A 61,306-nucleotide genomic window follows, 5' to 3' on the forward strand; every position below is an offset into this window, starting at 1 on the left:
CCAGAAAAAAAACGTCCCCACGTGGAAAATAGGATTGGGACATCTCCCAGTTCATAAGTGCCTGATTGAAAGCCCAGAGTTCAGTGACCCTAGGAATCCATGACTCTTTAGTGATGGATCTGATATGTCAAACATCTTCTAGGATCTCAGGAGCTCAAAACTGCATCTTATGAAGACTGTTGTGATCATAAGAAATATACAGAAGCCACAGAGAGTTCAAGAATTTTCTGGGGTGCCTGGGTGGCTCAGTCTGTTAAGGGTCCAACTCTTGGTTTCGCCTCAGGTCATGATCTCGTGGCTTGTGGGTTCAAGCCCCACACTGGGCTCTGTGCTAAGAGCGTGGGGCCTGCTTGGAACTCTCTCTTTGCTCCTCCCTACTCACTCTCTCTATCTCTTTCTCAAAATAAATAAATAAGCTTAAAATTATTAAAAAAAGAATATTTTCAATTTATACATACATTTAAAAAAACTTTTTTTAATGTTTTATTTATTTCTGAGAGAGAGACAGAGACAGAGAGAGAGAGACAGAGAGAGAGAGCGTTAGCAGGGGAGGGTCAGAGAGAGAGGGATACACAGAATCTGAAACAGGCTGCAAGCTCTGAGCTGTCCCCACAGAGCCCAATGTGGGGCTTGAACCCACGAACCATGAGATCATGACCTGAGCTGAAGTCGGATGCTCAATTGACTGAGCCACCCAGGTGCCTCCCCCATACATACATTTTCAACACTTAATATTTTTTATCTATAATTGGTATTTTTTTAGTACCAACTAAATGGTGTTGCAAAACAAGAAGTAGAAAAATCCAAATGTTTCTCAAACTTGGTTTTCTCTTTGTGTCTCTCAAAGCTCTCTTTCAACTTTCCAGCATTAATGATTCCTATTTTATGAACAGCCACATTTCATTATAAGGATTGGTGGTTTCACTGGACTTTAACATTTCCAAGTAAGAGATTTCTCAAGACAGGAGCTGCCCTTACACTGGCAACACCACTTCACACTGGGTCAACAATCAAATAAAAGATACGTCAAATATTTTTAAAAAACACTCAAAGGTAGGCCAGGACAAAGTTACTACTAATTCTTCTACCACCTAAGCTTGGACGTGTGTGCCCTCGCCGTAGGTCATGTTCCCCCTTGGTGTAAGTGCGTCTTCTCTTGAGGGCCCTGGGAGTTGTGTAATCTGTGCAGGGTTTGATAACAAGCTGCTTGTCCATCTAGACCATGTCCCTGGGTGTCCTCTGGCCCCAGGCCACGCCTGGTCAGCACTTAGAGAAGAGCAGATACATATACTACTAGAAAAGGCAGAATAGTAAACTGTATCTCTGGGTCTTTATGGGTTTAGCACACGCAGACCTGCTTTTTCTTTCTCTCCCCTTCCCTCCAGCCCCCCAGTGTCACTCAGCTGGGTTGTGACAAAAGTAAGGCTTTAATAAGGAAATTGTCTCTGTCTCAATGTTTGTTGTTTTCCTTGTCATTCAAGTTCATTTTGGATATCTTCCCCTGAGCATGTTAATCAGTGCTTTTGAACCGACTGGGCATAAACAAGGGAGAGGAAAGTGCTGATTCACTAGTCCTAGTATAGCACTGTTTCTCTAGGACTTTTAACCCTTAAAATACCTAACTCTTGTCCTTGAGAAGATTTTCTTTCATTTTGAAAGCTTTGTTGTTCAAGGAAGCATAGGTATTAAAATAGCCAGTATTTAGTGAGAGCATGCTGTGCTCCGGGCATTGATCCCGGCCCTCTCAACATAGGAGCTCTGCATCCTCACGGTGCTATGTGGTAACACCGTTGCATCCATTTTGTAGATGAAACTGAGGGTCAGAGAGGTCAAGTCACTTACCATAGTTTGCACAGGTTCCAGATGGGGAACCTACAGCCTAGCTCCCGAGCCTCTGCTCTTAACTATGATGGAATGGTCCAGAAGTGCCCTTATTTGGTCTCAAAGGATTGGGAAACATTTAATGTCATTGAGTCAACTAGCTTAAAAGTTGGTTGAGTTCAGGATTTGATGATTTCTTGTTTACTTCTTTACACAGTTTTCTGCACCACAGTTCCAGCTATATATTCATATTCATCTCTCATAGCACATACTGCATTTTCAGTTTAGTGTCCTTCATTTGCATCTGAGAAATGTACACAGAAGTTAACATATAACAGGAGCTTGCTTCATGTTAGGGGACTGGAGCAGAAATAATTTTTGGAGAATTTAAGTTTTACAAAGTACATGGACCTTGCTCCACTTGCTACTAATTACAGATCTTTAACAGCCTCCATGTCTCTGGAACTTGTAAAACTTTGGGTTTTACTCAATTTTTCTTCAAAAGCATGTTAATTAAATTCTACACACATTCTACGTACCGTATTATATGCACATACCTTCCTTTTCATAATGTAGCTTCGGCATTTTGTTTTACTAAATTCAGGCATGAGAACAGAATAAATCAAGGGATTTGCTCATGTCAGTGGTTCATGGCTTCAGCAATGGGGTACACTATTAAGACCTTAGGAAAATGGAAAATGAGAACACTCGTATTTAGGCTAGAGTAAGATTCCCTTGGTGAAGGTGGTTTTTCATCTCAGATCATAAAACAAGACACTTGAAATGTACAACTGAACTCCAATCAAGTTGATCAGCTTGGAGACTTGTCTGCTTGTACTGTGGCTGGTCAGCAGACAGATGAGGGATATACAAGGAGAGGATCATCCTGGACCATGAAAAAGAAAAATCCTCCAAACTAGTTGGCAGGATCTCTCTTGCATTGTCCAGGATAGAAAAAACTTCTGGCCAGTAGACTTGATCTGACTTGCCATCTGCTTGGCAAGATGATTTCCATAAAGGAGAAAAGTGCCTCCAACTCTTCTTTGAGAGACATTGTGAGGATCACCTAATCACTGGAAAACCTTCTCCATCTGACACTATTGTGACGATACTTACTTTGTCCATCATTAAAACCCCCAGCTTCTTTCCTAGCCAAATACTTGTATCTCATTTAAAATAGTATGCTGGGGCACAGCTATGTCCTGTCCAGAAAGAAAATTAGTTTCCCTACATTCTCTCCATATCCCATGTGATGGAAGATAACAGATGTTGATTCTTTTTTTTTTTTTATATTTTTATTTATTTCTAGGAGAGAGAGAGAGAGACAGCGTGAGCAGGGGAGGGTCAGAGAGAGGGAGACACAGACTCTGAAATAGGCTCCAGGCTCTGAGCTGGCAGTCAGCACAGAGGATGATGTGGGGCTCGAACCCACGAACCGTGAGATCATGACCTAAGCGAAAGTCGGACACTTAACCGACTAAGCCACCCAGGCACCCCAACAGATGTTGATTCTATGTAACTAGTACCGTGGGCACTGCCAGTTAGGTTGCAATAGTATTTCAGCTCTTAATAACAAGGCTGCTTCAGTTAGCTCAGTACTAACCAGGCAACTGGAACTTGAAACCTCGTGGATTTTCCCTTGCTTTTTCTTAGGGTACCAACACCCACTCTGGATTTGGGTTGGTGGAGTGGAGGCTCTCTTTCCCTTGCTAAGACTTGCCCCCCTGAGGCACACCCATAATGCTGTGCGTATCAGCGGGGCCCATGTAACTTGTGTAAAGGTTGTTTTTATTATTTGCTTACCCTTTTGGTTTTATTATGGAAATTTAAACACAGGTAAAAGAAGAGTGGATAGTAAGCTGAAACTTCCCCTCGCCCATTGTTCAGCTTTACCTATGATGGATTTATGGCCAATCTTGTTCCTCAGCACCCAGCTCCCATCCCAGATCAGTTTGAAGCAAGTGCCAGAAAATGAGATATACTTTTATCTGTAAGCAAATCTTTTGGAATATATATATTAGAAAATAGCTGTTAGACCAGAACAACAGAATTCGTTTCAGATTCCACAATTATCAGTCACATTTCACAAATTGTTGTGGCAGAGGAGTCATATTATAGAAGTCTAGCTCGAATACTATAATTTGGATCCTACTTATTTGTTTATTTGTTTAATTTTTAGAAAGAGCAGGAGAAAGAGAGCATGAGTGGGGAGGGAGGGAAAAAGAGAATCTCAAGCAGGCTACACGCTCAGCGTGGAGCCCAAAGCAGGGCTAGATGTCCTGATCCTGGAATCGTGACCTGAGGGGAAATCAAGAGTCAGATGCTCAACCCACTGAGCCAATCAAGCGTCCCAATTTGGATCCTATTTAAATTCTATCACTATTTTTTGACCTGTTTACTTGTGACACAAGTATTATTGCCCAACAATAACACGCTTGCCTCCAGCCGCTTCTGTTCCTTAGAGGTTTTATGTTGGCTGAGACATACCTCCGTGACAGTCTTTGTAACACCAACCGGCTGCGAGTGAAGTGAACCTGACACTATTCCTTCCCTCTGACATTAACGAGGGGCACGTTTCACCTTATTGCTTATGAAAAGCTAAGGGTTCATCTTTTGGAAAAACACGAACCAGCTGTCAAAAGGTCCTTCTTCTACAATAGTTCAGATCACAGCCCACTGGGCAACCGCTGTGCGGGATCACCTCCCTTCCCTTTCTGAGATGCTGGTATTGCGTCAGTACAGCCCAGGACTGCCCCGGCAACTTCGTTCTCTGGACATGGCAATGGGCTCTGAGCAGATATGTTTTGGCTGTCAGATAGTGACTGTCGTGCTATTCCCCTTTCTAGCAGTTGTGCCGCTGCTGATCATATATAGCGTCAGTTCCAAAGGGAATGGTTACTTTATTTTATTTTTTAAAAATCACATTTGGGTCTGCTTCATATTGGCAGGGGCTGAAAGAAGGCTTTCTTTCCAGAGTGAGTAGGCAGTGTGCCAAGAGACGGCAGAGCACAGGGAAGAGCATGGAGTTGCTGGAGTCAGTCTGGGTTTTAATCTGGCCTCCACCATTTATTTCAGATGCTGGTGATTAAAACAGTAAACGAATTAGAGATCTTGTTCGTGGAGATTATATTCTAGAAGGGAAGACATATTAAGCAGATAAATACATACTATCAGGAAGACAAATGTTAGGAAGGAAAATGAATCAGAGTAACGGTATGGAGATTAAAGGAGGTAATACAGGAAAAGCTCTCAGCAAACACTAGGTGTTATAGTGCTTCCTTTAATCTAAGTTCAAAGGAGTGGCCATAACCATGGCCTAGCCAAGGAGGAACCAGCCTTGAAGACTCTACATGTATGATTGTATGCCTCAGAGGAAGAGAATAATCATTCATGATATACTGTGACTACGTACTTGGCCTTGTGTTCAGCACTTTCAACTCCTTCAAACAGCTCTGTAAGTTGGGTATTGTAAAGCCAGGTTTTACGAAGATAAAACCGAAAAAGATAATGCCTACTTCATGCATGTTCAGAGCTATTGTAGTTTCTTCTAAACGGTATTTATCAAAGATGTTCATTTTCATACAGTGGTTCAAAGAGAGCAGAGACAGAAACTATGTGTGGACCTGCCATTCGACCTGCCATTTACACCGTCCCCTGCCTGTGATAATCAATTACAGGCAGTTCTTTACGTCCAGGCCTCCATGTTCAGAGTCCCATAGTTCGGTTGCCCTTATCTCAACTGATAAGCCCAAAACAGCTGCAGAGAGACTGATTTGTGGCCTATATTATGAGAATAGCAGAGGTGAAATACATTAAATTGTGGAAAGTGATATAATCAGATATTTTTTAATGGTGGTTTGTAACAACAGGAGAGACAGCTAGAACTTTAATAACAGCTACAGAAGCAGGCGGGGGTGGGGGGCAATGAGGTTACAGAGTAGATGTGCCATAATGACCTGGTGGACTGCCAGTCTGCCACGGTGTCCTGTTTGGCTGGACAAGGCCAGTTATTGTACTGCTAAGAGGGTTTCTGGGTCTCATTTCCCTCTGATGCTTTAAAATAATTCCCTTTTTGGGGCGCCTGGGTGGCTCAGTCAGTTAAGCATCCGACTTCGGCTCAGGTCATGATCTCACGGTTCGTGAATTCGAGCCCATGTTGGGCTCTGTGCTGACAGCTCAGAGCCTGGAGCCTGGAGCCTGCTTCAGATTCTGTGTCTCCCTCTCTCTCTGCCCCTCCCCTGCTTGTGCTCTGTCTCTGTCTCTCAAAAATAAATAAACATTTAAGAATTGTTAAAAAAAAAGATAACTCCCTCTTAACTGAAGTTAAAGAGCTAAATGTAGCCAGATGATGCTCGCCTACACACAGCTATGAATATTTACTCTATACAGCTATGACCGGTAGGGAGGACAAAGTACTGAGCCGAGAACACGTCATTCTTTCCATCACCTTTGTTGTTCTAGATCAGGACAAACTCTGGAGAATCTGGTTCATTGAGGAATATCCTAAGGAAGCTGAAGCAAATCTTGAATGCCAAGACTTGATAGATTTTGCCACCCCGACAAAGACCTAGGTTCAGAGCTTGATTCACAGCCCTTGAAAGCCACTTGAACCTCTTTAAAGGCAAAGCTTGGCACCAGGCAAGGACTGCTTTTACATGTGGGACAGTGGTCAGCTCAGACCTCTTGGCACTGGCGTCTCCTGGCTACATAGGCCCCTTTCATCCAAAATGACCAGCAGGGAGGGGAATAGGTCAGAGCAATATTGCTTATTTTAGGTTTGAAGGGCGACAAAGGCTGGCTTGGGAAATGCAGGAAAAAAGTTGCAAGAATTGATTCATTTACTTGATATGTGTTCCAATTAGGCCCTGTTGAGAGAATGGCCTAACTCATCACGTACAGTTGGGGAGAGCAGGCACCCACCCTCTCAGGGCCTGGCTTCCTCAAGCAGTGTGTAGAGGCTCAAGTTTGGGCAAAGCTAGTCCCTAAAGTCACAGCTCTAATAATCTGTGAGCCGAAGGTGGGAAACCCACCAACTTGGTATCTGGGAGTACTTTATTCTATGGCACTTTAGTCAGCCTGACGATCGTCACAGTGGATTCCTGGAGATGGAGCGGATGATATGAAAATGAAACAAACAAAATTGTGTAATAAAATGGGGTCATTTTAACTGGAGCATTGTTCAGCCTCAAGACAAGAGGAAGGTGACTCTTGTTTTGTGTCATAGTGAGAGAAACAGATCATCGTGGGTGAGAAAGTCTCCTATAGTTATTCTGATACAATGCACTTTTCCTTTTCAGCAAGCACCTTCCTGTCCTTCCAAGCTCCTTTCTCCTGGCAGATTTCTCTTTCTCTTGTTCCCATTACCCTTTGTCCATTACTGGCCTTATTAGATTGTGTTCAATTAGTCTAAAAGTCTCCCTCCTCCTTTAGACTTTGACCTCCTCAAGGGCAAGGACTGGACCTTATTTATTTTTGCATCCATTATACTGCACTTGGAACCTTGAAGCTCTCTAACTGTTTGTGGAATGATGAATGATATTTTACTTAAATGTTTATGCTCAGGTTGACACTGAGAGACAGACTATAGGAGCAGAAAATCAGAATATAGTCAATTCCCTGGGTTTAATGAAGTCGGAATAGAATCTTTGCCAGTTGCATTTGGGGAACAAAACTAAAAGGCAAAAGTCAAGAAGATTGAGGCCTGATAACCTCACAGCATATTGGAAAAGGACAAAATCCTATTTGCTTCTGTTGATGACTTATCCGTGGTAAGTTTGACAAATGCCTACTGGTGAAGAGCCAGTCTTAGCACAAACCGAGCTTCTGCAACAAAGACTGATGTCAGCCCCTAATTCTGGGGGTGGGGGGGAGTTTAGAGGTCACCATCAACACCAAGATCTTAGGGGGCATATAGATGGCTTAGTCCACAGCAAAGAGGTGCTTCAATGCCAATATCTGAATTTTATTTTCCTAACAACTTACCAATAGCAACAAACTGATCTATCGAGTTGTTTTATTCATAACTGATTCAGCAAATATTTATATCGAATGCTTATTATTTTCTAGGTATCATTCTGAGTAAGTTGCCTTGGATAAAAGAGTAAACAAAATAGATGGAAAAATCCCTATCCTCATGAGGCTTACATCCTAATGTGGAAAATAGATGATAAACAAATGAGTACAATATGGGGAGATAGGAGAAATGCAAAGGGAGAAGAAAAGGGGGTGTGAGTTGGGGGAGGTCCTTGGCGACTTTTGATAGGCTGACCAATAAGGGCCTTACTGAGAAGATGACTCTTGGGTGAGGAACGGAGTGAGGAGGGAGGGAAGAAGGGGCTCCGGGGTCAGAGTGGACCTTGGGAGTTCAAGGGATCAGTAAGGAGGCTCATGTGGCTGGAGTCGAGTGAACTCGGGGGAAGCAGTTGGAGAGGAGAGGTTAGAAAAAGGGGGAAGGATCCCATCACGTTGGGCCTGGTAGGGCAGCGTAAGGACTTTGCCTTTACTTTGAATGGGACGGGAGGCCATTGGCGTGTTTTGGAAGATTCAACTTGACGTATTTTAACAGGATTAGCTTGGCTGCTGTGGTGAGAATATCCTGCAAGAACTATTGCAGGGAGGTCAGTTAGGAGGCAAGTTGCAATAATTAAGGTGACAGGTGATGGCAGCTTATAAAGGGGCAGTGGGCGGGGTCCAAAAGTGATATATGTCAAAAGCAAACCCAACAGGGAGACTGAGAATGAGCAGGTAGAAAAGAGAGGAATGCCAGGCACAGGTGGCGTGTTTCAGGGACGAGTGATCCCCTGGGGCAGATGTCCCTGCCGGGTGAAGTGATCAGAGTGTTTAGCAGTGTGGAGGCCGCCAGTGACACTGACAAGAGCAGTTTCAGAGGCATGGTGGGATGTCTGTAATGGAAGGAGAGAAGAGAGTTTGGGCCAGTACACACAATGCTTTCAAGGACTTTTGCCAAAAAGGAATGGAGGAAAATGAGGATTAGCTGAGTGGTCAAGAGGTGTTTAAAATGTTATATTAAGTTGGGCAAGTTAGCAATATCTTTGTATGCTGATGGGAATAATTCAGTAGAGAGAGAAAAGCAGGTGACACAGAAGACAGACAGGAAAAGGGTGATGCAGTGCACCGAGGTAGGTGAGAGAGGATGGCCTTAGCTAAGAGCACGGCTTATCCACCCACAGAAATGGGAGAGAAGGCAGAAGGCAGGGCAATCGGGAGAGTGCATGTTCTCTTCCACTGGCGTCAGCTGTCGAGGCAAAGCGGGAAGCCAGCTTGTCCGCTGGGTGAGGATGAGAGAAGTGTTGGGAATGTCAGGGGACGACATGGAAGAGCCTTTCCTGGTGACCGGGGGAACTCTTTACATGTTAGGAAGTTTATCCAACCGAACAAGTTGTCAATGGAGAAATTTAAGCATAGATAGGAGGACATTCTCCAGTGATGGCTTGGAGGGAATTCAAGTATCAGACGAGTTCTTTTTGAGCTTTAATATGGATTCTCTCAGTAACCTATGTCCTTAAGGATTTTTTTTTGTATTATATATAAAAAATCACTGATTTAGTATAGATATATAAGTATTTATGCATATATAAATGCATGTAAAGTATTTATATATACATTCTAATTTACATAAGACTTTCAGAATTTCATCTCATTGAAATGCCAGTAAAATGCCTCACAAAACCATAAAGATGAAAAAAATACCCCTGAATTTATTAAAATCTGAAAAATTGAAGTTAAGAATTCTTATCTAATAGCCTGAAGGGAATACATGCTATTTTATAAGCACTGGAAGTCCTCAATAATCTTGTAATAATAATGGTCATACACTCTCAGCAACTCAAAGCACTGCTGGGAAATTGCCTCATTAACCTTTATAATACCCTTGTGGGGTCAGCAGGAATTTGATGAGATTTCCATTCTCTGGAGTGGGCAAATGGAGACAGGGAGATTTGAAGAAAATTGTAGACATAGCTCAAATATAAATAAATCTTGTGTTGAGTCCTGTGAGAGTCATCAGTTTAGGGGCATAAGAATGAATTAAGGTCTATTAATCACTCTAAGAGGAGCCAGTCATTTTTAACTTGTGCTGTAGATTTCAAGAATAGAAAGTCATGTTAGAAGACATGGCAAGAGTGAAGGTAGAAGAAAGAGAATTTTATCGAGCACTTTCTATTTGGATCTTTTAGACTGTCTCCAGCCATAGGTGTTAGAGAAGCAAGTGCTTGTTAGATAGGGCAAGAAGTATGAGAATAAAATAAAGACTGAACAAAACCAGGAATTCCAAGGTTGCTAAAATGAGAAAAAAATGTGAATGAAGTGAAATAGAAGAATCTTATGTGAAGTGTATAAGGGAAGGAAAAGGAAAAGGCTTCGAAATTTTGAGGTCTGGGAAAGCTGAGCTGACTANTTGATGATCTCCTAAAGTAACAATCCTAATTTGACCCTCCAGTGGCCTTCTGTTAATACTAAGCAGCAGCTAATATTTATTAAGAACTTACCATTTTCCAGGTATTCTTCTCAGCACTTTACCTGTATTAATTTAATCCTTCCCTCAAGTCTGTGAGGTAAGTACTGCAATTATACCTGCCCAAAGTCAGCCACCAGATGGAGCAGCCTGTTAATCCTGTTCAGGGATTTATTATGTACCTTATGTATGATGAGTAACTACATATTAGGTCCTTAATAAATACCTGTTGAATAAATGAATGAATGAATGAAAGAACCACTGAATAAATGACCTGCAGGATTGAATGCCAGGGTAATACCCAGTTAATGCTCAAAATACCCAAGGTCCCAGTTGGGATCTGCCCTCTCTTTGATCACCTTTTCTTCCTTTGGGATTCTCCTCAACCCAACTCCATTGCTTTCATCCTAACCCCCGCTCTTTAGGTGTTTCCCTCCCCCACTGAAACCATCTTTTTCTCAAAGTTTAAGTTCAATGACCCACCAACACCCTCAACCCTCTTTATATTCTCTCCTTGGCTAAAAATCAGTACTCTTAATAATTTAATCCTTAACACCTGCAGGCAAAATTTGCCCACCAGAAACGATTCTCACTTGGTATGGAGGAGGCAAAAGTGGAGTCCCTAGAAATAGGTCTTCAGCTAGGTTTTTCCTGGGGATTCTCCTTTGATGGTGTTTAAGCCATTAGGGCGTCACACACTTCCTGAGTGAGGAATTTTTTTAAATTTTTTAATGTTTTATTTATTTCTAGGAGAGAGAGAGAGAGAGAGACAGCGTGAGCAGGGGAGGGTCAGAGAGAGAGGGAGTCACAGACTGAAACAGGCTCCAGGCTCTGAGCTGGCAGTCAGCACAGAGCCCGACGTGGGGCTTGAACCCACAAACCGTGAGATCATGACCTAAGCGAAAGTCGGACGCTTAACCGACTAAGCCACCCAGGCGCCCCTGAGGAAAGTTGTTTTTTTTTTTTAATATAACTTATTGTCAAATTGGCTTACATACAACACCCAATACTCATCCCAACAAGTGCCCTCCTCCATGCCCATCACCCACGATCCCCTCTCCCTCACCCCCCACCCACCCTCAATTTGTTCTCAGTATTTAAGAGCCTCTTATGGTTGCCTTTCTCCCTCTCTGTAATGTTTTTTTCCCCTTCTTTTCCCCAATGGTCCTCTGTTAAGTTTCTCGAGATCCACATATGAGTGAAAACATATGGTATCTGTCTTTCTCTGCCTGACTTATTTCACTTAACGTAATACCCTACAGTTCCATCCATGTTGCTGCAAATGGCCAGATTTCATTCTTCCTTATTGCCAAGTAGTATTCCATTGTATAGATGAACCACACCTTCTTGATCTATTCGTCAGTTGATAGACATTTAGTTTCCTTCCATGATTTGGCTATTGTTGAAAGTGCTGCTGTGAGCATTGGGGTACGTGTGCCCTTATGTATCAGCACTCCTGTGTCCCTTGGGTAATGAATGAGAAAAGCTTTAAAAAATATTTCTTATATAAAAAGCCTGGAAGCTTCTGAGCTTCCATAGGTAGGGAACTCATCAAGATAAAAGCCATAAAAACTGATATCCACAAAGACCTAGGTCTTTTCTTTTTTTTAAATTTTTTTTTAATGTTTTATTTATTTCTAGGAGAGAGAGAGAGAAAGAGAGAGAGAGAGTGTGGGCAGGGGAGGGTCAGAGAGAGAGGGAGTCACAGACTGAAACAGGCTCCAGGCTCTGAGCTGGCAGTCAGCACAGAGCCCGACGCGGGGCTCGAACCCACGAACCGCGAGATCATGACCTAAGCGAAAGTCAGACGCTTAACTAACTAAGCCACCCAGGCGCCCCGACCTAGGTCTTTTCTATTCTTTTTGCACATCTATAAAAATAATAACAGCAGTTGCCCAGTAATTCTGCTAATCACTTCCTCTGTATCTGTGATTCCTTTACTGATCACAAATACGGTTACATAAAATGTTCATGATGACCCTGAGGGACAAGACAAGAAGCTTGTAGTGACCTTGACTAACACAATGAATAAGTGGGATAGCCAGAATTCCAGCTCAGTATCCCTATCCTCCAAAATGGATGCTTCTTGGTCCTTGGGCCTGTGACACATTTACTTTCTACTGGTGGTCAGATATAGACACGCACCGCCCCACCCGGGCCGTCCACCGGCTCCCTGAGGAGACCTTAGCAGCAAATGCTCTTTGGAAAGCAACGAAAGCTTCACTCATCTGGTGCGGTAATTGCAACATTTATTTTCTCAGAACTCTCCTAAGTCAAATCCCATAGGCTCCAGGGAGAAACACATTCCTATTCTGGATGTCAGACAAGCGTATTAGCCCCAGCCACATTGTTACTTCTTGTCACTGAAGTCACCCCCAGGAAACCACTGGAATGCTGCTTTACCACCACTTACCACCCTGGGTGCTGGTGACCGTGCATTCGCAAAAATTCCAGCATCTTCCTAAACTTTGAACTTCAATCCTTTTTAGAGTTATTCTTTCTGTTTATTCTCTCCTCTTTCTCATCGACCGGACCATTGTTGTGTGTCTGTGTTGGTCTCAGATGCTCTTGAGTTGTTATTTCATGAATGAGCTTTAAATTTCCCTTAGGGTAAGGCCCATGAGAAAGAGGATCTTGTCTTTCTTGGTCATGCTGTGTATGCTAGCACAGGACTACTGGTATGCAGTAGAAACTCAATAAATGTTTGCTGAATGAATGAGGAAGTCAAACTCCATTAAACTGAAGAAAAATACCAAACTACCTTAACACCGTGACCCTAGGGTATTTAGGAATTTTACAGACATTTCCAGACCTTGCAAGAGATCTGCAGAAATAGAATCTCCATGGTAGGAACTTGGGGAATTTGTATTTTTAATAAAAACACCAGACGCTTCTTAGTATTAGGCAAAATTTTGAAACATGGCCCTGGGGTTTCGAATAAATATGCTTCACCTGGTCAGTATCTCCAAGAGTACTTTCGTCACTGTCATTTGACACTCATTTATTGAGCAACTACTATAGAATTTCTGAGTCTGTGCCAAGCATTTGTCTCTTTCCTGTTCTGTAACATTGTTTACATCGATTTGTAGGCTGTCTTTAGGTTAATGAATCCTTTCACTCACTCATTCATTCATTCAACAAACACATGTTGCAAGTTCATCATAGGCCAGTTGTGACCAAGTATGTTTGGTTGAAAGAAGAAACGTTCACTAAAGTTATATCTCTGGGTCCATGTTTGGCTGTTTTCACTGGGTTTGACAGACAATTTATGATGAGGCGGAGGACTGCGGAGAGGGAAGGAGCCAGAAGAGATGTGGCTTGGCCCTTTGTCAGTGTTACAATATAGTCCTGCCCTTGGCAGTGAACAGACTCCAAGGGACTGTCCGGATTCCTTCATTGGCCACAAATGTGGTTTGATAAAAAATTACGTGCCACTGGGGCTTGGTATGATTGCTTTTTCAATACAGAGATTTGGGAGGCAGTGGTATGTACGTAACGTGGAGTGGTTTTCTTACACTTGTGCAGGAGGGGTCATTCAATCTCCAAGTCTATTTTGTTCTTGCACTTTGCCTATGACTTTTGGTTTAAATATGGAATCCTTCTTGCTGGATAGTGCTATTTATTAAGCAGAGCTCAAACTGTAGGCTTGACCCTCTGCAATTTTACGTGTGTTAATGGCTCTTTTTACTCGCGGGTATTAAAGTCAAGTTAAACAGAGAAGGTGTGTGGACTAGAAAGCACCTCTGTGCTCAGGCCCAGAGCACGGTTTCTGCTGCTGCTACGTGGGCCACTTTGGTGGTTGCGCAGGAGAATATATCTACCCCACCTTCTTCCCATGCTGGCTTTCTCCTTCTCTGCCGCTATACCCCCAACCTTCAGGGTTTTTCATTTTAGTTCTTTGAAATCAAAAAGGAAGAAAGCTGATAAGCCCACAGATATGTGATGTGTATCCTTTAATATTTTTAACTATTTTTATCATCTCAGTGAAATACTGAAATACACAGTAATCATCTCGATTAATACTCAGTTACTCAATGAATAATTATTTCTCAATTATTATCACTCAATTATTACTCTAGTGCCAAGTTCATCCTTCCTTTCTCCCTCTCTGCCTCTGGTAATTTATTCTTGAGCCACTATTATATTGGGAGCCCCAGTAGTGAGGCCCATGTTAGAGGAAACAGTATAACTGGGAAACTCTTTGTCAAAAGCTGTGAACCATGTGCATCAGACTGAGCTGGCGTGCTTTTGAGGAAAGACTTGAACCAGTCCAAACCTACTGAGTTTAATACTTGCTGGATACGGCCAGGAATGTGTTGTTAGCAAGCATCTCTGGTGACTTGGATGCCACTAAAGACAGAACGACTGGTGCTATCATGGAAGAAACAAATTCTGTGACCTATGAGTCCCTCCTTAGAGGGATTACTTCACCTCCTGAGCTTTAGCTCCCTCAGCTAGAGAAACTCCAGGGACACTGTGACGAGTGGACATAATAAATGTAAAGTGCAGTTTCTTGCACACAGCAAGGGTTTCATATATAGTCGTTTCTTTTTTTTTTTTAATTTTTTAATGTTTATTTATTTTTGAGACAGAGAGAGACAGAGCACGAGCTGGGGAGGGGCAGAGAGAGAGGGAGACACAGAGTCTGAAACAGGCTCCAGGCTTTGAGCTGGCAGCACAGAGCCCGATGCAGGGCTCAAACCCGCGGACCGTGAGATCATGACCTGAGCTGAAGTCAGATGCTTAACTGACTGAGCAACCCAGGCCCCCCAGTCGTTTCTTAACACTAGATGGCCTGGAGGATAAAACCTTTCGTCAGCATAACTCTCATCACCTTTACCTTTTTCTAAAACCAATGTTTCTCCTCACATCAATGGTCCTCAGCTGTGGCTGCTCATTAGAATCACGTGAGAGGCTGGGCAATTTTTAAAATCCATTTGCCAGGGCCCCACACCGATTCTATCAGAGTCCCTGGGGGTGGGACCGTGGCATCTTGATTTTAAAAATTGCCCAGTTTGGGGCGCCTGGGTGGCTCAGTTGGTTAAATGTCCGACTTCGGCTCAGGTCATGATCTCACGCTTAATGAGTTTGAGCCCCACATCAGGCTCTTTGCTGACAGCTCAGAGCCTGGAGCCTGTTTTGGATTCTGTGTTTCCATCTCTCTCTGCCCCTCCCCCACTAACGCTCTGTCTCTGTTTCTCTCCAAAATGAATAAACATTAAAAACTTTGCCCAGGTGACTCCCGAGTGCATCTGGTCTACAGTTCCTTCATTCTGTCCAATTCCCTTCATGCATGCCTCATCACACACTCAGGCCCTCAAGTTCACTTTTGGAAAATAGACTGTGGCTATGTCATGCCACTTGTGGTCTGGAGGAGTGCACTTTTTGGTTGCTTTCAAGGGGCAGGTTCTGGTACCTGTCCTGTTATTGTGAAGATGGGAACCCTATGGTAGGTCTGGGATTAGGGCCACAGGACAGGGCAGGTGAGAAATGTTATGAAGAGCACAGTGGGGCTAGAAAGGAAAGCTATGAGTAGAGCAAGAGGAACCGTAACAGGGACAGTCACTGAGGGAAGCTCAGAGGCTGTGCTGGAAGGATTGACAAATGAAAACTCTCGAAGCTTTGCTGTAGGAGAAGGGGGGAATTTTCCTTCTAAACCCCTCCTCCACACTTAAACTTAAGACAAAAACCAACCAACTAACTATAGATATGAACGAAAAGGATAATGGGACGTTTGAAGAACCCAGGACAGGAATGCAGTGAATTTCAGGAGGGGCTGGATCCGGGAGCCATCAAGCCGTCACAGCTCTTTCTCATAGCCTCGTTTTTCTGGTTCTCTTTGCACACTGTTTCATTGCTCTTTCTCTGCTGAGCAGCTTTCTCTGCCTTTCTGGGCACCAGGCTCATTGGTCCCTCACAGCCCCCAAGTTTATGTATTAAATTTCTGGCTAAACAGAGAGACTCAAACCACTCTTTGTTCCAGTTTCAAATTTTGGCAGCAAAGGGCCTGATTGGTTTTCAGTCACGTATTCCTTGTGACCCTAGACAATTGCTTTCTCTAGCTCGCAACCAGCAACTACTTTTGTGCACAGGTGGTAACTTTCTTTCCTTCAGATTTGGAACAATTTGGGTATAAAAGGCACTCGTGATAACTAGGGCTGTGAGATGTGTTCTCTTCTTCCTCTATCATCGCATCTTTCCAGGAGAAATGATACTCATTGAGCCAGTCCAAGCAGGGGACTCAACATGGTGATTTGTTAGCACTCTGATATATGTGGTCAGCAGTGAAAAAAATCACACAGGTTGGAGAACATACCACTGTTGTGACCGTCATTAATAGAAGCTCTGACACATGAGCCAGATTGTATGCGTGAGCGTGTATGTACCTCCACTATTTCAGTCTGAAACTTGTCAGTACACAAACTTAGATATACAAAAAAGGTCTCCACAATTTACTAGTTATGGGACATTGGGTAAGTCATAACTTCTCTAAAGTTATGACTTTAGATCATAACTGGTTTATGATCTATAAAATGAAGGATAAAAATAATACTTATTACCTGTGAGGAGTGCATAAAATAGTACATGAAGTGATAAGCAAAATGATCGACATATATAGCAATCACTCCAAATTTCTTAAATTTCATTGTTTTAATTTTTTTTATTAAAGACCAATTTTGATGCCTAACTCCTAAAAGCTGAGAAGGACATACAGGTGCTCTATGGCATTATTTTAAAGTGATATGAATTGAGGATGAATTATTTTAAAAACTCCACCACTGCTTGAAACAATCTGGCAGTGCTTACCAGTAGGGTCAAAGGCTACCTGTTCACTTTCTCTAGAGCCAAGGACAGAGTGAAAGGTGTGGGGAGAAAGCCCATCGCCAGTTGGTGACTCTGGCAGAAAGCTGGTTTAGAGATAAGCGGTATTGAACGAGTTTCACTCTGCCCTACACCTCGGTGATGAAACTAACAGAGGTCATGTTTCCAGAAAGAGCAGGAGATAACCTCACTGTCCAGTCAACATTCCTTTCGTACAGGACAGGGTGTAAGTCCAAGGCTACCAGCTGGGGACTCTGGCATACGTAACCCTCATAGAGGTTGTCCTCTCCTCTCTGGCTGGTTGTACTAAAGCTGTTTGGGGAGGTGGAAGGAAATCAGCACTTTTTTATTCTTTAGCTTGTGCTAAGCACTGTACTGTGTACTGTTTGCTATGTTGTAAGAAGCAACAATTCTGTAATGCAGGTATGAGCTCCACTTTGCAAATGGGAAAACAGGTTGGGGTGGGGAGGGAAGGAGAGAGAGAGAGAGAGAGAGAGAGACTAATGTTACCAAGACTAATGCAACAACTAGCAAGAGGCAGAATTAGGTGTTTGTCAATATCTAAACACTATCAATTAGTTTTTCTGAGGTTTCAATTTGTATAAATGGAGGCATACTATATGTAGGTCTACTCTCCCTGAAGTGATTTATAGATTCAGCAATCCCAATCAAAATTCTAGCAGTTACACTGACAGGCGGATCTCACGACATATACAGAAATACAAGGAGCCATGAATCAGCCTAAGGTGGTGTGGACTATATTTTGCACTTTTTTCTGAGAGTCATTAGAGTAAGACAAACTGATGAATCATGCAGAGTAGCGGGATAGATAAGAATTTGGAGAAAAAGTTTAAGTATGGAGGGCTTTCTTAGGTCACCAAGTAGGTGGCTTATGCCAATTCCGGTTTTTGTTTGTTTTTTGGGGTTTTTTTTTTGTTTTGTTTTAGTTTATGTTTTTACTGAGAGAGAGAGAGAGAGCACAAGTGAGCTCATGTGAGTGTGAGTGTGAGTGTGAGTGTGGGAGGAGCAGAAGGGAGATTGAGAACCCACAGCAGGCTCCGTGCTGTCAGTGCAGAGCCTGACTCGGAACCCAATCCTATGAACTGTGAGATCATGACTTGAGCTGAAATCAAGAGTTAGATGCTAAACCGACTGTTATTTTAGAGGATTCAAAACTGCTCAGTTCTCTGCCCCACCTGGATGTTCACAGAAACAGAATGAATTTAATTGAATTGGTAACGGGAGAAGGAGTCGGGGAGACAGGGGGCACTGTACCCTGTTCCTTCTCCCTCCTTTAAGATACTTTCCCTTAGGTGCCCTTTCAACAAATTATAAGTACCCTGGGGACTGGACTCTTTTTCAGCTCTGCAATTGATTTTACTTTTTCCTTATTTAATATTACATTACACTAAATGATGTTTGGAAGGGAGTGAGGAGCAATCTCTGAGCCGGTAAAGGCATCAAGAAGTGGCCTTGATACCCTCATCATCTCCTTCAGTCCCTCAAAGACAACGTCCAAACTCAGTTAAGCTAAAGGGAAACCAAAATGCATAGCTTACAAAAACTCCTCCAAGACCGGGACCCTAATTCTCAGCAATCTAGTTGGGATTGCTGCCCTTCAAAGCCTCCATCTAGAAAACCACCTCTATAGATCTCTATTCGACACATGTCATTCTAAAATTACGTAATCATATTTTCCTAGTGATGACAAGCCCAGGAAAAAAAGCAGGCATTTTGATGTTATCAACATTTGAATGTTCTAAGTAGCATTAAGAAGAAATGTTGTAAATGAGGTGGTTTTTCTTGCTATTCATGTATTTGTTCACATTTAGCAAGGAATACATATGTATCTATTAGAAAATGTTAGCTTGCAACATAGAAAATCCAGTTCAAACCAAAAAGATTGAAGTTCAAAGCTTAGTGAGCAAAAAGGATTTATTGGCTCATTTAACTGGAATATTCAGAGGAAGAACAAGTTTTAGGATTGATTTTTTTTTTTTATTTGGTGGTTCAGCAATATGCTTGTCTCCATAGAGATATTACTTTTCTCCTCCCGCTGCCTAAGTGTCTGTAGACCAGGTTCACGTCTTCATCCCAGGAGAACCATGCTCCTGCAGCATTCACTCTGCTGGGAACAGCTTAGACCAGTGCTCCGTTGACTGTGGGCCAAGTCCAGAAAACTGATGGACTACACCAATGTGTGTGTGTGTGTGTGTGTGTGTGTGTGTGTGTTGGGCATCTGTGTGAAAATCTAGCACTGTCACAATGAGGGAAGGAGGAAGGCACGCTGGGTTGCTGAACAAATGTCTAGTGTTGAATGGGTGCTCACCTCGTGGGAGGCAAACATGTGAGTCAGAGCAACGAGTGCCCTCAAGGACCTCAAAGGGCAATAGCTGAGATAAGATATATTCCCGGAGTAGCCATTGCTGTGCTTTCCCCACCTTACCCACCTTGAACCCTATGAACAAAGTCTCCAGGGTACAACGTTGTACATTTTGCATGATTTGTAGGTAGTGCCATCCTGGAATCCCAGCACTTACAGGATGAACACGCACATATAAAGAAAGTGTTGGATAAGGAGAGAAAAAAGCTAGAATATCTAAGATACTAATTCCTTTCACTTGAGCATATTCGTTGTTTGGTTGTAATAAGTCTCTTGTTCTGCACAGGTAAAAAGAAAATCAAACGTAATATTCTTCCTCCTGGGGCACCTGGGTGGCTCAGTTCGTTGAGCGTTCAACTTTAGCTCAGGGCATGATCTCAGTTTGTGAGTTTGAGCCCTGCATTGGGCTTGGTGCTATCAGTGCAGAGCCTGCTTTGGATCCTCTGTCTCCCTCTCTCTACTCCTCTCCTCTCACTCTCCTCCTCCTCTCTCAAAAATAAAATAAACATTAAAAATCATTCTTCCTCCCTAGAGCTCTCTTACTTTAAGAAATTCCCATGTACTTTAGGGGTGCATTTGACTTGTCTCTCATTTGGAAACTATCACTGTGGTAGATTGAATAATGGTCCCCTAGGGATATTCTGTCCCAATGCCTGAAACTGTGAATATTGCCTTATATCCAAAGGGACTTTGCAGATGTGTCTAAATTAAGGATTTTGAGATGGGGAGATTTCCTAATTTATCCAACTGAATCTGATGTCATCGCAAGAGTCCTAATAAGAGGGCAGCCAGCGGGTCAAAGAAGGACGAGATCGGATGAGATCTGGAAGTTGGAGTGGAGCGCTTGAAGGTGGAGGAAGTCGGACCAGGAGCCAAGCCAAGCAGGTGGTCTCTGGGAGCTGGAGGAGAAAAGGAAACAGACTCTCCCCTGGAGTCCGCAGAAGGCTCCCCGGAGAATTCACTGTGGGCTTCTGACCTCCAGGATTCTAAGACAATAACTTTGTGTTTTATTTTATTTTTTTAAAATATTTTATTTATTTCTAGGAGAGAGAGAGAGAGAGAGAGAGAGAGACAGCGTGAGCAGGGGAGAGTCAGAGAGAGAGGGAGTCACAGACTGAAACAGGCTCCAGGCTCTGAGCTGGCAGTCCGCACAGAGCCCGACGCAGGGCTCGAACCCACGAATCGTGAGATCATGACCTAAGCGAAAGTCGGATGCTTAACCGACTAGCCACCCAGGCGCCCCATAAATTTGTGATTTAAGCCACTACGTTTGTGGTAGTTTGTTACAGCAGCGAAGGAAACTGACCATCATGATCCCTCTTCCCCTGCGCCAGTTGCACATCTTTGCTCTCTACCCTGCAGCCAGCTACCTTAGAGGTCTTTATAGAATGCAAAGCTTTTTGCCTAGAGCCCTTCATAGACCCCTCACAGGCTAGGAGGTAATGTCCACAGCCCTTTAAATTTCCTTCGTCTCCTTCCACAGCAGTTCCCTTTCTCTTTGTCCGTGGGTCTTCCTGCTCCCCTTTCTCTTTCATCAGTTCTCACTCTAGACCCTGAGCTTTCGCATATGCTGGCTCTTTGTCCGGAAAGGGGTGTCCACCCTGTCTTTCTTTCCGTATCTCCTGGACTGTGCAGACTTCTGCACTGCCCTGGACAAAGTCTCTGGCTCCCTTGTCAGTGACCCCAGCACACTCCCTGCGCATCTTGATGATACAGCAGATGCCACCCTGTGTTGTCATTGTGCTGTTGACATCTGCTCTCCTGGCAGGGGCTGACCCTAAGCAGAAGCATGGGAAGAATCCAAGAAATATTTGCGAAAGGCATGGATGATCATGCCTGTGTCACCTCAGCGTGCCTCCAGGTCCCCAGGGAGCCAGGCGGTCCCTCCTTTCTTCCTCTAGCAGGGTGCACCTGGACTTTCAAACGGCTCCTCCGGGTTGGTATTTACCACACAGACTTCAGTCTCAGGCTTAAGCTTTCAAGCCAGAGAAAGTGCTCTAGGAGAGGCGGGGGTGGGAGAGCAGACCGNGAACATTGGGGTCCATGTGCTGATGGAGAGTCTTAATTGGGGCACAACCACCATACCTATGGACACGAATATAGGAACGACAGGCCCAGCATGGAAATATTTTTAGGAGAAAAGATAGACAAAAATTACAAATCATGGAAAGGTTGTTAGAGTTCATATTTAGCCTTTAACTAGGGCTTCCAAAGTAACTTTAAAGGAAAAAATCCCACATGAGGGCGGTGTTTCCTTCATTATTGTTTTTTTTCCCTCACTTCCCAGGATCAGGTTCCCCCACTTCCCCTGCTTCTGCTTCCTGGGATTATCTCCAAAGCAAACTATCTGTCCCCAGGTTCTTGTCTCAAGGTCTGCTTTTAGGAAAACCCAAACTCATGCACTGTTTAAAACCACATGGCTGCACATTAGGGAAAGTCAAGACTTTTATGACTTAATTATGGGATGGAGATAAGAAAATTTTGCTGCCCTTTCATTTGGAAGTTTCACTGCCTAGCCGAAGCGTCTGGGAAGTTAGAGCACGCTCTGCTTCTCTTCCTCCTGACTGGCAGCAGCTCCCTCTCCAGGGGCCGTGTCAGTCTGCACTCCCCAGCTATAATGCCCAGAATCAAGCCAGATCAGATATAAAACTAATGGAGGACTATCTAATGCAAACATGCCATTAAAAAAAGAGACTGTTTTCTATCCTTCTTGGATTTGACCTGTGAAGCTCAGAAAGGCACATGGAAACAATCACAGTGAAAGGATTTCATGCATTTTTTGGGGGAAAGCTTATTTATTCAAATTATTCTTTATATTTGGATCCCATCACTTTAGAAGATTTTAGAGAAACTCATAGGTTTTCTTTTCAAAGCTATAGATTTCTTGTTTAATAATAATAATAATAATTGTAAGGGGCACCTGGGTGGCTCAATTGGTTGAGGGTCTGACTTCAGCTTAGGTCATGATCTCATGGTGCGTGGGTTCGAGCCCCGTGTCAGGCTCTGCGCTGACAGCTCGGAGCCTGGAACCTGCTTCAGATTCTGTGTCTCCCTCCTTATCTGCTCCTCTCTTGCTCATGCTCTGTCTCACTCTCTCTCAAAAATAAATAAACATTGGGGCGCCTGGGTGGCTTAGTCGGTTAAGCATCCGACTTTNTTCAATACTTAAATTGATAATTTTGTTTGAAGATCCCAAAGCAGTTCTTGGTAACAGTGACAACTTTTCATTTTCATGGGAAGGCCAACTACACGTAAAGTACCAACTATAGAGATTTTATTCTTCATTTATTTTTTGTTAGAGAGAGCTCACACTCACGTGCAAATGGGGGAGGGGCAGAGAGGGAAAGAATCTTAGGCAAGTGGAAGTTGGCAAGGGGTTGAGGGAGATTGAGAGAAAAACTTTCTTAAACATTTTTTATTATTTATTTATTGTTTTTTTTTAAAAAAAGTTTATTTATTATTGAGAGATGGAGACAGACAGGGCATGAGCAGGGGAGGGACAGAGAGGGAGAGAGAGAGAGAATCTGAAGCAGGCGTCAGGTTCTGACAGCACAGAGAAGGACACAGGTCTCAAACTCATGAGCTGTGAGATGGTGACCTAAGCCAAAGTCAGATGCTTAACCAAAGGAACCACCCAGGCACCCCAATCTTTTTTTTTTTTTAATGTTTTTTTTTTGAAGGAGAGAGAGAGCGTGTGAGCAAGCATGAATGGGGGAGGGGCAGAGAGAGAGGGAGACACAGAATCCAAAGCAGGCTCCAGGCTATGAGCTGTCAGCACAGAGCCCAATGCAGGGCTTGAAGTCATGAACTGTGAGATATAACTTGAGCCGAAGTGGGACACTTAATCAACGGAACCACCCAGGCGCTCCAGATTGAGAGAGAATCTTGAGCAGGCTCCACGACGCCCAGCTGGGAGCCTGAGTCAGGGCTCAGGCTCACAATGGTGAGATCATGACCTGAGCTGAAATTAAGAGCCTGAATGCTTTATCAACTGAGCCACGCAGGTACTCCTATTCTTTATTCTAATACATCAGAGTCATCTTGACTTTCTGAGCTTTATTTTTATAACTTGGAATATCAGAAAAACTTCATCATCTTGCTTCTTTTAAAGCAGGTGCATCAGGACCTCAATGGTTATAATAAAGATGATAAAATTAACCTCAGGTTGTCAGGCATCTGACTGGGGACTCCACAGGTGCGAAAGGCCCTGACTTTCTGAAGGATAGAACTTTGCCTCTTGATTCAAGTCATGACACTGAAGACATGGGAAGTCTCAAACTGATGCTCTTTCACCTAGAAGGGGCTAAGAAAACACCCAGCTCTTGTGCTGCCCACAGAAAGAGCTGATCCTTGCATTTCCCCATTAAGACTTGATTATAGGCAAAGAGTTTCTCTGAGGGCTTCTGCAGAAGTAGGAGAACCTGTAACCCTAGCCTTCCCAACCCAGTATAGATCTGAAGATGTGAGCCAGAAATACACTCTGGGGGTACACTATAGACTCTACCACCAACAAAGTCGTATGTGAAAACGCTAACCCCCAGTGTAATGGTATTAGAAGATGGAGTCTTTGGGAGATAATTAAGTTTAGATGAAGTCATGATGGTGGGGCCTTCATGATGGGATGAGTGCCCTCATTAGAAGAGATACCAGAGAGCTTGCTGTCTTTCTCTCTACAGCATGTGAAGACACAGTGAAAAAGCAGCTACATGTAAGACAGGGAGAGGGTCTCACTTGAAACCAGCCATGTTTCTAGCCTGATCTTGGACTTCCAGCTTCCAGAACTGTGAGAAAATAAATTTTTGTTGTCTAAGCCACCCAGTCTATTGTATTTTGTTATGGCAGCCAGAGCTGAATAATACAGAATATAAACTCCCCTTAGATCTGTAGAGAACTCAAATATCCTTACTTCTCTGAGACTTTTCATAAAACCTATGGTTATCCTGACAACCACAGCTCCTGGAATCAAACATACACCAGCCACAGGCCAGGAAGAAGGGGTCTGGATACTTCTGGACTCTTCATATATGCTTGTCAAGTATGAAAGAGACTATTAATCCATATACTTAAGTTGGTGAATTTTACCGTGTATAAACTATATTTCATACATAACTAACCTTGAATTAAAAAAAAGAAATCAATGCTTGGGAAATAGGCTTCTATGAGAAAATCCTGGAATAACTGGGTTTATTTAATTAAAAAAAGATAAATTTGGGAATATTTTAATACTATTGGAAATCCAAGTGCCAGTTTCTTCTTCCATGTTAAGGGTCACTCTGCACCATTATATTTGGTAAAAAGGGAAAAAAAATTACATTCAGCCATGTCTAGTTTACTTGGCTTCAGAGGGTGTGCAGTGGTCTTGGCATGTCACTCCAGAAGACCCATTCAAGTCTAATCCTTTTTAAGGTCTCCTTGTCGGGATAAGATTTGCAGATATGTTAGTACACTTTTTAGTGTCCATGAGGTACCTGTTAGAAAATAAACATACACATCTCTCAAGGACCAATACAAATTCTCAGGAATAATATGTATTAAACATATAAAAAGGAAGTCATTTTCCTAATTGAGTCAAAATTTACAAGGTTTTATATGTTCACAATAAACTGGCTCTTCATTGCCCCATTACTGACCCCTTAATGGCAACTTCCTTAGCTATAATATGAACACTCATCTTGTTTCAATTGTTGAACCCAGTATTTCCCAAAATACAGTCCTCAGACTACCTGCATCAGAATGATCTGGAATGATGGTTAAAAATGCTGGTACCTGAAAATAAATTTCTAAGGAATCTGCATATTAAAGAGTCCCCAAGCTATTACTATATACCACCAAGACTTTAGAATACCCATTTTAACTGCTAGTAGGAAAAGATTAATTTTTCTTCAGTTTCTACTGGACACAAAACAAGAACAGGCTCTCCCTGCCACCTTTTTATTTTAGAGATTGTGTGGGCCCAGCAATGGGTTGCCAAACTGAGTAGTTCGTGTATTATGAAGATTCTTTTATGGACATGGACACCCATGTTTTTGAACTGGCACAAGGGGGCAAAACATTGAGGGAGACAAAGGGATAAATGATGCACAAACACCCAGCTAACCGGGGTGTGCAGAACACTTGGCTAACACACTGTGTTGAATGATTTTTGTTTAGTTCTCTAAGTTTGGTGGTTTTTTCCTTCTTTCCATCTGTCCTTTCTTCATTAAAAAAACTTATATGTATATGTGTATAGAATTGAATGAACACAGGGGTGCCTGGGTGGCTTGGTCGGTTAAGCGTCCAACTTTCGCTTAGGTCACAATCTCGCAGGTCGTGAGTTCGAGCCCCGCATCGGGCTCTGTGCTGACTGCCAGCTCGGAGCCTGGAGCCTGTTTCAGGGTCTGTGACTCCCTCTCTCTCTGACCCTCCTCTGCTCACGCTGTCTCTCTCTCTCTCTCTCTCCTAGAAATAAATAAAACATTAAAAAAAATAAAAAAAAAAGAATTGAACGAACACTGTCTTTGATTTGTGACACAGCCCCATCATTGGTTCATGCATGGTCTTTAGTAATTCAATTAGCTATTTTAGATAATGCAATAAATACCTGAGAACATACCATCTGAATTAAAAGCTAGGGCCTTGGCAGTAACTTATAACCACATGATACCTCCCATCAAACTATCCTTTGTCATCCTTCCCCCTCAGCCTGTGTTCATCACTAACTGCTTTACTTTCCATGTACTTCTTTTTGATATCTAAATGTATTGTTAAAAAATACGTTGTGTGTACATTGCAGTTCATTATTTTTGAGTGCTGTGGTCTATTCCATTCTGAAAATAGGCCATAGCTTATTAGTCCACTCATGATGCTGGGAGCATCTGTGTGTTTGCAAGTTTTTCCTGTTACAACAGCACTACTGATAGTGTGAAATACTGAAGATGACATGGATCTTCTCCATCTCTTACATGTTGCTGGCAGGGATATAAACTGGGATGACGGCTTTGGTGGTAATAGTCTGGCATTATCTACCCAAGTTGAACATTCTGATACCCTGAGCAGTCAGCAATTCCATGCCTAAGCACGCACTGAACAGAAACTATGGCAATGTGTGATTGGAGATGTATGTAAGAAAATCCAGAGCAGTGGGGCAGTGTATCTGGGACAAGTTCAGAACCTTCAAGCACAGGGAACAGGGCTGGGGTGGGGGTGGGAGAGGCCGGAGTAGAGTGCAGCAGGCGTCAGAGATCCAGGCCACACCTCCTCTCCAATGGCTCCAGTGGGCTTTCTGTGCCAGGGGGAGCAGGCATCAAAGGGAGAAACACTTAGATAACCATTCCTAGCCCAAGGGCTTGGAAGGGGAGGAGAGGTGGGAAAACAACTGCCTGAGGTCAGTTAGTCCCACCTATAGTTCTTAGTTCCCAAGTACTGACATTTTAAGTCCTGACACTAGTGCTGGGGACCCTTGAAGTGAGGTCTGAAGGCACTCACTGTGCAGAGGGGATGGCGAGGCTGGAGCCAGTGCAGAGCCCAACTGGTTCCCCTCCTGATTTCCCTTTTCTCCCCAGAGCTGAGCTGGTGGGCCTCCTTCCCAGACTGCCCTACCTGCCCCCCCCACCCTTCAGACTCCTAGTTCAAACCACCCACACCCAGGGAAGCTTCAGTTTCCTCTCCGTGGTTTCTTCAGCCTCTTTGTTTGGGGAAGGATCAGCAATTGCTCAGCAACCCGTCAGCTGTATGGGTGTTTTCAAACTTGGTACTCAGGGCTTATAGTTAGCAAAACCCAGGGCTTCCGAGCACCCTCCGTATGTATATTTCAGTTCCTTCTCACAACTTTCTAGGAAGTAGGGAGCACCCGTGTAATTATTCTGATCTTACAGCTGAAGACACAGATCCTGAAAAAAGAATGACTCACCAAAGTTACAGACTGATTAAGTGGCAGAGCTGGAAGAGAAACTGGCTCTTGCCTGGTTCAGGGGACACTGCTGTGGCCTCTGGGAGCAGCAGCCCCAAGCGCACCCTGTGCTGGTGCTTTCCAGACTCACCTCCCTTGTGAAGGCAAGTTAATACCACCAAGTGCATTTCACTGTCTCCTTAGATGTGTGTCTAATGTAAAGACAGGTTTCTTGTGGTTCCTATTGCACAGCAGTTCTGTTAGATTTTCTTTTTTAGAATTGTTTTTTGTGATAGTAGAAGGAAACCATGTTTTAAAATGCTGTTTATATGCTCAGACATCTTAGTGAAGGATCATGCCTCTGTGTCTCAAAATAAAAGAAAATGAGTTAGAGGTCTCACAACCAATAAATCTGTTTGGAAACCCTTTTTAATGGGTGCTGCTGATGCCTTGCCCAGACAGGCCCCTTTTATCAAGATGGGACACCCAGCCCCCAACTACTCTTAAGTGCTGACTGTTAATGACTCAGGGCTTCCCTTTATCCGGAGAACTGATCTCTGCCCAAGGGAGTTGGCTATCCCAGATGTGTCTGGAAGCAGCTGCCTCCTTAGCTTGTAGCTAATGACTGCCTGATGCTGTAAAGGCTAGGGGCCTTTGTCTGAATCAGGGTTAACTGTCTGGTGCCATTCATGTTCCAAAGACACCAGTGGGTTCCTGCTAAGGACAGCTTTGTTGCCTTTTCCCGATTTTTCCTCTCCCTTTGCTTCCTTAATCCCTTCCTCCTGAATGCTCTCCAGCAAATCATTTGCAAAATTCCTGTCTCAGGCTCTGCTTCTGGGCAACCCCATCTAAGATACTCTTCAATTAATTGAGGATGTATTAATACATTCTAGGTGTTATAGAGTAGCATTGAAAACGTGGTATATTTGATGTTCAACATTTACCATTTCTAATGTTCTTTGAGATTTCTTCTTTGACCTATGACTTAAAAGTGTGTTGTTTAATTTCCTAGTGTTTTGGTGATTTTCTTATAACCATTCTGTTATGAATTTTTAGATTAATTCCATTATGAAAAGAGAACCTACTTTGTATCATGTATCAGTTACAGTCTAATAATAAAAGCAGAATCACTAGGATATATATGTATATCTATATTATATATAGATATGACATATGTGAGATATATATATCGTATATATATACCATATATATGTATCCTAGTAAGTCTGCTTTTCATATACATGCACATATGTTTATGCTTATACTACTTTTATAAGGATTTGTTACAGGGATTTGACCTTATACAATTGTGGTGCAATCTCTGTAAGGCAGGACAAGCATTTATTTGCAAGGGGAAGGTGGATGCAATGTGTGAAGAACAAGATATGGAATCCAAAGAATAAGCCCATGAGGACACGTTGAAACCCATGTCGGTTTTGATTGCCTCTCACTTTAACGGTACGAGTGTCATGAATTATCTGGATCCTTTATCATGAACTCAACACATAGCTCAGGCCCAGGAGTTGGAAGAGCTCACGGGGACTGAGGGGAAGTGGGACAGCCCAGTGGCTGGCTCACGCCAAGGAGGTGAGTCAGCACAGCAGTGACGATGTTAGCTACAAAGTGACTGATGCTTTGCTGCCTCCCTCAAAGCCAAATCTGTTTTGTGCCCTACCCAAAGAAAAAAGAAAGCCACCCCAGTCCCTCCTTCCTCAACTTGGAACCTATGCACATCTTCTTAAACTGTAATCTCCAAGTAAAGAGAGTAGCAGCTTCCTGTCTCCACTGACCATGACACAATTACCCCACATACAACCACAAACACACACCCCTTTCCCCAGAAAAGGATACAAAATCCACCCCAACACACACTTTTAAAGATCTTTTGGTGATGTTTATTTTTCCCTTGCATTCCAGAAATGCTCTTACCCCTTTTGTGTACTAGCCACACTATTTCCCCTTCATATCAGTATCAGTTGTCCCAATGAATTAAAGTTACCACCCTCTCTGCCTGTTGATTCAGTGGCATGACAAACCCAAAGTGGCCAGCTGGCAGTCTCAAGTTTTAGAAAGAATCACTGTTGTTTCTGCTAGTGGAAGGATTATTCCCTTTGGAACCAAGACTTCCTGACCAGCAAAGCCTAAACTAGTGGGGCTAGGAAGCAAAAGTTCCTTCTAACGGATCATTGCAGTTAATAGGGAGATGGTTCACCCTATGATTCCCACCCCATGATTCCCAATCCTGTGAATCCTAGAGAAAGAACACCATATAATGGCCACTAATTTAGACCAGTTACTGCATTCTGAGGGACACTTCTCCAGCCTTGCAAGATGCTGGCACCATCACTGAGTCATAAAAAGGCCATTCCACCATTCTTGTAAGCTAATTGTTTCAGGATGATGGAAAACATGGGAAAACCAATGAGCCCTATGATCACAGACACTTTTCCACATTTCAGTTTCTGTGAAATGAGCTCCTGTGTCAGAAGTAATGCAGCATATAGTATCAGGAGAGTGGACTTATTCTGGCAATCCATGAATGATAGTTTCTGTAGAAGCATTGGAGGCAGGAGAGGAAAATCTGTATCCAGAGTTAACTATCTCCTCCAGTGAAAATAAAGCATTATCATTCCCAGGGTTGAAGCAGTATGCTTTAATCAACCTGCCACTCAGTATTTGGCCAATTCTCTGGGGGAATGGTGCTATATTGGAAGTACAGCATTGGCTTCTGGTGTTGGCAGATTGAGCAATGGGGAGTGGCTATAGCCAGACTGACCTCGGCGAGCAGAAGTCCATGTTGCTGAGTCTATGCATAGCTCCTATCCCTACTGCTGTGGTCATTTTTTTAATTACCCCACTGGGCAATGGCGGGAGAGACTGGGTGATTGAATCAGACCATTACGAGAAAAGTGGTGTTTCTGTAAAACTAATCTGTATAATTGAAACACTTTAGAAAAGAGGGATTAAATAAAGAAGCAGTTCTGGAAGAAAAAGAGGAGAAGAAATAAACTTAAAATTTAGATTAACCCAAAATTAATCTTAAAATAATAACAGCAATATTATTAGTAATTTAAAAATTAGTGAATATTTAAAAGGAATGGGTGATTATTTTTATCTCCCCATCATCTCTCTTTCTCCTTTTAAAATTTATATACCAAGAAGATCAGAAACTACATGTGAAGCATGAGGGGATGTGGTTACAATCAGAGAATCCTCAGGATGTTTTGAAGGAACAAATGTTGGAGGACCATAGCTCCCTGCAAATTGTTCTTGCTTTCTAAACCTGCATTTTCTGCTCCCATAGTCCCATTTCCCCTTCAAATCCTGAGTTACCGCTATCTTTCTTTCTTTTTTAAAGTTTATTTATTTTGAGAGAGAAACAGTGCCAGTGGGGGAAGGGCAGAGAGAGAGGGAGAGAGAGAATCCCAAGCTGGTTCCACAGTCAGTGAGAGCCTGATGCAGGGCTTGAACTCATCAAACTGTGAGATTATGACCTGATCCGAAACCAAGAGTCAGACCTCAATGGACTGAGCTACCCAGGCGTCCCTGAACTACAATTTTCTTCTCTCCATGGAATGGAAAATGCATCCTGGATTTCTACTTTCCCTGGGGCAGCTATGTTTCAGTTCACAGATGACATTGTTATTGGTATAAAAAGTAGCAAGGATACATGAACCAGCATTTGATGGCCAATGTTTTATTATGTTCATGTCAATATTACCTAGTAAAATTATTGTATATTCATTACCGTGTCACTTGAGTGAGTTTCCCTAATTAATATTTTTTTGTCTGTCACTGACTGATAAACTGTGTTTTTCTTTTGTTTCTCTTACTTCAAAGCCAATTTATCAAACTAACTGGTTTTACAAAATTTCATTAGTAGATTCAACCATCTATGTCTTTTTTAAAATAGTTTATTGTCAAGTTGGTTTCCATATAACACCCAGTGCTCATCCCCACAAGTGCCCTCCTCCATGCCCATCCCCCCCCTTCCCCTCCCCCCCACCCCCATCAGTCCTCAGTTTGTTCTTAGCATTCAAGAGTCTCTCATGGTTTGCCTTCCCCCCTCTCCTCCACTATTTCCCCCCCTTCTTCTCCCCCATGGTCCTCCGTTAAGTTCCTCCTAATTCTCCTATACGTGCAAACATATGGCATCTGTCTTTCTCTGCATATGGTATCTGTCCTTCTCTACGTGACTTATTTCGCTCAGCATCACACCCTCAGCCATCTATGTCAGTTGACTACTCTTGTATGCCTCTGACCCCAACATTTAAAAATAATGTGTAGGAGGGGCACCTGAGTGATTCAGTCAGCTGAATGTCTGACTGTTGATTTTGGCTCAGGTCATGATCTTACAGTTTGTGAGTTTGAGCCTCACATTGGGATCTGTGCTGAACAGCACGGAACCTGCTTGGGACCCTCTGTTTCCCTCTCTCTCTGCTGCTCCCCCACTTGCTCTCTACCTCTCTTTTCAAAATAAATAAATACACATTTAAAAGTAAACAAAAGAAGCAAATAAAATAAGCAAGTAGAGGAAAAATCACTGGTCCAGGAGTCAGAATTATCTGGCTGTCAGTCCCAGCTTTGCTTCTAAAGATCTAAAGATAATATACCTCATTCGGTCATCTACGGTCTACAGTTTATCCACTGATCAAACGAAAGAGCTAAACCAAAGACCCACTCTAAGGGAAATGCTAAAAGGGTGTTCTATAAGAAAAAAATAAAATAATTGAAGGAGGAAGAAAGAAATGAAGAACAACTAAAAGTACATGTATAAAGCATTATTTATATATATGTATATATATATGTCTAAAATTATAGACTTAAAGTACAAAACAGTAACATTCAGAGAGATAAATGAAAAAAATAATCCTGAAGTTTTTGTATTGAACAGGAAGAGAATAAAATTCCAGTCAATATTGTGTTATTGGATTTTAATAAGTACACGTTTGGTTTGCCAGAATGTAGTTTAGGAGTTTTGCACACATATATATTTGAGATATATCTCTCTCCCAAATTCTATATATGAATTGAATATATAATATAAAATATACAATACATGTATAATTCTATGTACATAGAATTATATGTCTATATATATGTCTATATACATAGAATTATATGTCTATAGTCTATATATAAAACAATGCATCATGATGAAATTGAGTTAATTTCATATTAGTTTCACATTTGAAAATAAATCTGAGTATTTTCAGATTTCAGTAAATTACCCATGTAATTTTTCTGCCACAATGTTTAATGTGAATTTAGTCATGAGGGAAATTATACAAGTTCAAATTGAAAGACATTCTTCAACAAGTCCAACTGGCTTGGAATCTCAAAAATGTCACTGTGAAGAGAGAAAAAAAAAATAGGGAAATATTCTAGATTTAAAAAGACTAAACAGAAGTGACAACTAAATACTTTGCAGGATCCTTGATAGGATTCTGAATTTTTAAAAAAGGCTTATAAAGGACAGTATTGACACACTTTAGGAAATTTGGATATGAGTTGTATATTAGATAATATTATAAATTAATGCTGAATGTCTCTAATGTGATAATTGATTAATAGAATTCCCTTGTTTAGGGGAAAAACAAGGTGAAATATTTAGGGTAAGTTGCCTTGATATCAGCAACTAAATCTCATATGGCTCAAATGGCTTAGCCAAAGCCCAAAACACAATTGTTTGTATGTGACAATACATAGCTAGAAAATTAACTGGGACAAAATATTACAACTGGTGAATCCAGGTGAAGGATATGTAGAATTTGCGTTACTATCTGAAGCTTACTTGAAGGTTGAAAACTTTTCAAAATAAAAACTTGGGGAAAATATAGAAAAAAATGTAAAATAAAATAAAATGATATAACAAAATATAAAGTGGCTATTGACGTGAAGGAAATCTATAATGAAATCCAAAGGATGACATAAATTTGGCTTTAAGAGAACATATAATTAAAGGAATTCTATAAATAGAAAACAGGAGCATTGATGGAAAATATACAGGCATCACAAAGGAATAAGTAAAACTGTATTCTCAGATGACATGATTATATAAGTATAAATCCAAAAGAATGGACAAACGTTTGTAATTTGCAAGTAAGTTTAGCAAGTTTGCTGAAATAAAGTCAATATGCAAAAATCAAGTGTATTTCTAAATGCCAAGAATACTTGGTAAATGAAATTAAAAACAGATGTTATTTACTATGGCACTAAAAATATATCAAATCTCTCTGAGTAAACATGACAAGATGTAGGCTCATCAAAGCATAGATTCCTTGCTTCAGAACAATCAGGAGGTCTTGAATTTTCCTTACTTCTACTTTAGCTTGATGTCCTTTCTTGGAATTTGAACTTTCTTCTTTCCCTGAGGAACACCCGTCTCCCTCCTCTTCACAAGGAGCCCAAAGCCTGTAGCTCTGCTTGCCCATACTGCCCACAAAGGAAGTCTTCCCACTTAGGCCACTGAGGACCAAGTCTTATTAGAAGGATGTAGGCAGGAAAACTCACTGTTCTTTTTTTTTTTTTAATTTTTTATGTATATTTGTTTTTGAGACAGAGAGAGACAGAGCATGAGTGGGGGAGGGGCAGAGACAGAGGCATACACAGAATCTGAGGCAGGCTTCAGGCTCCGAGCTGTCAGTGCAGAGCCTGACATGGGGCTCGAACTCGTGGACTGTGAGATCATGACCTGAGCTGAAGTCGGATGCTTAGCTGACTGAGCCACCCAGGCGCCTCGAAACCTCACTACTCTTTAAGGCTTCACTAGGAAAGGACACCTGTGGTTGTTCTCCTAGTTCCCAAAAGTATGATTGGGCTGGACATACTGGGCGGTTGGAGTAATCTCCACGCTGGGTCCTTGACCTGTGGAGGAAGCGCTATCATATGGAGAAGGCCAGGTGGAAGCCTCTGACTCCCCCTCTCCACACCTGCCCTCACGCTCTCCTACCAAGATGGTAAGTCAAAGACAATATCACATTCTGGGTATTGATGGTGGAGATTGGTGCCACTCTTAAAAATCTAAAGGATGTAGGGATGGCTATTCATATCATCTCTCCTCTTAATTAGCCAATTTGGCTTCTACAGAAACCAAGTGATAACTGGGAAATGACTGTACATTACTGCAGACACAACCAAGCAGTAGCCCCCATTGCATCTGCAGTGCCAGATGTGGTGGTATTGCTAGAGCACATTAATAAGACCTCAGGTACATGATATGTGGCCATTAATTTGGGGAATATGCTTATTTTAATCCAGTCAGAAAAAAAAATCAGAGAGTTTGCCTTCTTACGGAACGAACTATATTCTTTCATTACACCTTTGATCCAGAGCTAATGTTAACTCTCCTGCCCTCTGTCACAACTTAGCCTCAAGAGATCTGGACTCTCTGGGTATCCTGAAGAATATCAGTGACTCATTACAAATGGCATCATTCTGATCTTGTAGGAAGAGAGATAATACATTGGAATACTCTATATAGTATCCTGGAGTATGCTAGCATATTGGAAACCTCAGTAAGACAAGTTTGCTCAAGAAGGTGGAAGATAAACCCTACCAAGAATCAGGGATCTATCATTTCAGTAAAGAGGATGATGGCCACATTACAGATATACACAATGGTGGCCTTGGAAGACAGTGGCAAGGGAAAAATCTTCCAATGGTAGAACTTTGAGTGGTGCACCAGACCATCCGCTTTGTGTGTAAAGGAGAAGTGAGGTGAGCATATATATGGATTCATGAGCAGTGGTGAATGGCCTGGTTAGCTGGTCAGGAGTCTGAAAGAAAGTATGGGAGTCTGTGACAAAGGAGGTATTGAGTAAAGGCACAGTAATGAATACATGGAGTCAACACCACATGTTAAAATGTTTTTGTAGCCCATGTACCTGTCCACCAAAAAGCATCCACCATGGAAGAGGTACTGCACAACCAAGTAGACAAAATGACTTGGCTAGTTGACATTAGCTACTTCACAAGAAGCAAAATGGGTACATGGGCAGAGTAATCATAATGGCAGAGACAGAGACAATGTGTTGACCCACAGCATGGACTCCCACTTACCAAGACAGAGGTAGCTATTGCCTCTTCTGAATACCTAATCTGCCTGCAGCAGAGACCAACAGAGAGTCTCCCAACATGACACTATCCCTTAAGATCAACTGGCCACTTGGTGACAAGTTGACTACATGGGACCCCTTCTCTCCTGGAAGAGCCAGTGGTTTAGGAATAGACATCTATTTATTATGGGCTTGCCTTTGAGCTTCCTACTTAAAAAGCCTAAGCTAGAACCACAATCTAGGGGCTTATAGAGTGCCTGATACACAAGCATGGAATCCCAGAAAATATCATCCATACGGGAAACCCACTTTACAATGAAAATGGGTAGGGCAGGCCCATGACCATGAAATTGACTGGCTGTATTACCCTTACATTATCCTTCAGAAGTTGCCACCTTGATAGAGCATTGGAATGCCCTTCCTGAGTAAAGGTATGGCTACGGTGTCCACTTAAAGGTCATACTCTGTAAGGATGGGGTGCTATCCTTCAGATGGCAGTATCTGCACCCAGTCAGGGACCCCCATGAGGCACTGTGTGTCCTCAGAAGGATCCTGGATCCAAGGGGTGAAATCAGGAATGGCCCCACTTACCATCAATGGCTCAGTGAAGAATTTTGTTTTTCCTGTCCCTACAGCTCTGGGATCTATAGCATTGCAGGCTCTGGTCCCCAAAGAGGTGTACTTTTGCTGAGGGACAAAGCAAGAGTCTTGCTGACCTATAAACTCCAACTGACACCCAAGCACCTTGGATTCCCTGCATCTAGAAAGCAGCAATTGGAGTCACCATATTGGCAGGGTTAATTGACTTCAATCTGTAGGAGGAGGTGGGGCTGCTATTCCACAGTGAGGGAGGCAGGACACACGTGAAACTCAGATGGTGCGCTCTGATGTCTCTTGGCACTCCTTGTCTAACTGTAGCTGTGAATGGATGCTGCCCAGCCCTGGCTTGAGAAGGGCATAGTTTCCAGAGGAATGAGGGTTTGAGACACACCACTACTAGGACATCCAGAAGTGATGGCCACAGGCGAGTGGAATTTCAGTAGCGGAGAAGGGAGATGAGTAACTGTTGTGGCCCTGAGACCATTTGCAGTGACAGGAGTTGTAGTTTGCTCCATAAAGCTCACTCTTCTTGAGTCTCCCCTGAGCAAGAGAGATGCTCCCCAAATGTGTGGGTAAGTGGATCCAGGATGTTCCTACTCAAATCTCTCTAGCTCTTCTCTTTTCATACATGTCAGACCTGAAAGCTTTTCCTGACTACTGCTTCTTTGCTCCTTTATCTTTCACAGGCATTACCCCCAATCCATCTCCTGTACTCCCAACTATCTTGGTATTAGATCTATTTTGGGACTCCATCTAGAGGCTCAGAGAGGACCCAAACTGACACACCCTCCATTGTGATGTCATGGAAATGAAGCGAAGCGATTACCAGGAACCTCACACACAGGTAGTCTCTGTTGCATTCAGAAAGGCGTCATTTATTTCCAGATCTCTCCTCCCTTTTATGGAAACCTAATTTATAGTCAAGGAAGAAGAGTGGTAGTATATCAAAGAATAAAGTCTTAATTTTCTAGTATTTTATACTTGGAAACACAAAACATGGGTATGGGTTGTTTTCTCCTTCCTCTTTGAGCATATATACCTTCTCCAATAAGGAAAGAGAACAGATGCGGTCTGAGCATGCCCACGAAGGTGCCTATAGGGGTACTGATTTGTGTTGTGAAAGATCTGATTATCTGTTCCTTCGAAGCCAACCACAGATATCTCCATACCCCCTCCTCTTTGCCAGCTCCTAGGAATCAACCTCAGCATTAACCAACCAGAATCCACAGAGTCAGTTATATTTTGAGGAGGAAAACATATTTAATAATGAGACTTTGCTTTAAATTTTTTTTTTAATGTTTTATTTCTGAGGGAGAGAGAGACACAGCGTGAGCAGGGGAGGGTCAGAGAGAGGGAGATACAGAATCTGAAGCAGGCTCCAGGCTCTGAGCTAGCTGTCAGCATGGAGCCCAATGTGGGGCTCAAACCCACGAACCGTGAGATCACTACCTGAGCCGAAGTCTGATGCTTAACCGACTGAGCCACCCAGGCACCCCGAGACTTTGCTTTTTTAAATCGCATTTTAATTAATGACAAACTCAGAAAGGAAGATTTTACAATTAATTTTCCTTTCAACATCAACCTCCGTTATCATGAAACAGCCATAGCAAAATTACTGTCTCTCTTTTATGGAAAAAAACCCAAAATACAGAGTTTAAGTATTAGGAAGGCGATAGAGAGATAATGGGAAGTCAATACTAAAATTCAGATTTCTTCCACGTTCAGTAAGTACACTGGCCTCTCAGTGAATGTCTCATGATATCAGCTTGTTGCAAAGAGAATCTTGAGGTCCCACATTTCCTCACTTCCCTTTGCCAATGTCTGGTTAGAAGTGTGTGTGTGCGCCTGTGAGAGTGCACAGGCGTGCATGCATGTTCCCTCTCATGTGTGTGGGAGTGTGCTGGGTACTGATAAACTTGATGAAAAAGGAAGATGATTGGTTGGAAGTTATTTCCTACTTGCCAGGTAAGTGAGTTGACAAGGTGTCACAACTTAAGACAGAGCTGAGGTCTCCTCACTGAGCACGGCGCCTTAACTATAGCTCCCATTCCAGCCACGTGTTTGTGTTTCTGAATATACTTCTTGTCCTCTTTGCGGCTGCCAGGCCCCCACCACTACTCCACAAGATATTGATTAACCTAGTCCTCCACCAGGTCTAATTTATCCATTTACTTCTTTTTAAAAAAAATGTTTATTTATTTTTGAGACAGAGTGTGAGCGTGAGTAGCGGAGAGGCAGAGAAGGAGGCAAAATCCCAAGCAGGCTCTGTGCTGTCAGCACAGAGACAGACCCATGCCTTGAACTCACAAACCGTGAGATCAAGACCTGAGCTGAAACCAAGACTTGGATGCTTACCCAACTGAGCCACCCAGGTGCCCTGGATTTATCCATTTACTTCTAAACATTTGCTGTATGTGATTTTTTCCAAATGGCTTTGAGTTCTGCCACCCCTAATAATCTCTGCAAAAGAAGGTACGCTTTTCCAGTAAAAATGTTTTGGTTTACATCATCTTTTGTTATACACCCCCAAAATATATAAATTAAGTCAATAAAAAATGATTCATTCGTATTTTAAGGCACCAGGTCTCTAAAGTTATGGAACCTAATGGGCCTTGCTCTCTCATTTCAAACATTGAAACATGAGAAGTAAAAACACCAACTTACTATTCAGTTTGAAGCATAAGTTTAGTAGAATAAAGTACTTTCAGAAATCGCAAGTAAGGAATTAACAGGCTAGAGGCTGAACTAATAATCTTGACATGGTTTGATTATCACTTGGCTTATTCTTTTTACTCCATTACTTTTTTGTTTACACATGTAAATGAAATGCAAATTATACCTTTAGAGGGTACACTGGAGCTACTAACAGAAGAGACACTTCCATTCATTCTCTATAATCCTGGATATTTATCCTGCTTTAAAATGTTAATCTCTCATGTCTTGAGCCTCTTACTGAGCAGTGAATGTTTATCTGTGCACAATCCATTTCTCTTTTGGCTGGGATTTTCTCTGGAGTCTGAGGTGCCGTCCCTGAGCAATTCCGACTGTGCTTCGTTAGGCATCTGCAAGATAGGTGCAGGCACACAAACTCGAGCAGGTGTGCCACCTCTCACCCACCCGGTCTCTTCAGGGTGGACTCAACAGGCCACCAGGCGAACATGACACTATATCTTCCACAGACCTTTGAAATGTGAGGTCAGCATAAAATCTGAGACTCCAGGGGGTGCCTGGGTGGCTCACGGGTTAAGTGTCCGACTTTGGCTCAGGTCACGATCTCACAGCTTGTGAGTTTGAGCCCTGCATCCGGCTCTGTGCTGATAGCCTAGACCTTGGTGGTTGCTTCAGATTCTGTGTCTCCCTCTCTCTGCCTTTCCCCCACTCATTCATACTGTGTCTCTCAAAAATAAATGAACATAATTTTTTTTTTTTTTAAATCTGGGACTCCAAGCCAAAATTTCAGGAGCATGTGTACTAACTTCAGTGTCTGATTCTCACTGGGAACTCCCTTTTTTGTAAGCTCCTTTTCAATGCTTGCCCAGTTCTCAGCTACGGATCCTGTCCTAGACTTGACAAGCTGCTTTTAAATTGCAGGTAAGAATTGATTTCTAGAATCGGTTTGTGTTCCACCAAAAAACAGAAGCAGTCCTGTTAGCAAATCATTTGCTCTCAAAGGGCTTAATGTTTTTCCACGAGGAAAAGGACCTTGCTGACAGGGCTGTACGTGCGGGCGGCTTCGAGGCACTGAGTGTTCCTTCATTCATCCAAGTCATAAACAAATAGCAAATTATGCAACAAAGCCTCTCAAGTTTTTGCCTTTCTGTTTCCTGAGCTGGGGAGCTCTTTCTCACACCCTGGGCAGCTCAGGGAGAGAATGGAAAGGCCCTCTCCTGGAAGCACATCAAATGCAGAAACTAGGCCACTTAGTGCCAGATGGTTCTCAGGCTCCAGGGTTTGAGATTTATACTTTAGTTCACTTCAGGACCAAACTCTGGCATTTTGAAGCCACACTGCTAATGCTTCTGCTGCTCTTAAAGAGTGGTGTGCAGTGGGGCGCCTGGGTGGTTTAGTTGGTTAAGTGTCTGACTTTGGCTCAGGTCATGATCTCAGTTCGTGAGTTCGAGCCCCGCATCAGACTTTGTGCTGACAGCTCAGAGCTTGGAGCCTGCTTCGGGGTCTGTGTGTCCTTCTGTCTCTGCCCCTCCCCTACTTGCATTCTCTCTCTCTCTCTCTCAAAAATAAACATTAAAAAAAAAAATGGACGGGTGTGCGGGAATCCACAGTGTCAGGTGAGCCTCCAACAGGAGGAAGCTTAGGACATTTGTAATAATTTCTCTGTGTATTTTGAAGGCCCCCTTTGCAGGCCTGGGGACTTTTTTGGGGGGGCGGGGGAGTATGGGAATGATTCTGGAAGAATGGTTCTTTGGCTTTATTCCTTTCAATCGGTAGGACACTTGCCTTGAAAGTTAATTGTGCACTCAAAATGGCAACAGTAAGCCCACCCTAGGAAAGGCGGATTTTACTCTAAAGGTTATTGTACGATTTTTTAAATTTGCATTCCTTTTAGTTAAGTTTCCAAAGTTTTAGCCTTTTCCCCTAAACATAGAGTAGCAGACTCTTACCTTTGTTCTGCATGAAGTGTTCTCAGAAGTCACACTCTCACTTTTGGCTCCAATGGCTTCTTCTACAACTACATCAAGGGAGATACAATGGAGAAGACGGGATAACATAAAAATATTAAAAAAAACATTTTTGGGGCCCCCTGGGTGGCTCAGTCGGTTAAGCATTCAACTTTGGTTCAGGTTATAATCTCACAGTTTGTGAGTTCGAGCCCCACATCGGGCTCTGTGCTGACAGCTCAGAGCCTGGAGCCTGCTTCAGGTTCAGTGTCTCCCTCTCTATTCTCCTCCCCATCTCACATCCCCCCTCCCCAATAAATAAACATTAAAAAAGTTAAAAAAAACATTTTTGGTATTTATAGAAGTACCTTTCATGAAGAATCAAGAAGTAAATGTCATTATGTTTAAAGCATGTCACTGTTAGAATCGTTGCTTTTCAACTTCTATTGCAGCACTCCATCATTATCATTTACAAGTGGCACCGAGCCTGATAGCTATGCCTTGTTCACTGTATTCAAAGGGAATTCTTTGGCCCACCATTATTAATGCCCAAGCTCTGAGATGGCTTTGAAGCAATGGTGACAGATTTGCCTAACCTACACTCTTTCTTCCACCCGGCCCTTCAAAAAGACCAGCGTTAATGCAGGTGTGTGAGGAACGTGTGCCAGGTGTGGGTGTGAGCATACCCTTGGTCCAAAAACAGTGACTGCATTACAAATAACTTGGGCTGATTCTCAAGTTTTCCAAGATTGATCATCATCTATGTTGCATGTTATATTGAATCCTGGCTTATCAGCCTTACCCAACTCCAAAAGTCTGAGAAGGGAGCAGAGAAGTTGAATCTTAAAAATATAACTGAAGCAAAACCAAAAATGTCTTAACATTTGATAGTAAGCTATGTTTTTCAACATGGCTCTTACATTCCTAATTTACTTTCAATCTCAGTTTATGCTCATAACAGAAAAACAAATTAACCTACCTAACTATATCATATAGGTAAGCAAAGCAAAATTCCTATGACAGGGTAATTCTGAATGGCAAACAAAAAACCTCAAAAGTTAAATGTAATAAGTGAAATGCACAGGTCAAGCAGTTCAGCATATGTAGATCTGTAAACCTAGATCTGTAGTTATGGGAGTGAAAACAGAAAATTCTTTTTTAACTAAGAGTGTACATATTTATTATTTTCATCTATCTTTTTCTAGTTCTATATACAAAGTCACATGTCCATTTCCAACTGCCTTCACTTCTGTTAGGAAGAACAACCTGCACAGTCATGTATGACCGGGTATGGGACAGGGTGGCATCTTAAACACCTGTGAACAGACCTGTTAGAATCTCATCGAGTTGGTCCACCATAAACTTGGCATCTTCTTCAGTGAAGCACATAGGTGGTTTTATTTTAAGCACGTTTCTATGAGGTCCGTCAGCACTGAGAAGCACTCGCTTTTCTTTCATCCTAATGAGTGCAGGAAATGTGTGTGAGTGCACACAAATGGTAACTAAGATTATTTAAGAATAATGTAGGGGCACCTGGGTGGCTCAGTCAGTTAAGCGTTGACTCTTGATTCTAGCTCTGGTCATGATCTCAGGGTCATGAGATCCAGGCCTGAATTGGGCTCCACACTAATGGTGTAGAACCTGCTTGGGATTCTCTGTCTCTCTTTCTCTTCCGCTCCCCTACTTGCAAAAGGGCTCCCTCTCCCTCTAAAAAATAAAGAATGATGTGAACACAGAGCAGTTCAATATTCTAATGCACGTGTCTCAAACTTCCCTTATTTGGAGAAGTGGGAGGAAGTAAAAGAAGCTTTCAGATTGGGGGGAGGGACATCTTTCAAGTCCTAAACAGTTGTGTGAAAACAGGACATCAGTCAGGTGGTGGTGGTGGTGGGGGGGTGCATTACTTATAGATGACATGTTGAGCCTCATCTGTGGCGGGGGTCCTTTTCTGCTGGTCCTTCACCAAGTCAATTCCGATAAACAGGCCAATGCCCCTGAGGAAGGTAAACAGAAAATTTGACAGATGCTCTATCAGACACTGCATTGTCACAAAAGGTTAACATTGTCCCCAAACCTCATTTTAATTTGAAGCTGGATATGATTCCCTGTAGGGGTAACTGTTATTGATTCTAACTGATCCAAGATATCAACCCAGCATCACAGGTCTTTCTAGTTTTTGAACCAAGTTGTTTTTGTCATCAGTTTTTTTTTTCTTAACTGCAAAAGAAAGTCTTAAAAACAACCTTTTCATACTATTTAGCGTCTCAGGACATTAATGATGGTAAATATTTAATGTTTATCAAAAAATATCAAGTTTTCCAAAATGTCATTTTAATTACTTATTTGTTTATTTATTTTTAAAAAATGTTTATTTTTGAGAGAGAGAGAGAATAAGTGGGGGAAGTGTAGGGGGGCACAGAGAGGATCTGAAGCGGGCTCTTTGCTGACAGTAGAGAGCCCAGTGAGGGTCTCGGACCCGCAAACCTCAAGATCATGTCCTGAGCTGCAGCTGGATGATTAACCTACTGAGCCACACAGGTGCCCCTCCAGGATGTCATTTTCAATAGTTTTTGATAAATTACTTAGAGTTACTTTAAGCTCCTTCTTCTCATCTTTTACAGGCTGAAATTATATTGGCTTTATTTATTTATTTATTTATTAAGTATAAAAGTCAAGAAAGATATATACCCAAAAGTTAACAGTGGTGATGTCAGAGTTCTGGATGAAGAACACATTTTGTTTTCTGTTTTTCAGTGGTTTCTAGATTTAATTTTATGTCATTTATTTTAAACTTATAAGATAAGCTATTTTCATTTGGTAAAGTGAGTAACCATATGACACTCTCATGATAAGCACACCTGATATCTCCTATCAAAGTATGTTTAGCCTTCTGTTTATTGAGTAATTCAGTAAGATAATCCCCCACTCTAGTGGCATTTCCTTGAAGGTCTTCATTTTCAATTACATTCAGAACAGCCAAACCAATAGCAGAAGATACTGGATTTCCTCCATACTGCAGAAAAAAGGTAAAAGAAAACATAATAGTTGAATTAGTGATATTGCTTCACCTATGAGAAATTTGGCTCATACATAAGCAGGTAAAGATATAATTTCAGGGGCGCCTGGGTGGCTCAGTCAGTTAAGCATCCGACTTTAGCTCAGGTCATGAACCCATGGTTCGTGGGTTCGAGCCCTGCGTCGGGCTCTGTGCTGACAGCTCAGAGCCTGGAGCCTGTTTCAGATTCTGTGTCTCCCTCTCTCTCTGCCTTTCCCCCACTCATGCTCTGTCTCTTTCTGTCTCAAAAATAAATAAACTATATGAAAAAATTTATAAGATATAATTTCAGTAAGTTTTTCTCTTGCGATGTAAACTTTTAAGCTTTAGAATATGTGATTCTATTTATTTATGACTGAGCAAAAACTCATTCCAAATTATAGTCTCCATGCCACATAATTAATATGAAGGACTATCATGGAATTTATTAGTTCATCCAAACAAAAATGAGACACTGCGTTGGGAACTAAGAATTTTGGAGTGTGGTTTGGTGAGGGGGATATGGGCTCCTGCCCCTAAACAGTTGTGTGAAAACAGCTAAGCAATGACCTTTTCTCCAAATAATTTATGTCCTTGATTTGAATCTTACTTTTAGTTGTCACGAGTCCTAACACACATACTGCAGAAACTATAATAATTTTTCCAAGCTTAAAGTTCATGAATTTTGGGGGTAAAACCAAGGAAATAAAATTCCCCAAAGATAGAAAGTTTAGAATCTCCTGTGACAGCCATGTAACATTTATAGTACTGTATCATCTAATCACTTTAGAAATGTTTGGGGAATTTAAATGCGACACAAAATAAAGATGATCATAATGACACATAAGCTGTAGAGTTTAGTAAGGCAACCATTTATCATGGGAACAATTAATCATTTTACGAAGGGGGAAGATACACAAAGAAAAATGCAAGGAGAATTATGCCAGGTAGAATGAAATATGGTTAGATCAAAATTTGGCTAGAGTCCTGGGGTGGTTGGCTGGCAGTCCTGAACTTTATTCTTTTCCACATTGGCAAGAAGTGTAAGAACACACATTATTTTTCCCTCTTACGTAAACTGGAAGGCCAAAATTTACCGTATTGAAGTATTCCATCCCGGAACTGCTGAAGGCTTCTGCGATTTCTCTGGTTGTTACAACGCATGCCATTGGGTGGCCATTGCCCATTGGTTTCCCCATTGTGACAATGTCCGGAACAAAGTCTTCACCGTGCATTTGGAAGCTCCAGAAATGTTTCCCAACTCGGCCGAAGCCCACCTGAACTTCATCAGCTATAAACACACCTCCCGCTCTGTGTACATACCTGAAAAGCAAAAAGGAAATCCAAAGCCTTCGGGTCACGGAGGGTCCCCAAACCCACCCTCAAAGATACAGATTATGGAAGGACTTGAAAAAATGTTGTTGACCTGAGGTTTGTAATCACTGTCAAAAACATTTCAGCACTCAAATCCCCAATGCATCTACGTGATGTCACTGACTTTGCAATATAATCACATAATTTCCAGATTAGACATATTCTATATTATGTAGGTTTGTGCCGCTTAAAGTAAGCTCTACTGTGGTATTTTAAGTGAGAAGAGAAAGAAGTGAACAGGAAGGAGTGTTTAGCAGGGTTAATCTTCAAATTTTACTAATCGTCAGCATGGGCACTGGCCAGAGAGGATGCCAGGCTGGGGAACGGAGCAGGGTCCCGGAGGCCCCCCGGCTGGACCATGTGTAAACCCTTTATTTGTTGGATCTTGGGAAAGTGGAAGGGTTCCGGGGAGTCCTGGTGTGGCAGGCATGCCTAAGTGGCTCTTTATCAGCTAGTCTGGAAGTACTTCAATATTTTAACCAGTATGGCCTTGTATAACTGTCACAGAGCCTTCAGTCTGACCAAGGATGCCCAAGTCAAGTACATACTCTGCCACTTTCTGGAAGTAGCCTGCTGGAGGAATTATTTGTCCGCCACAACTCTGCATGGATTCAGCAATAAAGGCAGCAATCTACACAAGAGAAGATGGGGTCAAAGTCCATTAGGTCCCCCTTGAACCCCCTAAAAACGAGGACTTCTTACAGAGTGAGTTATTTTGGGTGGGAATGTGCCCGTGGTAGGTGTCAGATAGGCCATTTGATGACCGAGAAAAGATGTCCGTGCTGGAAAAGCAACTGATCTGAAGCCTCAGTTCCTGAAAACTCCACAGTTACCAGTGAAACTACCACGAGAAACGGAGGAGAGGGAAACCTCCATTTCTCCGTTCTTAATTTAAATGCAGTGTTTTCATTAGGACTGGCTGAACGAGAATGAAGTTTTTATCAGTCTTTGATATGAACTTCTAAACAATTACCCAGGTTCTAAACCCATTCCTGTGGCACCTGTTTTCCTCGGTTTGGTGAATGAGGATTGCTTGCGCCTGGAATTTGCTCTAAGGAAAGGGGAGAGGGACTTGTGGCCACAGGCTTTAATTACTGTGCCTTACTTCTAGTTCTGACCCTGAACCAGGCATAACTCAACGGAATTAGGCAGTTCAGAAAAGGAATCGCAGATGAAATGCTCTAGAGGGGAAGAAAAGGGGGGCGGGCAGAAAATAGATAACACTGAATCATGAGGAGAAAGCATAGAAATAGTATAAGATACGAAGTCGAGAGAACCAGACTACATCTTAGTAACTGTATTACCTTGGCTTAAGTTCTTCACTTTGGAGTATTTCATTTATTAGCTATAACATGAAGCCACTGGACTTAAGAGACTGCTTCTCTAAAATTCCCTGACTTTGTAAGCACATCTAATATTCTGAAGAATCCATCTGCTTGCTTGTTGCTTTCAGCATTTTAACAGGACGGCATCAATTCAACAACTACTGAATGCTAATGTGCTCAGAAAGCTATCTGAACCTTTGCAGCAACGAAAAGACCATGTGAGCTTCTCAATGTAAACATTTCCCTGGAAGCAGTTACCATTTGTGTAAGGAAGAATGGGTGACACTTGAATAAGAAAAGCCAGAAAACAAAACAAAACAAACAAACAAAATGGAAAGCATAGGAAGCTCCCAGTAACAGTGGAGCTGAAGGAGGGCTGGCTGCACAGATATCACATCTGAAGATGGAAAGTGAACAGGATGGAAAGAAAAGAGTTAAGAAATGCAACTGACTCTCCAGGCACTAAGATAAAAGTGCCTGAATTGGAAAAAGCAAAGGCTTCCTTTTCATCTCAGTTAAGATACTTATATTGCCATGCTGATGCCATAAGCCAGTTTGAAGGTAAATCACACGTCAGGGCACCTGGGTGGCTGAGCCAGTTAATTGTCTGACTTCAGCTCAGGTCATGATCTCACGGTTAGTAAGTTTGAGCCTTGCATCAGGCTCTGTACTGACAGCTCAGAACCTGGAACCTGCTTTGGATTCTGTGTCTCTCTCTTCCCTTGCTCTTGTTTTTTCTCTTTCCCTCTCAAAAATAAACATTAACAGCAAAGCACATGAGTAACCCCCAAATGGGCTGAGAACTGATGTTAAGCTAAAGATAGTAGGGTGAAGACTAAGAAAATGGAAACTCTTTTTCTTACTCTGGGGGATTCTGGTTCTGTCTTCGAAGTCCAGGTTCAGACTGGGGAAACAGGTTGTCTGCCTTGGCTACCACAGGCTCCACAGCTTCAGGAAAGTTGAACCAGTTCAAGGGAAGCACCACGATGTCCTGGGGCCAGGAGCCCGCACTGGTTCTGAGTCTCCAGAGCCACTGTGCAAGAGTCTTTCCTAATCTACTCTCTTCCCTACCCCTTTGGACCACAGTCTGCATCCCACTGGGAAGGTGAGAATTAAGCCACCAGTTTTGGAATGGCCATAGTGATTGCATTTCCAGAATAAATAAAAATAGTTTTAGAGGCACGATTGTACTAATGAACTTTAAAAAATATGAACCAAGTGAAATGTAAGCAGAGAAGAACAGAAAGGGCATTGAGATCTAATCCTTCTTCACCTCTCCAATGTTTCGCAATGATTTCAATCCATGTTACAAATGATGTTAAGATGTTTGCAAAGCTGCAAATACAAACCTTCCTTCCACTGTTATGAGCTTCTTCAATAATTTTCTTCACTTCATCTGCATATGCGCTGGCTGGGTCTGCATGATCCTCTCTGTATTTTCCTCTGTAAGTATCTGGAGTTGGTGCCTGAGAACAACAATCAAATGGTAGAATTTCTCACGATTTACCGTTTGGACAAATGAGCCTTAAAAAAAGGCATTTCCGGGTGTCTGGGCGGCTCAGTCAGTTAAGTGTCTGACTCTTGATTTCAGCTCAGATCTTTATCTCATGGTTCAAGGGATCGAACCCCAAGTGGGGCTCTCTGCTGACAGTGTGGAGCCTGCCTGGTATTCTCTCTCTCCCCCTCTCTTTCTGTTCTTCGCCTGCGTGTACAGTTCTCTCTCTCAAAATAAATAAATAAAACTTAAAAACAGGCATTCCCCCACAAGAGCATATTAGAATGATGACCATGTGGATTTAAGTGGCTCTAGTTCTTCTGTTTCTTTTTCTTTAACACTTCTGAATTCTCTGAGGACTGAAATCTTTGCATTGAGAACAGGAGCTTGGCTGTGCTCCTAGACCCTTATAACTAAAGATTGCATCTCTGCTCGAACAAAGAGCAAATTCAAACCAACAAGTGTGATTATCCTATTTGAAACTTTATATTAACTATTCTATATTGAAAACAAACCAACACTTACCAACTATACAGCAAAATGTAATCATTCCAAAACCTACAATGCCTTAGCACTGATGCCAGATCTTAATGTTCTGAAAGAAGGAATTGATGATTCTCTTAAGTCTATGATCCTTAATTAAAGCAAATTAATTTATTTTCATTTTCATTTTTATTTTAGAGAACGAGGGAGAGGGGGTGTGCAAGGGAGAGAGGCAGAAGGAGACAGAGAGAGAGAATCTTTAAAGTTTATTTATTTATTTTGAGAGAGAGAGAGAATCCCAAACAGGCTTCACGCTCAGTGTGTGGAGCCTATTGAGGGCTCAATTCCAGGACTGTGAGATTATAACCTAAGCCAAAATCAAGAGTTGGATGTTCAACCAACTGAGCCACCTGGGCCTCTCATTGAGAGAGAGAATCTTTTTTGTTTTTTTAATGTTTCTTTATTCACTTTAAAATGGGTTTTGATTTTTTTGTTTTGTTTATTTATTTATTTTGAGAGAGAGAGAGAGAGAACAAGCACATGAGTAAGCAGGCAAGGGGCAGAGAGAAAGGGGGAGAGAGAGAATCCAGAGCAGGCTCTGAGCTGTCAGCACTGACAGAGCCCAGCGTGGGGCCTGAACTCACGAATTGTGAGATCATGATAAAGCCTGAGCCCAGATAAAGAGTTAGACGCTTAACCCACTGAGCCACCCAGGCGCCCTAATGTGTATTTATTTTTGAGAGAGATAGAGAGACACAGTGTGATCAACGAAGGGGCAGAGAGAGGGAGACACAGAATCCGAAGCAGGCTCCAGGCTCCGAGCTGTCAGCACAGAGCCCAAAGCAGGGCTCAAACTCATAAACCATGAGATCATGACCTGGATCGAAGTTGGACGCTTAACTGACTGAGCCACCCAGATGCCCTGAGAAAGAGACTCTTAAGCAGGCTCCAAGCTCAGCACGAAGGCTGATGTGGAGCTTAATCCCACGAACCCTGGGATCATGACCTGAGATGAAAACAAGAGTCAGATGCTCAACCAGCTGAGCCACCCAGGCGTCCCTAAACCAAATGAGCTTTCCGGTTTCAACAATTTGATTTACTTCTTTATTGGCTTTCCGATTTATTTTACTTCATAACTCTATATAATAATTTAGCATGGAGCAATTTAAGACATCCATACACAGTAGAGTCAACTCAATTTCAGGCTGGCATCAGTGACAGAAAAAGTAATTGAAGGCCAAAAGCAAGAAAAATAAAATGACAACTGTGAATACTGGCTTTCACTACCACTATACTAATTTGTTCATTGTGACACTCATCAATGAATTTTAAACAACATCCTGTCATTAACTAGCTTTTTGACTTTAGTAAGTCACAAAACTGCTTTAAATCTTAGTTTCTTTCCATAGTTTCATTTTGATGGAAGGATCGGACTGGATTATCATTAGACATTCTTCCAGTTCTAACTTTCTGATTCTTGGATTGTAAGACACTTACCACATGCACAAATTCTTTCTTGACATCTTTGCCCTTTCGGAATTTATACGGACTGATCTCAATTAAAGATGATAGGTGACCATGGTAAGCACTGAAAAGAAAACGAACAGGAACCAAAATCATTCAGAGAAGGATGTTTTTGTAGTATATGAAAAACAGTGTTGCAAATCATCCAGGGAGAATCTAGACCTTAGTGCCAGATTTAATTCTACAGGATCTTACTCTTCATGGCAAGACTGGCCATTTCATTTGTCCAGTTCTCCATATTCATGGAGTAAAACACATAGGAAACCAAGTGTGTATCCTCATAGGCCATTTTTTTTCAAGAGGAAAAAAACCCTTTAATTTCTTAAGATGATATTAGATGTGTTAAATTAGATTGTCTACATGTAAAAAACTACTTTCTATAGCTTCATGAAAAACTTCATAAGTACGTATTCTTTAAATGTATTTGAAGTTACATTCCAGTAAATTAAGAAAAAAAACCTGTATATCACAGAATGGTCTATATGACAGTGTTTCTGTCTGGAATGGTTTCTCTGAGATGTGTAACTGCATAGGCTGGACAAATACAAGTCAGTAAGAGCATGAGCTCACTTACTGAGAGGTGGTAAGTGGCTTTGAGATTGCTTTCTCTCATTTAAAATATAGGTGGCTATAATATTCCCTTTTCTGTTTCTTGCCCAGGCGCATGATTGGGAGATCAGGAAAAGAAATTTTAAAAAGCCCATGAATAGACAAAACAGAGAGGACTTCCCTTAGCATAGATTAAAACATGCTACAAAGCCATAGTAATAAAGTTAGCATGCGGAATAGAACAAAGAGAAGAGTCGGGCAGAAAGGGAGCCCAGAGGCACATCCACACATAAATGTAACACAGTGGACACCAGGTGCATTTCATATGAGGCAGCAGAAGGAAATGAAGAAGAACATCTTCATGCTCTGGAGGGTACAGGGAGAGATATTAACAAAGCTTAGAAAACACAAACCATGCTATGAAAATTTTATCTATTTGACTTGATGGAAATTAAGGATTTCTGTTTAAGGATATCATGGACAAAGCTAAAAGACAGATGATAGGGTGGGAAAAAATATTTGATATGTCTCATACTAAAAGAGATTAACTCTCACAATGGTAGTTTTTAACTCTGCCTGCATAGTAGAATGACTTGGAAAACTTAAAAATATATACTGTTTCCTGAAGTCCATTTCTGATTTTCTTTGGTCTGGGGTGAGGCCTGGGCACTGGCATTTAAAGAAATTTCCTAGGGTAATTTTAAAACACAGTCAAGGTTGAGATCTTTAGATCTAGACTATATAAGCAAACACAAACAACAAGAGAAGGATGGGAACCCCAACAGAAAAATGGGCAAAGAACATGAACAGGTAATTCTCAGAAGCATGTAAGTATACAAAGAAATACTCAAACTCACTCATGCTCAGAAGGAGCACGGTCCTGTTGACACTTTGATTTTGGCTCAATGAGACCCATTTTGGATTTCTGACCTACTCTCTGTGAGAGAATAAATTAGTGTTGCTTTGACCACAAAGTCTGTGGTAATTTGTTATAGCAACAATAGAAAATGAATATGCCACCCAGCACATAAAACAAGAGAATTGCTGACATTAGCAGCGAGGTAAAAAAAAAAAATTAAAAGAAAAATCTTAATAAAGAATGTAAGTTGCCAGTTTTCTTGTTTAAAATGTAAAAATTCATATTTAGGAGATGAGATTAAATAATGACTGTTAACAGTCACAAACTAATGAGGAAGTACTATCTTGGTTTCTTATCTTCTTTAAATTTGCTCCGAATTGTTGGGGCACCTGGGTGGCTCAGTTGGTTAAGCATCTGACTTAGCCCAGGTCATGATCCCACAGTTTGTGGGTTCGAGCCCCGTGTCACGCTCTGTGCTGACTGCCAGCTCAGAGCCTGGAGCCTGTTCAGGTTCTGTGTCTTCCTCTCTCTCTGACCCTCCCCTGCTCATGCTGTCTCTCTCTCAGAAAAAATAAAACATTAAAAAAATTTTAAATTACAGTGGATAATCACACTAACGATGAGAATGTATAGAGTTTTAAGAAATCAGTTATATTTTTATTTTGAGAAAGATTGAGTGACGCAGTGTAGTGGCTCAACAAACAGTTAATGTGTAAAGAGCAAGCCCTGATTCATGCAAAGCCCATGAGGCCATGACCACAGCATCCAGGAGATCCTCTCCCATTTGCAGAAATTTAGATAGAATTAGGTATTCTCAGGCCTAAGATGGCCTTGATACCTTAATACAGAATAAAAATCATTGATGCCCTATATCCACCCTCCTCCACATGTGCTTGTGGTATTTAGTATGGACAAGATCAATACGATTTGTGTCTGAGGGAGCTTCTTACTTTGAAGTCTTGCATCCAATACTTACTGGTCAAGAGTGATCACATCTTGGTGGCCTTTGAACTGCCGAGCCAAGCGTAAGGCTAAGTCATTGGCTTCAGATCTATTAAGGTAACACAGAGCGATCAACATGACATAGCTTTAAAAAAATATATTTCAAATTGTTAATTACCAAAGTTGTAACATCCCAGTTATTCAGAAATGGATAGAGAAATAATTTGAAGTCTTCTCTTTCCCCTTCGGTCTTGCCCACCCAGCAAATCTCACTTGATCCTTCTAATGCGAGTTCCCCAGAGGTCTTCAATAAGGAATGAGACACACAGAAGAAACCCTATTCAAAGGATATACTGCTCGGCTCAAATTTCAGTTCAGCCACATCAGTAGGTGACGAACATTGAGGATGTCAGGAAGCCCGAGTGAAGCCTCACCTTGGAGGAACAGCAGTGCGACAGCCCATTAACTTGACCACAAAACAATGTTTTACTGACCCAATATGTGATCAGCTCCTCATGGGTAAAATGAAGATCATACTTTCTCTTTCTGGTTTTGGCAGTCTAAATATACTCAGACACAGAAGAAGAAAATAATCATTTGTGGGATGTCTGCTATCTGCCAGACATCATATAGAGTGCTTGGCTTGCATTTACTCTTAGAACTCCTCTGTAAGGCGGGAGCTGCTATCTCCTTTGTATGGATGAAGAGATGCCTCAGAGAGGGCAAGGAGCCACAGGAAGCTCTCACGGCTAATTAGAGGGGGAGCCAGCATTCAGACAATTTAACTTCAGGATTATTCTTTGTACCATCCCAGGCTCCATTGCCTCCGGTATCTGGCAACAGTGCTCTTGGGGCCAATCCCTTTGTGACAGTGTAAGACTCTTTAGAAGTGAAAGTCAAATATTATAGTATTTAACTTATTGAAGGCCAGAAAAAGAAAAGCTTTATATAATAACAAATTAGATCCCAAAATTTCTTCATTCTTTACAAAGAAAAGGAATGATCTTCTGCTTATAAATTTGGTTTTAAAATCTCACTGAAAAGGGAATAGTGAATTACAGTATCGTCTGATGGAACATTTTTAGAATTTCTGATAGTTTTAATACATATATACACATACATCATTTTTTAAAATGTGAGTTTATGCTCTATGTACGGCTTTCCTTCTAATATAATATTCTGTTGTGGGCTTCTCACATGTCATGATGAATGTATTTTCAAAAACATAGTTTTAAATGTCTGCAGAATATTCCATAGAATGGATAGAGAATAACTTGAATTTACAGAATTTAAAAGTTGGAACATATCTATTCTTTCCAATTTAGCCCTTTCTTTTTTGTATTTGTGTTAGGGAAATGTTTAATTGCCTAAGAAAACAAGTCAATCAAAATGTCTTACAAAAGATATAGCTGTTTAGACTTCCTTCTTTGCTGAAATCCCTTAGTCATACTTTAACAAAACTGTCCAGGCCCTATTGATTCTTTTTTTAAAAAACTTTTTAATGTTCATTTGCTTTTGAGAGAGAGAGGGAGGGAGTGAGAGAGAGAAAAAGCGGGGGAAGGCAGAGAGGAAGACACAGTATCTGAAGAAGACTCCAGGCTCTGATCTGTCTATAGAGAGCCCAATGCAGGGCTCGAATTCCTAAACAGTGAGATCATGACCTGAGACTAAGTCAGAAGCTCAACCGACTGAGCCACCCAGGTGCCCCTTTATTTTTTTAATTTTTTAAAATGTTTTATTTATTTATTTTGAGACAGAGAGAGCATGGGTAGGGGTGGGGGAGAGAGAGAGAGAGATTGGGAGAGAGGGAGAGAGAATGAATCCCAAGCTCACCAGATCTCAGAAAATGAGATCACGACTGAGTGGAAATTAAGAGTCAGTGGCTTAGGAGACTGAGCTACCCAGGCAGGGGGTCCCTATCGATTTTTTTTTAACTACTTCCTATACTGTCTGTAGAGGTGAGTGTCATTTGACTGGTTAGGTTTTCTCACATGAGAACGAGCTTGGATAGTTTTGCCATGGTTACGATCTCTCCTTCAGGGATACTAAAGCATTCTAGATAGCTTTCCTTACCTTTCACCAAGGGAAGCCATGGTAATAAAAAGTTGAATGGCAAGCACATGTTAATCATCAGTGGCTGTGCCAAAAACCTTGGAACATGCTGTCTAGGATCCTATCTACCACAAGCTCATGGAGTAAAAGCAGAAGGAAACAGAACAGTCAGGGCCGCAGCATGTGGTCACTTAATAAATGGCAAGAATCTCAGAAAAACTTTTTAGACTTCGATGCTCCACCGCAAATCAAAAGGAAAGACAGGTGTGAGAGAGTAAACAAAGTGATGGGTGGGAATGGGGGTGGGGTGGGAAACTTCAAAACATACCCTGAGTTTGTAAAATAGCAAACAGAGAGTTTGTCCGGCAGGGTTGCTGAAAGGCGTCTGGCGTACTCAACCATATTGTCATGGAGGAATCGAGAATTTGTGTTCAGCAGTTCCATCTGCTTCAGGGCAGCTTTGACCACTTCTGGGTGACAGTGTCCCACTAAAATTTAGAAGACAAAAACCAAAAAAAAAAAAAAGGAATTACAATTTTAAATTCCTAGGAAGTGAGGGGGATTCTGAAGCAAGAAAAAAAAAAAAAAAAAGCTGAGTTTCCTTCTCTCCCACATTGCTCGATAACTAACTGTTCCTGGCTGGGACGACTGACCCCCTTCAGCCGCAGAGCTGCTGCCACTGCAATTCCTGGGACAAGTGTCAGTGGTGCTATGTCTGCCTTACTCCACAAAGGTGTCCTTCACGGCACACCACAGACGGGACATGTACCGTGCGCCACGTTGTTGATGCAGTCCAGGTACTGTTCACCTTTCTCGTCAAACATGTACTGCCGCTGGGCTCGCACTATTTTGATGGGATCCGTAGCAAAGAAAACTTTGCAGGAGGGCCTAGAGATAATGAAAGGAAACACGTTGGTCTGGAAGGACTGCTCAGTGTTTTTCCTTTTCAATGAAGGTCATGATCAGTGGAAAATTACAGTTACCTAAAGGAAAGGGAAACACAACCTGGGTGACATACATTTAAAAAAAATTTCATATTAGCCTGGAACCTTTCACCTTAATCCTCCATTCGTGACACTGATCATTCATTGCATGTGTTTGTTATACTAAATCTGCCATGATTTGACAACTCCGTTTAGAGGCACATGGGTCAACTCAGACAGCTCTAATTACACAAACCAATAACTAATTTCCTTTGGGAAGTTTTGTTCTATCAGAAAGAAAACAACAACAACAACAACAAAAACCTTTTTTTTTTTTTCAAGGTTGACTATGTTCAGGAACTGACACATACTACAAATATCATGTCATTTAATCCTCCTGACAATCATATGAAATAGGGGTTATTATCATTCTCATTTTTATAGGTGAGAAAACCGAGGCTCAGAAAAATCAAGACACTTGTTCAAGGCTACACATCCAATTAGTGAAAAAACCCTGAATTTGATAGTAGACTGTCCTATACCATAGCCAAGTCAGTGTTTGCTTGTTTTCTCTCTCTCCCTTTCTGATCGAATTGATAAATGAGTAGCACTAAAAGTTAAATACAAATAAATTGGAATTAAATACTATAAAAGAGATTTTATAGGAGACCATTCTCATGTCTTTTGAATGCTACTTATCCTGTATCAAATGGATTTTCCATTCTTAAATAAGGAAATCCAATTATTCTTCTCATCCCTTAGTCCATTATTTTGAGCATAATAAAACATCATCCATATTTTGGGTTATTTGGATGAATGTCTGGAGTATAAATTTTAGTAAAAGAAACATCACAAAGGTTTTTGATCTTACCTCTATGGATATATATAAACTAAAATAGAATACATTATTTTTATTTTGGTGATTTTGGACGCACAAAAAAAAATGCCACCCGCATTGGAAGTATTTTGGAAGGTAATGAAATGCTTACATATTAAATTGATATGTAACTATTTGGAAAGTATTTTACTTATTGTGTATAGGTAATCTTAATTTAAAATTACCTCAGACTAAGCATCATCAGTTAAAAAGAAAATATTTAATGAGAATTTCTTATTAGTTCAAACTCAGCTGTTAGTTTATACCTCCGAGTTAAAAGCCAAAGGAAACCTTTGTCATGAATGCAGACTAGTAAGTGTAGACTTCGCCCTCCTTTGCTAAGGGTACTTTGCATCTTGCCACTCAGATTTCAGGTAAAATTCTTCAGGGCTTTCCATGGTGATATTCTTCCTTTCACAGAATTTCTTCTGCTCACACTAGAAATCATTGGGTTTTCACTGGAATCTAATGATACAGGATTGAAAACTAACAGAAAGAAACAAGGGGACATTGAGTAATGAGGGAGGAATGGAACCATTTTGGCCTCCCCTATGTGGGGGTTGAGAGAGTTCCAACCAGGCTCCTAAAAGGCCATCTAGAAACGTTTGGGTTGAGACCAGGAGATCAGTATGAGCAACAGCCCAGCATTTCTTAGAAGTGGATACTGTTTCTTTTCTTTCTTGTGTCCCCAGTCTTCTGGTGGTCACCCGTGACAGTGCTTGTTAATTACATGTAAGGATCGCAGGCCTTTGCTTTTGCAGTGGCCACAATCATCATTTATATTTACATGTGCCTTTTTAGAAACCAGATCATGCTTATTAATCTCACTTGCTCACTCCTGTGAAGCAGAATGTTATTCCTACGCCCACAGAAGAGGAAATTAAAGTAATCTGACAGAGGTCACACAGGTAACATGACACCCTACTACGACCAGAGCCCAGGTCTAACATTCAGTCCTGTACACTTACTAGTATTTTACCGAGTCGTTTATAACACGCGCAAAACAAAAGAACATTGCATTTCTTAATTGAGAGCACAGCTTGGGAGACTAAGATGGATAAGTGTTATCTTACCTTTAAGAAAATGTCTTTAAAGTTTTTTTTCTACTGACTGGATTAACTCTTTATCTTCCTAACCAAGCATGCAAGAAGAAAAAGTTCAGTTTAAACCAAAGTTGTCAGGAGGCGCCTGAGTGGCTCAGTCGTTAAGCATCTGACTTTGGCTCAGGTCATGATCTCCCCGCTTGTGAGTCTGAGCCCTGCATCGGGCTCTGTGCTGACAGCTCAGAGCCTGGAGCCTGCTTCAGATTCTGTGTCTTCCTCTCTGCCCCTCCCCCATTCATGCTCTCTCTCGAAAATGAATAAACGTTAAAAAATTTTTTTAAATACACGAAAGTTGTTAGAATTAGTTTATTTTTATAGCCACTGTTAATAATAGTTTTGAGGGGGGCCGGGGTGGCTCAGTCGGTTAAGCATCTGACTTGGGCTCAGTTTCAGGTCGGCTCAGGCTCAGGTCATGATCTCTGGGTTGGTGAGTTTGAGCCCCCAGTTCCTGCTCTGTGCCGACAGCTTAGGGCCTGGAGCCTGCTTCGGATTCTGTCTGTTTCTGTTCCTCCCCGGCTCGCCCTGTCACCTCTCTCTCACAAATAAAGATTAAAAAAATTAAAAAATATATTTTTGAGTTCACAGTTTTGAGAGCTTTCGGGTTGGTGGGATTTGGCGGAGGGCTACCCATCTCCCTCGCAGCCCCCATCCTGGAATGGAGTTCCCCTTCGAGGGCTGTTAAGCCGCGTGGGACGACTCTTGCAGCCGCCGGCAGCTCCCACGCATCCGCGGTTGCAGGGCGCGCGACCGCGCGCGAGCGGNTTGCTCGCCAGCTCCGTGCCCCGCTTCAGCTCCCCGCCCTTGGCGCTAGTTACCGAGCCCTCACCCGATGTGCTTCCTCCTCAGCGCCAGGGTGTCCTGCTTGCTGTACAGCTCGCACATGGTGGCGCGGCTGCCGGGCGCTCCGCGCGTCTCCCTCTCGCCTGCGAGCGCCTGCCTCGCGAGGCTGCCCCAGGNTTTAAGTCTTGCCCTGCCTTTGCCAAGCCCCACCCTCCCGTTCCCCTCCTCCGCCCGGGTGCCCGCTTTGGCAAGTCGCCGGACTAGCCACTCATTCGCCACCACCCCTGCCCCTCAACCAACTGGCTCCCGTTCCTGCCCTGAGGTTCCCACTTCCCCTCCCAATCGTTGCAACTCCTTTGGACTCGCCTTTTATTTCCCGGGCTCGCCTTTGCCTTTCTTCCTCTTCTGCCCGCGAATTCTCTCCTTCCCACTTTCTTTCTTGTTCCTTTTTGGTGTATCCCATTGTGTTCTTGTAAACGTTCAAAGATAGGCGCTCTCTGGAGATACCCAGACTCTACAGTTGTCTCCTTCCTCACAGTGAGCGTATTCCAACACCAAAACCTATCATAACTAAACAAAAGTGACAAGTCACATGCCCTAAGGCTCAATGACAGGGACGCGACCTGATACTTGTTGGGAGTGATAATTCAGTGTTTCAAAGATCTACTGTAACAGCAATTGCACTTCTAATTTCTCTACCACTCTTCAGATTATGAAACAAATTCACGTGACTTACCTGCTTCAGTCCTCCAAACAACCCTGACAGATGATCAGGAGAGTTGTCATGCCATTAACATATGAGGAAAGTGAGGTTATTCCCTGTCACATGATTACATGTCTGTCTCTTGGAATTCATTCCTGAATTTCTTGACTTCCTTTGAGATGATCTTCACACCCTGATCGGATTGCAAGTTCAATATCTGGACAGAGTTAACCCTGATTAACTGTAACATTAAGTCATAAGTTATTTTAAGAACTACAGATCATCTGATTTAACTCCCCTGTTCTGTTGATAAGAACAGTGAGGCACAGGAAAGGTAAAGTCTCATTCAAGGTCATGCAGCTACTTAGCCATGGAGTTTAAAGTAGAGCATTTCATTCTTTCTGTGTTTTGAAAGGCAGCAAAGAAAGCTTAATTTACCTATAGCAACGCACTTGAGAAATGTTTACAGATGATCTTTTTCTTGAATGAAGTTATTAATCTGCAATACCACACTGCGAGGTGGTATTATTGCATTGTGTTATGTCTCTGCCCAGATCTTTCTTCTTGGTCCCAGACTTTCATATCTACTTCTTTTCTTGACTTCTCTACTTAGAGGCCTCAGAGGTACCTCTGACAGAACAAGTCCAAAACAGAAGCTTTGATCCCCACCCCTCAAAACTACTGCCTCAGATAAGGCCTCAACACCAGGCATTTATTTATTCACTCATTCACAATATATCAAATAGTCACTGTATGCCACTAATATCAGTGGCCCATATTAGATGTGCATTGTCTAGCACGCAGCCACTAGCCACCGGTGATTTTTAAGGACCAAAGATGTGGCTACTCTGAATTGAGATGTGCTGTTGGCATAAAATATACACTGTATTTTGATGACTTAATGCAAAAAGAAGTGTGAAATTTCTCATTGATTTTATACCGATTGCCTGCTGAAATAATATTCTAGATAGATTGAGTTAAGTAAAATATGTCATTAAAATTAATTTCACCTCTTTCTTTAATGTGGCTACTGGCAAATTTAAAATTACATACGTGGATTGCATTACTTTTCTGTTTGACAGGATTATTCTAGACGAACAGAATAAACACATAAGTAAAATAACAAGATAATGGCTTAAGTTGCTTTAATTGTGGTAAATGCCTTGAGGGAAGTCAGCTACGGGAAATGATCCTAGACCAGAAACCTAGGAGTCCTGGATAATCCCTCTCTTTTTCTCAACCCCATTCTCACGTCAAATTAGTTTTGAGCCCCGTTGACTCCACTTCAGAGTACACTCAAAATCTCTCTGCTACCACCATTTCTACTACCACGGCATGTGAGCCTTCTGCATCTCCACCAGGGCTGATGCAGAAGCACTCAGTAGCCCATTTCCTTGCTTCCCCTTCCCACCATCCTGTCCTTTCCCTTCTTAAAACCCAGCAGTGACCTCTAGCTTTCCTCTCCAGGCTCATTTTTTATTCTCGCCCCCCAGGACGCACCCACCACACTGGGATTTCTTGCCCTTGATGACTTCAAAGACTACAGGGGCACCTGGGTGGCTCAGTCGGTTGAGCGTCCGACTTCGGCTCGGGTCATGATCTCACAGTTCGTGGGTTCAAGCCCCGCGTTGGGCTCTGTGCTGATGGCTAGCTCAGAGCCTGGAGCCTGTTTCAGATTCTGTGTCTCCCTCTCTCTCTGACCCTCCCCTGTTCATGCTGTCTCTCTCTCTCAGAAATAAATAAAAAATATTAAAAAAAAAAAAAAAGACTACGCTTGCTTCAGTTTTAGTTTGAATGTCACGGACAGCCCTGGAGAGGTCATTCTTGATTAATAGTCCTCAATTAATTAAACACAGAAATCCCTGCCCTGTTCCTCTGTCTTAATCCCCTCTTTGTTCAGCCTTTCTCTGTCTTGTTCATCAGTGTACCTCAGCACTATCACAGGCCTTGCCATGTGGTAGACTGATAAATATTTGTTGACTGACTGACTGACTGAAACGAGAAAGACACATAAGGACTCAATACCTTGTTTTGAAGATGAAAGTTCTTAGGAAGCCATAGATCTCTTGAAACTGTTCCCTCTATTTGGATACTGACTGCCAACACATTTTAGCCATTTCTTTAGGAGAGAGATGCTTAGATTCAATATCTGTTAATTACTTTTTATAGGAAAAGAGGTTGCTGCTGCAAAAACATCATTTCCCCATTGTTTAGCTTATTTCACAATGTGCAATATGTAATATTAACAAAGTACCAAGGACAGTCTTTAAATAAAGAACAGACATGTTGTAGCGCCAAAATAAAGACGGATACAAGTCAACAGTTCACCCTCTACAGTGTTTTGTCAGAAAACAAATTCCAAAGTGTTTTTTGGTGTATTTTCTTGCGTGTGTCTGCATCTCATGATTATTTGGTAGGGGTGGGTGCTGGGGTACCTTTCTTCCCAGAAGCAGACATTGGCTCAGTTGTGGTCCTGATCCCATTGATTTGTTCACCCCATTGAGCGAGTTCTGACCTGAAGTTCACAGATTACTCAACAGACTAAACTTGGCCAAAGAAACCATACTTGTGCATGACAGAAATGAGAAGGGACGGGGCGCCTGGGTGACTTAGTCGGTTAAGCGTCCGACTTTCGCTTAGGTCA

General features: G+C 42.1%; 1 protein-coding gene across 3 annotated transcripts; it reads right to left on the minus strand.

Annotated features, from left to right (window-relative positions):
* Positions 1–24,653: 24,653 nt before the first annotated feature.
* Positions 24,654–58,128, minus strand: ETNPPL (ethanolamine-phosphate phospho-lyase). Of its 3 annotated transcripts, none has more exons than XM_077778479.1 (13): positions 58,006–58,128; positions 55,046–55,164; positions 54,605–54,764; positions 52,259–52,333; positions 49,848–49,938; positions 47,722–47,838; positions 45,596–45,678; positions 44,771–44,996; positions 43,498–43,652; positions 42,544–42,633; positions 41,968–42,098; positions 40,643–40,710; positions 24,654–24,967 (listed from the first exon to the last, which is right to left on the minus strand). In XM_077778479.1, the coding sequence occupies exons 1-13, from the start codon at positions 58,059–58,061 to the stop codon at positions 24,950–24,952; spliced, it is 1,389 nt and encodes a 462-aa protein (XP_077634605.1). In that variant the 5' UTR covers positions 58,062–58,128; the 3' UTR covers positions 24,654–24,949. The 3 variants fall into 3 exon arrangements, with proteins under 3 accessions (XP_077634605.1, XP_077634606.1, XP_077634604.1); XM_077778480.1 differs by lacking the exon at positions 24,654–24,967 and adding an exon at positions 32,539–32,716; XM_077778478.1 differs by lacking the exon at positions 24,654–24,967 and adding an exon at positions 37,197–39,085.
* Positions 58,129–61,306: the final 3,178 nt, after the last annotated feature.

Source organism: Crocuta crocuta, unplaced genomic scaffold, assembly GCF_008692635.1.
Source record: "Crocuta crocuta isolate KB4526 unplaced genomic scaffold, BGI_CrCroc_1.0 scaffold587, whole genome shotgun sequence".
NCBI classification, from domain to species: domain Eukaryota; kingdom Metazoa; phylum Chordata; class Mammalia; order Carnivora; family Hyaenidae; genus Crocuta; species Crocuta crocuta.

Excerpts from the sequence above, each read along its gene's own strand:
- ETNPPL (XM_077778478.1), bottom strand. The coding sequence starts at position 58,061 with ATGTGCGAGCTGTACAGCAAGCAGGACACCCTGGCGCTGAGGAGGAAG. Across the intron at positions 42,634-43,497 it reads ACTTTGATAGGAGATATCAG|GGGCATTGGCCTGTTTATCG; the intron begins GTGTGCTTATCA and ends TACCTTCCTCAG. Across the intron at positions 42,099-42,543 it reads GCTCAACATGTCATCTATAA|GATGAAAGAAAAGCGAGTGC; the intron begins GTAATGCACCCC and ends TGCACTCATTAG.